The sequence below is a fragment of the Triticum urartu genome, chromosome 7, assembly GCF_003073215.2.
Source record: "Triticum urartu cultivar G1812 chromosome 7, Tu2.1, whole genome shotgun sequence".
NCBI classification, from domain to species: domain Eukaryota; kingdom Viridiplantae; phylum Streptophyta; class Magnoliopsida; order Poales; family Poaceae; genus Triticum; species Triticum urartu.
Genome location: NC_053028.1, coordinates 60,462,756 through 60,534,844, shown reverse-complemented (window position 1 = coordinate 60,534,844; position 72,089 = coordinate 60,462,756). Strand labels below are relative to the sequence as shown.

At 45.7% G+C, this 72,089-nt stretch overlaps 1 non-coding gene and 1 pseudogene across 1 annotated transcript; both read left to right on the top strand.

The window, feature by feature from the left end:
• Window positions 1–42,526: 42,526 nt before the first annotated feature.
• On the top strand, window positions 42,527–42,611 carry LOC125526086 (annotated as a pseudogene).
• Window positions 42,612–42,709: 98 nt separating this feature from the next.
• On the top strand, window positions 42,710–42,793 carry LOC125526083. The gene has a single exon (XR_007291549.1). It is a non-coding gene; the product is annotated as a small nucleolar RNA SNORD36 (small nucleolar RNA).
• The last annotated feature ends 29,296 nt before the right edge of the window (window positions 42,794–72,089 follow it).

Genomic DNA, 72,089 nt, shown 5'->3' with positions numbered 1-72,089 from the left:
CTCGGCATGAAGTTTAACCTGAGTTGCATCTATGAGATATGTGTTAATGAACCCAATATCACCGACTTGTCTTTTCTTCAATTCGGCGATCTTCAATCTGCATAATATAGTGAGGATGATTATAAATACATGCAATGAAAGAGCTAAGCTATATAGAGAAACTTAATGACAGAAGTACTACTACTTACAGACAGTAGCAGGCGACCGTTGTTTTATCGAGGGCCAATTGATTGAAAAACTGATAGAACTCCTCAAATGGAACAGGCAACAGATCAATTCCAACAAGGTCATGCTCCTTTTTAACTTTCACAATCAAAGTACTCCTCCCCCCAGAGTCTCTGCAGATTTTCAAGTACCAATGATGCAATCTTCGCATCATCGTTGATAGAGATCTTTCCTCTTTGACGAGAGGCTTCCCTTACTTGTATCTTTGTATTTGCACCTCCATGGGTTCATAATGTACTTCGTCGGGTAGGTAATCTGCAAGATTGCTATAACCGGGCACCATCCTCGGATCATTATCGACGTTGTGGCTAGGCACCTTGAGCGGGGGGCACGATTGCTTCGCTTGTTCGCCGAGCTGGGCAATTTGTTTCCCAGCTCGTCGTTCTTTCAGCCTTTGATCACTGACAGTACTTCCCGACCGCTCCGCTTCGGCAAATTCCTTTCCAATAATGCGGTCATAGTTTCCTTTCGGCGGATCAGACTTCGGTGGTTTTGTCAGGGCAGCCAGAGTGCGCTTCACTTTCACCCGATCTACCTTCTCCTCCGGAGGTGGATGTTTCTTTGCTTTCACCCCTTCAAAGAAGTTCCTCACTTCATCTCGCGCGATCTCGGCGTTCTCCTCCAGGGTCCTCTCATATGGTAACTTCTCTGGAGTCTTCAGAGAAGGACCGAATCTGTATGTCCTCCCGCCTCTGGTTGTACTGCTAGACGCCGACCGAGCAGATGGAGCGGTTGTCTTCTTTACTTGCTTAAGCGGCGGAGGAGAAGGACTACGATGCGCCGGAGCAGCTGGAGCGGCGGCAGGTCTCTTCCGCCCTTGCTGACGAGGCGGAGAAGGAGGAGGCTGGCTGCTCGGGCGCGTCGGCGCAGGCGGAGAAGGAGGCGGAGTGCCGCCACGCGCCGGAGAAGGAGCCGGCCGAGGGCCCTGATCGTCACTCGCCGGAGGAGGAGGCGGTGGAGGCGGAGTGCCCTGACTCGCCGGAGGAGGAGGAGGAGGCGGTGGCGTCCAGTTCGGAAGGTTGATGAGCTCCTTCCGCCATAGGCATGGAGTCTTCAGAGCAGACCCCAGCCGAGTCTCCCCTTCACCGGTAGGGTGGTCAAGCTGGAGGTCCTCAAATCCCTCCGTTATCTCATCCACCATCACCCTAGCATATCCTTCTAGAATCGGCCGGCAGTGAAAAGTTGCGCCGGGTTCAGTAGGATAAACAGAGCCAATAGCCGCCTTGACCTTCAAATTCATCCATTGCGTCATAAGGTGGAAATTTTGAGACTCCGTGATAGCATCCACGGGATAGCTGGTAGGAGCCATCAAGGCATGCTCCGGCTGAAGCAGCTCGGTGGAAGCCACGCTGCTTCTGCGCTGAGATGGCGGGGTAGCTTCGGGGGAAGCTTCGGCAGTACGTTTGCTGCGATTTGCTTCTCGTTCCTCTATCGCGTCTACCCTTGCTTGCAGCGCCTGCATTTGGGTCTGCTGCACTTTTTTCCTCCTCTCATGGGATTTGTAACCGCCTGCATCCAGAAACCCAACCTTCCACGGAATGGAGCCTGGCGTGACTCTTGTCCGTCCAGGGTGCTCAGGATTCCCGAGGGCCATTGTGAGCTCGTCGTTTTCTCTGTCTGAAAAGAACTTCCCTTGCTGCGCTGCTTCGATATACTTCTTAAGCTTCCTGACTGGTATGTCCATTTGATCGTTCGTCCAAATGCACTTCCCTGTTACAGGGTCCAAGGTTCCGCCAGCCCCGAAGAACCAAGTCCGGCAACGGTCTGGCCAGTTAATTGTCTCTGGTTCGATCCCTTTATGAACCAGATCATTCTCAGTCTTGGACCACTTAGGCCGGGCTACGAGGTAGCCACCTGACCCCGTGCGATGGTGAAGCTTCTTCTTCGCAGCATTTTGCTTGTTTGTCGCCGACATCTTCTTACTCTTTTCTGATGTCTTGTGGGCCACAAATGCGGGCCAGTGATCTCTGATCTTCTCATATCTGCCCTTGAATTCTGGTGTCTCATTATTTTTGACAAACTTATTCAGCTCTTTCTTCCACCTCCTGAATAGTTCTGCCATCCTCTTCAGAGCAAAAGACTTGATTAATTTCTCTTTAACTGGGTTCTCTGGATTATCCTCAGGCGGTAGGGTGAAATTTGACTTTAGCTCAGTCCAAAGATCATTTTTCTGCATATCATTGACATAAGACACCTCAGGGTCTTCTGTAGCCGGCTTAAACCATTTCTGGATGCTTATCGGGATCTTGTCCCTAACCAGAACCCCGCACTGAGCAACAAATGCGCTCTTTGTCCGGAGGGGTTCAATAGGTTGGCCTTCGGGCACGATTGCTATGATCTCAAACTTTTCATCCGAGCTCAACTTTTTCTTCGGGCCTCGTCTCTTTACCGAAGTTGTGCTCGATTTGGAGAGCTAGAAAAAAGAACAAAACTTAATTAATATGTGTACATACCAAAACAATGAATGCATCAATCATCTAGTCAGCATAGGCTTAACTAATATATATACCTGGCCGGACTCGGTTCGGTCACCGGAGCCGTCATCACGGTCTCCTTCTTGCACCGGCATTGGGTCACCGGAGCCGTCCTCATGTTCTTCTTCTTGCACCGGCATTAGGTCACCGTAGCCAGCTTGTTCACCCTCTCCTTCCAGACCATTGGTTTCGTTGAGAAACAACGAGATGGCATCACTTCCTTCTGCGATTATGTCCCTCAACAACGCTTCTTTTGTTGCTTCGTCTAGGGCGGTGTCCATAGTTTCTACAAATATTTACAACATGGCAATTATTATTCAAACATGACAGATGGATATATTAGTGCCAAACGTAGAACTAGCTACCTAATCATAGTAAGCTATCGGGAGGGGGTATATATCGACAACGACGACACTACATCTATGTCCCTCGACGACCCTCGTTCCCGATAAAAAAAAGAGGAAGAAGAAGAAAAATAAGAGGAGAAGAAAGAATAGAGGAGAAGATCTCCTCTATTCTTTCTTCTCCTCTTTTTTTTTCTTCTTCCTCTTCTTTTTTTATCCTCTTCTTCCTCTCATGTTCGATAGGATTGCCGAGGGGTCGGGAGGTTGCCTAGTGTCAAGCGATTCAACAAAACCATGTCTTCATCATTAGGAGAAAGTAACATGTGCATGATGGTATGAAGCTCTTCAAAGTTGTTCTGGAACGGAGTCCCAGATAGGATAATTCGCTTTTTGGTACAAAGTTCAGCAAGAGCCTTCCGAATATCGCTATTTGGAAGGCCTTTATTGAATTCGTACCAAAAGGCGGATTATTCTATCCGGGACTCCATTCTAGAACAAGTTTGCAGAACTTCGTACCAACATGCCCTGGTTACTTCCGTCTAATGATGAAGGCATGGATTTCTTCAATACTTTGACACTAGGAAACCTCTCTCTACTTCCGGCTAATAAGAATAAGAAGAAGAAGAAGAAAAGAAAAAAAAAGAGGAGAAGAAAAAAGGAATAGTGGAGAAAAGAGAAAATAGCTTTTTTCTTCTCCTCTTCTTTTTCTTATTTTTTCTTCTTCTTATTTATTTCTCCTCTTCTTTTCGGTAGAGGAAACCCTAAATAGCTAGCAAGTATCGTGGGTGTGAGATACATGTGGCCTTCGGTGTCGGACACTACATCCACGTCCCACAAGTGACGTGGGCGTCGAAGCCCGCGCCACTTGTGGGATGGGGGTGTAGTGTCCGACACCGACGGTACATGTATCTCACACCGACGATACTTTCTATTTAGGGTTTCTCCTCTACCGCTCCTCGACCTCTCGACGACCCTCGTTCCAGGAAGAAGAAGAAGAAAAAAGAAGAGAAGAAAGAATAGAGGAGAAGACTTCCTCTTCTTCCTCTCCTCTTCTTCTCCCTCTTCTTCCCCTTCTTCCTCGCCTCTCTCATGAATGTCCGGCGTTCTCGACCCCCCCCCACCCTCGACCCCTAGGCGACCGTCGAACCCTCCCGATAAAAAAAAGATGAAGAAGAAGAAAAAAAGAGGAGAAGAAAGAATAGAGGAGAAGCTCCTCTATTCTTTCTGCTCCTCTTTTTTTTTCTTCTTCCTCTTCTTTTTTATCCTCTTCTTCCTCTCATGTTCGACGAACCTCGACCCCGATAACATTTTTTTCCCTGATAACATTTTTTTCTCCGAGATAGTTAGTGTTCCCGAGTGAACCGGAGGGGGACATTTTTTTCTACGAATGTTCTATATACATACATCCATCGATATCATTCCATACATACATATACATCTACATTATATATGAACAAAAAAATATCAAAATTCATCATACATACATGTACAGTATATATGAACAAAAATTATAAACTTTCTCCCCAACTCATACATACAGACAGACATACATCTACATCATATCAATATTTTGCAAATTAAGGAGCAGGGAAGGAAGGAAGGGGGAGGATGAGACGGTAGCTACCTCTCCCGGAGGGATCGGGGAGGAGACGCGGGCGGCCAGCGTCGGGGGCGACGGCGACGAGGACGGGCTGGGGGTCGGCGAGGGCGAGGGCGACGGCGGGGCGCGCTCGGCGGCCGCGGACGGGCTCGGGGGCGCAGGGGGTGCTCGGGGGCGGCGGATGGGCTCGGCGGCGCAGGGGGTGATCGGGGGCGATGGACGGGCGACCGGCGACGACGGCGAGGCAGGGCGCGCTCGGGGGTGGGGCAGGGGCAACGGCGGCGACGGCGAGGCGAGCACAGGGGCAGCCTGGCGGCAACGTCGGGGCAGGATCGAAGAAACTGAACCAAAAGTTTCACAAGTGTGGCTTATATAGACGGAGCATTGGTCCCGGTTGGTGGCACAAACCGGGACTAATGCCCCCTTTAGTCCCGGTTGGTGCCACGAACCGGGACCAAAGGCCAATTTTCAGTAGCCCAAAGGGCGGGAAGCGGCGGCCTTTGGTCCTGGTTGGTGGAACCAACCGGGACTAAAGGGGGGCATTGGTCACGGTTGGTGCCACGAACCGGGACCAATGCCCCCTTTAGTCCCGGTTGGTGCCACCAACCGGGACCAATGGCCTTTGCTGCCCCGAGCCCAAAAGTTTAGTCCCACATCGCTAGCTGAAGGGCGCCGGCACTGGTTTATAAGCGCTGGTGTTCCTACCCATTCGAGCTCCTCTCTAATGCAGGCTTTCGGGCCTAAACTTGCTACTGCCTGTGGGCCTATTGGGCCTTCTGCGGGCCTGAATCCTGGCCCATGTAGGGTTTCTAGTCGTATTCAGGCCGTGGAGGCCCAGTAGGAGGCATTTTTTTTGGTTTTTTCTTTTTTATTTCTATATTTTTTTGGTTTTTTTATTTTTTTATTTCTACTTAAAAATAAATACTTACAGTTTTTCAGTGATTTCTTTTTGCTTTTAGGTCACAAAAATTATAAACTTTCTGTTAGTGCCATTAGTTTTAAATTTTAAATATTTTAAATTTGAATTTTTAAAAATTTATGTGAATCACTAGTTTATGAATAACTTTACTATAAAAATAGAATTTTTTTTCTATTTATTTTTTATTTCTACTTACAACTAAATACTTATAGTTTTTTAGTGATTTCTTTTTGCTTTTAGGTCACAAAAACTATAAACTTTCTGTTAGTCCCATTAGTTTTAAATTTTAAATATTTTAAATTTGAATTTTTAAAAATTTGTGTGAATCACTAGTTTATGAATAATTTTACTATAAAAATAGAATTTTTTTTCTATTTATTTTTTATTTCTACTTACAACTAAATACTTACAGTTTTTTAGTGATTTCTTTTTGCTTTTAGGTCACAAAAATTATAAACTTTCTGTTAGTGCCATTAGTTTTAAATTTTAATAGTTTAAATTTGAATTTTTAAAAATTTGTGTGAATCACTAGTTTATGAATAACTTTACTATAAAATTAGAATTTTTTTTCTTCTTTGCTATTTATTTTTTATTTATACTTACAATTAAATACTTATAGTTTGATTTTAGGTCACAAAAATTATATTCTTTTTGCTATTGAAGAATATTATAGTTTTATTTTAGTTGATCATAACATAATATTTTAATTGATTGTTTTTATTTTCATAAAAGTTTTGTAGTTTATTCTGTTTGCTATTAATTCATTCTTTGAGCTAAATGACTCTGAAATTGGAAAGCATTTCAAAATGAACTCTGAAAAGGTTGAAAGTTGGCATGGTATCATCATTTCACCCATATAGCATGTTCCAAAAAGTAGAGAGGGTTATGACAAAAACTTGATGCACTTCGTGTACAAAATGGACAATCACTTTCGAAGTATCAAAGTTTCAAACCATAAGACATGAAAGCATTTCAATGAACTCTGAAAAAGTTGAAAGTTGGGATGGTATCATAATTTCACCCACATAGCATGTGCATGTACAAAACGGACAATGGTAGCATGTTCGTCTGTTACAAATTTGGCATGGTATCATCATAATAGCTGCGAGAGAAAGTCTTCACTTTTTCTTCGCTTGTGTCATTTGCTTATTGCGCCGTAACCATGGACAATCTTCATTGTTTATCAGGATGCTTGGGTCAGCCTTGACATTGAAGGGAGGAATTTCATGAAACTTTTCATAATCTTCAGACATGTCTGTCTTGCCGTCCACTCCCAGGATGTCCCTTTTTCCTGAAAGAACTATGTGGCGCTTTTGGCTCATCGTATGATGTATTCGCTTCCTTATCTTTTCTTTTTCTCGGTTTGGTAGACATGTCCTTCACATAGATAACCTGTGCCACATCATTGGCTAGGACGAACGGTTCGTCAGTGTACTCAAGATTTTTCAGATCCACTATTGTCATTCTGTACTGTGGGTCTACTTGTACCCCGCCGCCTAACAGATTGACCCATTTGCACTTAAACAAAGGGACCTTAAAATCAGGTCCGTAGTCAAGTTCCCATATGTCCACTATGTAACCATAATTTGTGTCCTTTCCGCTCTCGGTTGCTGCATCAAAGCGGACACCGCTATTTTGGTTGGTGCTCTTTTGATCTTGGGCGATCGTGTAAAATGTATTCCCATTTATCTCGTATCCTTTGTAAGTCAATACAGTCAAAGATGGTCCCCTGGACAACAAGTACAACTCATCACAAACAGTGTTGTCACCTCTGAGACATGTTTCCAACCAACTGCTGAAAGTCCTGATGTGTTCACATGTAATCCAGTCGTCGCACTGCTCCGGGTGTTTGGAGCGCAGACTGTTCTTGTGTTCATTGACATACGGGGTCACCAAGGTAGAGTTCTGTAGAACTGTGTAGTGTGCTTGAGACCAAGAATATCCGTCCCTGCATATTATTGAGTCTCTTCCAAGAGTGCCTTTTCCAGTCAGTCTCCCCTCATACCGCGATTTAGGGAGACCTATCTTGTTAAGGCCAGGAATGAAGTCAACACAAAACCCGATAACATCCTCTGTTTGATGGCCCATGGAGATGCTTCCTTCTGGCCTAGCGCGGTTACGGACATATTTCTTTAGGACTCCCATGAACCTCTCAAAGAGGAACATATTGTGTAGAAATACGGGCCCCAGTATGACAATCTCGTCGACTAGATGAACTAGGACGTGCGTCATGATATTGAAGAAGGATGGTGGGAACACCAGCTCGAAACTGACAAGACATTGCGCCACATCACTCCTTAATCTTGGTACGATTTCTGGATCGATCACCTTCTGAGAGATTGCATTGAGGAATGCACATAGCTTCACAATGGCTAATCAGACATTTTTCGGTAGAAGCCCCCTCAATGCAACCGAAAGCAGTTGCGTCATAATCACGTGGCAGTCATGAGACTTTAGGTTCTGAAACTTTTTCTCTGGCATATTTATTATTCCCTTTATATTCGATGAGAAGCCAGTCGTGACCTTCATACTGAGCATGCATTCAAAGAAGATTTCTTTCTCTTCTTTCGTAAGAGCGTAGCTGGCAGGACCTTTATACTGCTTCGGAGGCATGCCGTCTTTTTCGTGCAAACGTTGCAGGTCCTCTCGTCCCTCAGGTGTATCTTTTGTCTTCCCATACACGCCCAAGAAGCCTAGCAGGTTCACGCAAAGGTTCTTCGTCACGTGCATCACGTCGATTGAGGAGCGGACCTCTAGGTCTTTCCAGTAGGGCAGGTCCCCAAATATAGATTTCTTCTTCCACATGGGTGCGTGTCCCTCAGCATCATTCGGAACAGCTAGTCCACCGAGACCCTTTCCAAAGATTACGTAGTGTAAATCATTGACCATAGCAAGCACGTGATCACCGGTGCGCATGGCGGGCTTCTTCCAGTGATCTGCCTCGCCTTTGAAATGCTTGCCTTTCTTCCGACATTGATGGTTGGTCGGAAGAAAACGACGATGGCCCAGGTACACATTCTTCCTGCATTTGTCCAGGTATATACTTTCAGTGTCATCTAAACAGTGCGTGCATGCGTGGTATCCTTTGTTTGTTTGTCCTGAAAGGTTACTGAGAGCGAGCCAATCATAGATGGTCACGAACAGCAACGCCTTAAGGTTAAATTCCTCATGTCTGTGCTCATCCCACGTACGTACACCGTTTCCATTCCACAGCTGTAAAAGTTCTTCAACTAATGGCCTTAGGTACACATCAATTTCATTGCTGCGTTGCTTAGGGCCTTAGATGAGAACTGGCATCATAATGAACTTCTGCTTCATGCACATCCAAGGAGGAAGGTTATACATACATAGAGTCACGGGCCAGGTGCTGTGATTGCTGCTCTGCTCCCCGAAAGGATTAATACCATCCGCGCTTAAAGCAAACCATACATTCCTTGGGTCCTTTGCAAATTCATCCCAGTACTTTCTCTCGATTTTTCTCCACTGTGACCCATCAGCGGGTGCTCTGAACTTCCCATCTTTCTTTCGGTTCTCACTGTGCCATCGCATCAACTTGGCATGCTCTTCGTTTCTGAACAGACGTTTCAACCGTGGTATTATAGGAGCATACCACATCACCTTCGCAGGAACCCTCGTCCTGAGGGGCTCGCCGTCAACATCACCAGGGTCATCTCGTCTGATCTTATACCGCAACGCACCGCAGACCGGGCATGCATTCAGATCCTTGTATGCACCGTGCTAGAGGATGCAGTCATTAGGGCATGCATGTATCTTCTCCACCTCCAATCCTAGAGGGCATACGACCTTCTTTGCTGCGTATGTACTGTCGGGCAATTCGTTATCCTTTGGAAGCTTCTTCTTCAATATTTTTAGTAGCTTCTCAAATCCTTTGTCAGCCACAGCATTCTCTGCCTTCCACTGCAGCAATTCCAGTACGGTACCGAGCTTTATGTTTCCATCTTCGCAATTGGGGTATAACCCTTTTTTGTGATCCTCTAACATGCGATCGAACTTCAGCTTCTCCTTTTGATTAATGCATTGCGTCCTTGCATCGACAATGACCCGGCGGAGATCATCATCATCGGGCACATCGTCTGGTTCCTCTTGATCTTCAGCAGCTTCACCTGTGGCAGCATCATTGGGGACATCGTCTGGTTCCTCTTGATCTTCACCAGCTCCCCTCGTTGCAGAATCACCGTATTCAGGGGGCACATAGTTGTCATCGTACTCTTCTTCTTCGCCGTCTTCCATCATAACCCCTATTTCTCCGTGCCTCGTCCAAACATTATAGTGTGGCATGAAACCCTTGTAAAGCAGGTGGGAGTGAAGGATTTTCCGGTTAGAGTAAGACCTCGTATTCCCACATTCAGTGCATGGACAGCACATAAAACCATTCTACTTGTTTGCCTCAGCCGCATCGAGAAACACATGCACGCCCTTAATGTACTCGCGGGTGTATCTGTCACCGTACATCCATTGTCGGTTCATCTGCATGCATTAAGTGCATACATAGTTCTCATCTAACAACATATAGCTCTCCAGAGCATCTAATTAATTAAACCATACATTGAAACTATGTAAAACATTTTAATGTGAAAACAAATGCGATCATAATCGCAACCAAGGTAACAATTGATCCAATGGCATAATGATACCAAGCCACGGTATGAATGGCATATTTTCTAATCTTTCTAATCTTCAAGCGCATTGCATCCATCTTGATCTTGTGATCATCGACGACATCCGCAATATGAAACTCCAATATCATCTTCTCCTCCTCAATTTTTTTTATTTTTTCCTTCAACAAATTGTTTTCTTCTTCAACTAAATTTAACCTCTCGACAATAGGGTCGGTTGGCATTTCCGATTCACATACATCCTAGATAAATAAAATCTATGTCACATTGGTCGGCATAATTTTCATAAACAATAAATGAACCAATAGTTATAAAGATAATATACATACCAAATCCGAATCATAGACAGGACGAGGGCCGACGGGGGCGGATACCAAAACCATCGCACTATATAAGATGCAATAATAAATGTAAGAAAATGATAAAAGTATCTATCTAAATATACAAGTAAGAATATTTCCTTTCAGAAAGAAGATAAGAACAAGAGGCTCACCACGGTGGTGTCGGTGATGAGATCGGCGCGGGTGATCGACGGCGGTGAAGACGGGGACGGTGCGTGACGGACCGCTAAATCTAGACAAATCTCGAGGAAAATGGAGCTTGGAGGTCGAGCTTCGAGAGGAGAAAGCTTATGTAGTGTGGCTCGGGCATTCCATCGAACACCTCATGTGCATAGGAGGTGAGCTAGAGCACCACAAAGCCCTCTCCCCCTCGGCCAGAAAAAACAGAGCACTATGCTCTGCTCTTGCGCGAGGGGGTATATATAGGCACCTCATTGGTCCCGGTTGGTGGCATGAACCAGGACTAAAGGGGAGCCTTTGGTCCCGGTTCATGCCACCAACCGTGACCAATGGTGGTGGGCCAGGAGCGAGGCCCGTTGGTCCCGGTTCGTCCCACCAACCGGGACCAAAAAGTCCAGACGAACCGGGACCAATGGCCCACGTGGCCCGGCCGGCCCCCTGGGCTCACGAACCGGGACCAATGCCCACATTGGTCTCGGTTCTACACTGAACCGGGACTAATGGGTTGAGCCGGCCTGGACCATAGCCCTGTTTTCTACTAGTGCCCTCTCCCCCTCGGCCAGAGAAAAACAGAGCACTGGGGTGCTCTGCTCGCGAGCGAGGGGTATATATAGGCACCTCATTGGTCCCGGTTGGTGACATGAGCCGGGACTAAAGGGGAGCCTTTGGTCCGGGTTCAAGCCACGAACCGGGACGAATGGTGGTGGGCCAGGAGCGAGGCCCATTGGTCCCGGTTCATCCCACCAACCGGGACCAAAAGGTCCAGATGAACCAGGACCAATGGCCCACGTGGCCCGGCCGCCCCCCTGGGCTCACGAACCGGGACCAATGCCCACATTGGTCCCGGTTCTGGACTGAACCGGGACTAATGGGCTGACCCGGCCAGGACCAAAGCCCTGTTTTCTACTAGTGCATGATGATAGCATTCTTGTGTGACGAAAATGAAACATGACTAAACTTTATGATTTTGTAGGGACGAACTTTCTTTGGCCATGTTATTTTGAGAAGACATAATTGCTTAGTTAGTATGCTTGAAGTATTATCATTTTTCTGTCAATATGAACTTTTGTCTTGAATCTTTCGGATCTGAATATTCATACCACAATTAAGAAGATTTACATTAAAATTATGCCAAGTAGCACAGCACATCAAAAATTCTGTTTTTATAATTTACCTACTCGAGGACGAGCAGGAATTAAGCTTGGGGATGCTTGATACGTCTCCAACGTATCTATAATTTTTGATTGCTCCATGCTATATTATCTACTGTTTTAGACATTATTGGGCTTTATTTTCCACTTTTGTATTATTTTTGGGACTAACCTATTAACTAGAGGCCCAGCCCAGAATTCTTGTTTTTTGCCTGTTTTAGGGTTTCGAAGAAAAGGAATATCAAACGGATTCCAAATGGAATGAAAGCTTTGGAAACATGATTTTCCATCAGATAAGATCGAGGAGACTTGGACCCTCCGTCAAGAAAGCCACGAGGTGGTCACGAGGGTAGGGGCGCCCCCCTAGGGCGCGCCCCCTGCCTCGTGGGCCCCTCGAAGCTCCACCGACGTACTTCTTCCTCCTATATACATCCACGTACCCCCAAGTGATCGAGGACGGAGCCAAAAACCTAATTCCACCGCCGCAACTTTCTGTATCCACGAGATCCCATCTGGGGGCCTGTTCCAGAGCTCCGCCAGAGGGGGCATTGATCACAGAGGGCTTCTACATTATCATCCAAGCCCCTCCGATGAAGTGTGAGTAGTTTACTTCAGACCTACGGGTCCATAGCTAGTAGCTAGATGGCTTCTTCTCCCTTTTTGGATCTCAATACAATGTTCTCCCCCTCTCTCGTGGAGATCTATTCGATGTAATCTTCTTTTTGCGGTGTGTTTGTTGAGACCGATGAATTGTGGTTTTATGATCAAGTCTATCTATGAATAATATTTGGATCTTCTCTGAATTCTTTTGTGTATGATTGGTTATCTTTGCAAGTCTCTTCGAATTATCAGTTTGCTTTGGCCTACTAGATTGGTTGTTCTTGCCATGGGAGAAGTGCTTAGCTTTGGGTTCAATCTTGCGGTGTCCTTTCCCAGTGACAGAAGGGGCAGCAAGGCACGTATTGTATTGTTGCCATCGAGGATAACAAGATGGGGTTTTTATCATATTGAATGAAATTATCCCTCTACATCATGTCATCTTGCTTGAGGCGTTACTCTGTTTTTAACTTAATACTCTAGATGCATGCTGGATAGTGGTCGATGAGTGGAGTAATAGTAGTAGATGCATGATCGTTTTGGTCGACTTGTCTCGGACGTGATGCCTATATACATGATCATACCTAGATATTCTCATAACTATGCTCAATTCTGTCAATTTCTCAACAGTAATTTGTTCAGCCACCGTAGAATACTTATGCTCTTGAGAGAAGCCACTAGTGAAACCTATGGCCCCTGGGTCTCTTTCTCATCATATCAATCTCCATCACTTTATTATTGTTTTTCTTTTACTTTATTTAGTTTGCATCTTTATACCAAAAATACCAAAAATATTATTTACCATCTCTATCAGATCTCACTTTCGTAAGTGACCGTGAAGGGATTGACAACCCCTAAGCGCGTTGGTTGCGTTGAGCTATTGTTTTTGTGTAGGTACGAGGGACTCGAGCGTAGCCTCCTACTGGATTGATACATTGGTTCTCAAAAACTGAGGGAAATACTTATGCTACTTTGCTGCATCATCCCTTCCTCTTCGGGGAAAACCAACGCAGTGCTCAAGAGGTAGCAGAGGCCGAGCAGCCAGGCGCGCGGCTCACCGGTGAGGGCCAGGGGGAATAAGTTTGCCATGATCTTGTCGTCACCTCTAGCTTCGAGGACGGCCTCCTCGTACGCTAGCAGGAAGAGCGCCGAGTCTGCCGCGCCATCATAACGCAATGACATCTCCGTCCTGAAAATGACCGGCCACTGCACCCGCCGGAGAGCGGGGGCCAGGGCTCGGTACCCAGACTCCCTGCTGCTGGCGCCGGCCGAGGAGGTCGGTGGCGAGGTACCAGTCATGGGAGCGTGGTGCGGCGGTACGGGGCACTGGTTGACGGAGAAAAGCTCCGGCGCACCCCTACCTGGCGTGCCAAATGTCGGGGTATGGGGTCCCGGCAAACCCTTAAGGTTCGAACACTGGGGTGCGCACGAAGTCTTTCCCTCCAACCGATCTATGCTCTAGCTTGCTAGGATCTCGCGGACGAACTCGATGAACTCATAACACAAATGGACACAGGGTTTATACTAGTTCGCGCCACCGTTGTGGTGTAATACCCTACTCTAGTGTGGTGGTGGTGGATTGCCTCTTGGGCTGATGATGAACAATACAAGTGCAGAACGGCCTCCTGAGGTTAAGGCGTTCTTGTGCTCGGTGAGCTTGTGTGTGAGGTTGTCTCTGTCGAGCTAAGATGATATCGTCCTCTCTCTCACTTAGCTCCGACCCCGCTCTCCACTGTGGTGGCTAGTCCTATTTATAGAGGCCCTGGTCCTCTTCCCAAATATCGAGCGGGAAGGGAGCCAACAATGGCGGGCTAATTTGAAGGGGGGACAGCTAGTACAAGCTATCCTGACAAAAGTAGTCTTCGCCTGCACAAAGTTCTGGTGGTGACGTTTTTATGGGCTCCACGGTGACCTCCGTCTTCAGTCCATGGTCTTGGTCTTGTTGCACCGAAATGGCAACCTTTGCCTGAGGCCTCGGTACTCCGCGGCTGCGCTTGCCCCCTTTGCACCAAAGTGGAAGCAAGGACGCTATGCACGCTGGCGCCCGCTTGGCGCCTGCCTGCTGTCCATCATCATGGCTCACGTCACGAGAACCTCATGAGGCTCGACTCGCCTTAATACCTCCGCTCCTCGTGAGCCTGCATAGCGAGGCCACTCCAGAGGAGGTCTTGCGTCGTCCGCCTCATGAGGCTTGGCCCCTCGTGAGGGTCTTGGGTGCTTTGTTGGTGAAGATGGGTTGTACGGCCTGCTGGCTCAGCCACGCCGCGGGCCGCAAGCAGGCAAGTCTGGGGACCCCCGTTCCTAGGACGCCGACAAATGTGGATATTGGGTGCTCCACACTCTAGTGGATATTGGCAGAGTCGGCACCCCAACTCTCCGCTCTTCACCCCACTCCAACAAATTCCTTAGTCCCCTATGCACATTGAAGTTATTACGACCTCGAAAGAACCTCCTGTTCCTGAAGCACCTCCAGCCACTAGCACTGATGAAAATACTACTGAAGCAATTCCAGCCACTAGCGCTGATAACAATACTACTGAAGAAATTCCAGCCACTAGCGCTGATGAAAAAGCTGCTGAAGAAAATAAGAACCAGGCTACAACTGAAAACTGAAACTGAAATTCCTCAGCCTATGGTTCCTGAGAACGTGATTCCAGAGCCTATGATGACTTTGACTCGCACTCCTCAACTCAAGCCGAAGAATCCCTTCTCCCAGAAACAAAAATTCAAGGCTGCTGACTTCTTCCATGAGCATGTATTCTTCACGGATTACAACCCGTATGACTCTGCTGGTCTTAGAAGGAAGCATTTCTGGACTGCCAGCCAAGCAAACTTCTATTCTTCACTACTTTTCGATAAGGACAATGTTTTTGACCATGCAAATATTCCTCATGTGGACATGGAATCACTACCTTGCTTCGCGCCAGTCATCAGTGTTCTTCACGATGCTGGACTGCTCAACTTCTGCACTGATATATGTGATTGGAATGAAGAACTAATTCTTCAGTTCTATGCAATGCTGCACATCACATGAAATGTTGAAGATGTGAACTCTTGGGTATTGGACTAGATGACAGAGAATTCTCACTTCAAAGCACCAGCCTCTGAGTTGCTTCATGCCCTGCCTGTCAGTCCTCCCCTTAAAAGTGCACATTGTATATATCATGAACCTGAACTTACTAACCATTATATGCAAGTGTTGATGAAGCCGTTGAAGCCCGGTCAAGCCTCAAGGACCAAATTCCTCATGAATGAATTGATGTATGTACCACAGACTGTATATCGCATCTTGTCCAAGACTCTGAGTCCTGTCAAGGGCCATGACTCTAATGAAGAAGAGGTCGTTGGTATCATGAAGAATCTGCTATTCAACATCATTCATGGCACCCCTGTCAACTACCATGATTTCTTCATGAGGACTCTGGCCAGCGTTGCACTGTCTCCTTTTGAATTGAAGCCTTATGCTCCTTGGATTATGAGATTCCATAGATCAAGGTTTTCAATCAACTACAAGGCTGATTTGCAGAATCACATCAGTTACTTGCCCCCAATAGAAGTCCTCAAGCAGACATTTTCCTCAACTGATGGAAAGGGCAAGGCTACTACTATTATTGATGAAGGCATTCGTCCATTGGATGGTCAGTTCCGCAGAGATGCATCTTATTCCACCAATGATGACTCTGCCACTCATGACTCTACCGCCAATGCCTCAAAGCAAAATCCTCAAGGCACAACTCCAAGGTTGATGACTCATCGTGATCTTCTCCTCAGTCTTCACCAGAAGGTCGATCGCAACCACAAATGGGTTAAGCGTCAGTTTGGCTCTATTCTTCACAACATGACTGCTACACACAATGGAGTGAAGAAAAACCACTTCTACCTCCATGAAGTATTCAATCGTACCTGGGTTGTTCTGTGTCATCTCTATGGTGAAGAAGATCTGAAGTAAATGGGTTTCAAGCAGGACTTTGAATGGTCTCAAGCACCAGCGAAGAAATTCAAGAAGACCAAAGTTCCTTCCTTGGTAGCCAGCTCATATTCTTCATCACGTGAGACTGATGAGCATGAATATTTGGATGACACTGCGGCAGGCCCTACCTCAACAACCGACCCTATCAATGCTGGCGCTCCTTCATCGACTCAGTGATGATATTCTTCAGGGGCGTTAGTCCTCACTTTTGTCCCTTTTGGTCATTCGATGACAAAGGGGGAGAAATTTGAGTTAGTCTTCAAGCGGGTATCTTTATATTGGCGTTTTTTTTCTAAGTTACACATCTCGTTCTTCTGAGGTTTTATTGGATCGAGTTGTAAATTTAAACCCGATGGTGGTCTGATACTTTTGCTATGATCTCCTGCATGCTATTTCCTCATATATGTTAATGCACGCATGCTGAATCACATCAGACACCATATTTCATCATGCATTTCAAATTCTTCATATCATATGTTAAATGCGTGTATGAATTACAAGATATAGGGGGGGGGATCTCCATGATTCTACTCTTCAAGTATGCATTGCTTCAAAAGCAAATTCCTCACTATGCGCATCTTCACGGGGAGTTCTTCTATATCTTGCAATCAAATTCCTCAATATCAGTATTTACACTTCATATGTTTATCCCCGTTGAAAACTTAACCTATATTGTTATCAATCACCAAAAGGGGGGAGATTGTAAGTGCATCTAGTGCCCCTTTGTGATTTTGGTATATTGAAGACTTATAGGTTAAGGGACTAACGCATACACATGTCTATAAGTCTATGAGGAGTTTCATATTTACAGATAAAGTCGACCCCTAAAAATGAATTTCTTCAACTAAAAACTTTGGATTTCTGAAGACTTTCTGAAGACTTTGGAAGTGAATAAATTGGTGTGACCGTGAAGACTTGTTATTTATGTGAGGAACATGAAGCGTGAAGAATTTTGTATTCGTAGTTTCATTTTCTCTTTCTTGAGTCATAGGAAACATCATACTGTTAAAGGGGGTCGAGGTAAAACTAAGGAAAAGTTTCCAAGGGATGATCATCTCAAAATCCTACACCTACCAATCCATTTGAGTCAAGCCATTGGAAATCTCATACAGTTCAGTCAATTCTTTAGTGACAGAGACGAAGTTCTTTTGGTCTCTGAGGAATTTGTTCTGACTGAGGAGTTAGGAATTCGCCAGTGCCGATTACCTACAAGTGAGGAACATGATAGCCCTGAGGCAAAGAATGGTAAACCTGACAAAGGATTTGAAAAGCTACTGAAAATATTGAAGAAGAAGCTTCCAGAGGATAACGTATTGCCCGACAGTGCATACACAACAAAGAAGGTTGTATGCCCTCTAGGATTGGAGGTGCAGAAGATACATGCATGCCCTAATGACTGCATCCTCTACCGCGGTCCGTACGAGGATTTGAACGCATGCCCGATGTGCGATGCATTGCGGTATAAGATCAGACGAGATGACCCTGGTGATGTTGACGACGAGCACCCCAGGAAGACGTTCCTGCCAAGGTGATGTGGTATGCTCCTATAATACCACGGTTGAAACGTCTGTTCAGATACAAAGAGCATGCCAAGTTGATGCGATGGCACAGAGAGGACCTTAAGAAAGACGGGAAGTTGAGAGCACCCGCTGGCGGGTCGCAGTGGAGAAAATGGAGAGAAAGTACTAGGAGGACTTTGCAGGTGATGCAAGGAACGTATGGTTTGGTTTAAGCGCGGATGGCACTAACCTTTTGGGGAGCAGAGCAGCAATCACAGCACCTGGACCGTGACTCTATGTATCTCTAACCTTCCTCCTTGGTTGTGCATGAAGCGGAAGTTCATTATGATGCCAGTTCTCATCCAAGGCCATAAGCAACTCGACAACGACATTGATGTGTACAGAAGGCCATTAGTTGAAGAACTTTTACAGAAGTGGAAAGGAAACGATGTACGTGTGTGGGATGAGCACAAATAGGAGGAATTTGACCTACATGTATTGATGTTTGTAACCATCAATGATTGACCTACTCTCAATAACGTTTCAGGACAGACAAACAAGGGATACCGCGCATGCACGCATTGTTTAGATAACACCAAAAGTATATACCTGGACAAATGCAGGAATAATGTGTACCTAGGGCATTGTTGATTTCTTCCGACCAACCATCAATGTCGAAAGAAAGGCAAGCATTTCAATGGCGAGGCAGATCACCAGAAGAATCCCGGCATCCGTACCAGTGATCACATACTTGCTATAGTCAATGACTTACAAGTAAACTTTGGAAATGGTCCCAGTGGACTATCTATTCCGAATGACGCTGAGGGACGCACACCCATGTGGAAGAAGAAATCTATATTTTGGGACCTACCCTACTGGAAAGACTTAGAGGTCCGCTATTCAATCGACGTGATGCACGTGACAAAGAATATTTGGGTGAACCTGCTAGGCTTCTTGGCATGTATGGGAAGACAAATGATACACCGGAGGCACGGGAGGACCAGCAATGTGTTCACGAAAAGACAGCATGCCTCCAAAGCAGTATGAAGGTCTTGCCAGCTACGCTCTTACACTACAAAAAAAATACACTTCCGTGATGATACATGTTTGTCATAGTAGGTCGCTTTTTTTTCATGCATCTACATCCATGACAAATTTATGACAGAATCAAGATAGTCATACATGTGCTGTCGTAGAAGTGTTCCATGACATTACCAAAATTATCATCACGGAAGTGTCCACTTCCATGACGATAAATCGCTCATCACAGAAGTGCTTTCGTCAAGGATGACCGACACGTGGCATCCACCGTAACGGAACGCCGTTAAGCTATCAGGTCGGATTTTGGATCCGATAACCCGTTAACAGCCCCGACCAATGGGGATTTTCCACGTGTAAAATCATCACTGGCTAGAGGAAACACGTGTCGGCTCATCGTCGGGACAGATGTCATCCATTCACTGGACAGAAGGCGCCTATGATACGTCGACATGTGGCACGGCCCAACAAGTTTAAATGGGCCGGCACAACTAAAGGCCCACAAGATTTTGCGGACCATAATGGGCCGGCCCAGCTAAAGGCCCACGAGATTTTGCGGACCATAATGGGCTGGCCCAGCTAAAGGCCCACAAGATTTCACGGGCCATAATGGGCTGGCCCAAGTACATGCCCACAAGATTTTTGTGTGCCATAATAGGCCGGCCCAGGTAAAGGCCCACAATATTCTTGCGAATCATAATGGGCCGGCCCAGCTAAAGGCCCATGAGATTTCGCTGACATTAATGGGCCGACCCAGCTGTAGGCCCACTAGATTTTGAGGACCCTAGTAGGCTGGCTCGTTAACTGGCTGCCATGTTTTGGGCCAAATGCCGGCCCATATTTGATACGGTCTATTAATGGCCTGCCACGCTCCGGGCCTAATAGTGGCCCACATGAGATCCGGCCCGTTAAAAGCCTACCATGTTCTGGGCCAAATTACAGCCCAGATCAGGTCCGGCCCTTTAAGAGGTTTTGGGCCTAATTATGGCCCATATCAGATTTGGCCCGTCAACTGGACACTATGCTTGTGGGCCCACTTGCTAAAGGCCCACTTAGTAATTCGACCTGATATTAGTTTTGGCATGTTAAGGGCCCCTTTAACATTTCGGCCCTATATTAATTTCAGCCTGTTAAAAGTCCGTCATATAGTTGGGCCTAACTACGGCCCGGTTTGCATCCGGCCTACTCGCAGCCGATATCTGATTGGGCCAAACAAGGACCGAGACAATTTTTCGGCCTGTTAAAAGCCTGTGATTTGATTGACACAATCATGGGTCGGGCTGCTGCCGGCCCGTGAGCTGATCGGCATGTTTCAGGCCCAACCTACATCGTGATTGCATGACAGCCCGATTATGTACCGTAATTTTATGGTTTGGCCAGTTTACTGCGAAGATAGGATATAATACAGTAAAATAACTTCAGCATCGTGAATAAGAAAAAACCTATACTATACAATAAAGAAATTACGGCATATTACATTCACTGGGCATCAAAGTTCGCCACTATGATAATAAAGCACAAGCAGACAACGGATTACATACACTGGGCATCAAAGATCGCCACCAGTACAAATAAACACGCCAACAAAATAATATGCAAAACCGACAGCACTTCAATAGAGTTCAAGAAAGGTTAGCCCTGCTGGGGAGCTGCAGCGCAAGCAGCTGAGCAAGATGATGAGACTGCGCTTGTTCAACACTTATATCTTCCTCACTTTGAAAGATAAACAAGCAGACAGATGACAGGTTTTGCACATAAAAGTATCAGTGCTGACAATTCATCACATTTCTTACTGACGAATAAAGTGACACAGTTTAAATTTGCATTAACACAATATGGTATTCTTCAGGTCAAGACATGGCAGGAAATAACATTGTGAAGGAGTTGGCAGCTCCACGACACCACTGGATTATAGATCAAGAACTCATAAGTATCAATGGTTAGTGTGCTGTGAATTTATTCCATTTCAGATGGGAAATAAAGATGGTTTAAATAATAGTAGATTGATATGACATTTTTCATAGTTAAGACATTGCAGAATATGACATTATGCTGTAGTGGGTAGGTTCACCACACCACTGGATTACAGATGAAGAACAGAAGCATACATGCAGTGCAAAAGAAGATCATTTGCTTTTTTTAGTTTAATTTACATGGTATGAAGAAGGCACTTGGTTGTACAACTAAAAACTTAAATTGAGAAAGGACGAACTTTTGTTTATGAACTACATATAATAAACATTAAACAAGCAATTTGATGCAAACACCAAAAATAAACAGCTGTTGCAGTCATGCCTAACCAAATATATACAACAATGTTTGAAGGCTTGAGATGGACAAACTTACATTACTGGTGAAGACATGCTCTATAAAGGCCTTGTCCATGCTGATGGGGGGGGCAATTCAAGAAGTTTACCACAGAATCTTCTTCAAAAGCATTGCCTTTATTCTACATTCTGTGAAGAGTAAATATAGATGTGATAATATACGGAAAAATGGAGAATATTTAAGATAAGATGAAGAGTGATGCTACATAACCAAGTAGCTATAAATGTAAGTGTAGCGATACAAGCAAAAGGTACATCCAAGAGCAATGCACAGCTAAACTTCTTTAGTACCAACCTTATGGTAAGAGTAAATATAGATCTAATGTGTAGAAAATGGAGGGCAAAGGAAAATAAGCTGCAGAGTGATGGTACATGAACAACTATATGTCATTATAAGTACACTGATAAAGGACAGCACGTACGTACAAGAACAATGCAGAGCTAAAAAAACATTGGCATTGGATATATTCTACACTAATGTAACCATTCATACATATCAGATAATTTGGAGCGAACAATTGATAAGCAAGCTATCATGCATACTGCTGTCACATAATGAACCAGGTATGTATGCAAGTATAGCGATACAGGACAATAGGTACTAACAAGAGCAAAGCAGCGGGCAAAATATTTGAGATATCCTGTCATTCTTGTCAAACCGGAATTCTTCTTCGAGCAGATTTCCTGCAAAAAAGATCTGCAAGGCACATGCGGAAAAGTAGAAGTTCAAATTGTCATGTGATTTCATAGACAATACCTCATCCTGGGGAACGAGACCAGTGCATAACAAGGTTTTTCTATTCAATGCCTTCTAAATTTAGCACAGGAGACTTCACCAGAAATTCGTTTATAAACTTGCCATCAAAGTGTGATTTCCTCAGGTAACACCGATACTGCTGCAATGCTTCCTTGAAAAGCACAAGCAAGATTTGCTCGTCATGACTATCCAGATTGACCCTCGCCTAGTTACAACAATGTAATGTAAATCATTGATGTGTTCAATCAGCAGAAAACAGAAAAATAATAGCCATGAATAATAGCACTTACACGTAAGTTGGACAGGAAGATGTGAAAATGGTGTTTGTCTTCACAATAATCTTCCGATGATGGGAATATATGCACATAGTCCCTAACAACATTGAAAGCATTGCCTTTTAAACTAGGAATAAATGGAATGGGGTTCCAATCTGCAGGAATTGGCCTTCTCTGCAGTTGGGATAGGTCTTCGGTCGGTGGACTTGCTGTACTTTTTGCTGGAGTCGGATTTTTCTGTGGTACAACTGGTGCTATGGCAAATGAAATCGGTATACCTTTTGCTGGAGTGCAGGTCCTGTGTGGTGGGGCTAGTGGTGTGGCCAGTGAAGTATGGGTACAGTCTGCTGGAGTCGGTCCTACGTTTTGTGTCACTGGTTGTACAACCAATATAAGTGGGGTGTTGTCTGATTTCTCCGGCACCACCATGTTTTTCAAGGACTTTGCTGGTGCTCCTTCAGGTTCGGCAATCACCCTCTTCCTTTTTGATGTCTGATGCACAAGAACAACATTTGAGTGGAAAAACATGGTATGATGACAGATGGAATATGTATTGATATTGGATGGGCATGGCATCTCGACATATATGATGAGTAAACTAAACAGATGGCGGTGCAACAAAGTAGAAGAAATGCAAGACAACATATGCAAGATACCCGCAATCAATAACACATTGCCAAATTAGAACAGGCACCTTGATGGGTGAACAGGACAGGCCATCTGCCCTTGACTCCTCGAGGTTAGAATAGACATTAGGATGATATTTTGAACAAGAATCAATAGGTGGGGAGTGTATGAGTTTCATTGCATCTAGAATGGCAGTCAATGCCTTGGTGCCAATTTTGTAAGTCATTGTAGTGTTTAGCTTCAAGATTGGACTGCTGCTAGTGCGACACAAAGCAGCTACACAGATCATAGTGTAGATATAATGGGAAAACCTTAAACATCAGAGTAAAATCAGCAAAGTGGAACTTGCTGGAATATATGTGCTAGTATTGCCGGTACGGCTAGAAAGGCTTCTGATACCAGCTCTCTTCAAGTGAAGGTGCGGTACTGTTAATATCAATGTAACTCTCAAAGGCGACACAGCTCCTCGCATTTCCTTGCTATTCTTATAGGATTCAAGTGGGCAGGCCACTACAAATCCTATTCCTATGTTTACAAGATCCTACGAATCAAAGAGGCTCAAAGTGTCCATCACAACTGACCGTGTAGACCTCTACACTGCAAATGTCCCTGATCATCTTCAGTACAAGGAACATACTGTACTACTATCATACTCCCACCGGTCCAAAATACAAGTCTTGGTATAGATTTCCACTATGGATCACATACAGATGTATCCATGTACATTTTAGAGTGTAGATTCACTCATTTTGCTCCATATGTAGTCCATGGTGGAATCTATACAAAGACTTCTATTTAGGAACGGAGAGAGTACATATTAAAGAAGAACGGAAGAGGAACATGGTAAAGAAGAGCAAGCAGATTTTGGATAATAAAATGTTGGTTGCGCAGTGCCCACACATGATGAATCATAGCGCATTAAGAATGCTACTCCTAGATGTCTCTCGACCATTTCAGGCGGTTGGATGAAGATCCTACGTCTCCTAACCCTTCTTCTTCCTCGTCTCTGATTCTTCCCATACAGAACACCGCACGGGCCGCCGGCCGGACCACCGGCCCCCACCTCCTGTGTTCCTTCGCCACCCCCACCCCACCCCAACCCAAACCCACAACCGCGTTGAGTTTTCTTCGTTCGGCGTGGCCCCACAACCACCCAAGCCCCTTCGATCGCACCGGCGAACTCCAGCGAGCTCTGAAATATCGACTGACCCAATTTTGAAATTTAGTCTACTGTGATTTAACTAGTGTGGAATATAAAAGGGGAAAACAATAAGCACTGCGAGTATGGTGTTGAGCGTGCCATGGCGGATCTGAAGGTGCAAACCGGACAAAGGCAACTTCGCAACCAAGACAAGAAATCAGAGTAAAAGTAGTGGTGATCTATTTTCTTGTTGTGATAAATAATTTGAGCAGATACGAAACAGTACCGCCTCTGGTGCGGCGCCGTGTAGGCATCTGGTGAGAATTTGACGGTGCTGCGGTACCGATCACTGTCAGCGGCGTGGAAGAAGACCTAGGAGGGTAGACGGTTGCGGCGGGGCGCGGTGGACAAGACGGTCGTAGGAGCGGCGCCGGCAAGGTGGACGACGGCGGGGATGAAGCGAGAGGACGTGATGCAAGGATCCCGGTCCGAAGCCGTGGATGAGTGAGGTCGATCTCTTGTAATGGACGGTGGCGTCGGGGTATCAGCTCCGGCATGGTGGAGGAGGACGGCAGTGGATGGGGTGGCCGACGACGGCGGCGGACGGAGGAGGGTGGGGTGGAGAGGGTGTTTTAGCGCCCATGGAGTACGAATGGGGAAAAGGAAGGTAGAGAGGAAGGGGGAACCATGTATTCAGGGCGCGCTTGTCTCAAATGCGAGGAAATTTAGAAACTTAGCCCCGTTTCAATTTTCTACTACATCACAGCAACACTAGTCGGTCGGGGATAGGACGGTAATCTCGCATACACCGAATATTTGCCGACGAGAGTTTGTTTTTGGCGCCCACCATGTATGAATATGAATCGGGGAGGGAGTTGATTTCGGCCGAGGACACAATGTGTTTTGGCGCCCACCGTGTATGAATCCGGGTGAGAGGCGGTTACGTCACGTTTGGGTGAAATTACAAACCTACCCCTATCGAAGCCTATATATATCTAGCATATAGGCTTTGCGTGGAAGGGATAGGCAGTAGTGATTTCCATCTCGCAGATTTTGGTTTCGGGCGGTTACTGCGACTTTCCCCGCTTCGTTCAAATTTTGCAGAGTGCATGTTTACCGTGCCAACTCAATTCGAATCCCGTTTGTATTCTATTTTTTTCCGGGGGATCCATTTTCAATTGGAATTACATTCTATATACATCATTTTTTATATATATACTTTCAAAAGCAGAACAAAGAATTCTGCTCCTTTATATGTATAATATGGTTTACAAATACAACGATCTCGAAATCTTAAGGTTGAATTCAAAAAAATTTAACCAAATTATGTTCTACTAAAATGTATGGATCAGTAATATCTACATATTAAATAACATACATGTGTGTGAATTCATATGAGTATGCATGTTTGATAGATCAATTTTGGTTTGAGTATGGATTACATGTATGATCATCTCGAATTCAAATATTTGAATCCCTTTTTTGTTCACTCCTTTCACGCCCATCTCTCTCGCATGCATGCTCCTTCAGGTAGCTATCATTCTCTTTTCTCTAGCTCACCTGCAAGCTCACTTCATGTTGCTCCTATCCTCGCAAACATGGTCTCTTGACGTCTCCCTTGAGAAGTGTCACACTCTCCATATCATTATAAATTACACGATTTTCATTATCTCTCAAGTCTCTACTGTTCCCTGGTATCACTCGGTACCTAAGCTTTATTTTTCACCGCCAAACACACAGCCTCCACTCGTCTTTCACTTTGTCTTTCTCTCTATGGGATTCTCTCACACACCCTATATGTCTCTACATATGACTGATACCACTAAAATTACTCTCTCTATATCTCCTGTAGACACAACATTTGTTGCGGTCTCCTTTTCGTCTCCTTCCCAGACTGACATTATTCATTTGTTTACCGATCAGACAACGCCGACTACATGTCCTCTCTCTCTCTCTCACAAACACACACGCACAACTCCTACCACTAAAATGTGAATGGAAAACGAGATTTTGTTATACCCAAACAAAAAAGGACTGGAGGGAGTGATTGCTTTGACACGGACGCCACGTCTCATAGCGCAGGCATTGAACCGGCGTGCCGGCCAAGAGGGCCGCACTCGCTACAGGCCCAGCTGAGCACGCCTCCTCGCCACGTGCAACCACCTTAAGACTGCCCCGCCGGCCTTCATTGAATCCACGCGTGTGCCGGCAACACGTCCTTCCGCGAGCCGGCAGGCATTTTAGAAGACAAAAAATGACTACAATATAATTGATTTACGCATGGTCTGGACTTGTTGTGCTCGCACTGGTAGCAGGAACTAGTAGATGATTTTCTTTATTTATAACTCTCCTCACATTTTTTTTGGCTTTGAAGTGAATCATGGTTGTGGACATTATGTATGAATGTGCAGATATCTGTGAACATGAGTTTGATGTGGAAGTTGAACTTGGAATGTCGGGCTTGCGCGTCAACTATACCATGTCCAATGCTTCGTCTGTTATTGTTTGGAAAGTAATTGCTGTTATTACAGGACCCGAAAAAACATTTTGTGCCACATCAGTAGATGCACAGACATCACAACAGGCATGCTGACTGGATAAACATTTGTACCTAGCTATTATGAAGGAAATTTTGTATTGACAACAGTTTTAGATAGCAGGAGATGCCTAGCCTGCTCTGCCTCTGCTAGCTTATTTCTGGCTTCTTCCATCTCTTCTTTGGCTTGGGTGAAGAGAGCATCTGATTGCTCTTTTCGCTTCTTCAGGAACTCAGCTACATTCTCAAGGGTTGCTGCACACTTTCTTTCAGCCTTTACTAATGCCACGAGGACACGAACAGCTGATGACTCCACCTGGCTTGTGTGTAATCTAGCATCATCTGGGAATTTGCACCTTGTGTCTAATCCAGCATCATTAGGGAACTAGCACCTTGTGTGTAATCCAGCCTCATTTTGGAAACATGATCTCGAGGTTGACCATACTTCCCTCCTCGCAGGAACTGCATCCTGACATGAAGTTACTTCTTTTTTAGATCAATACTTAGAGCAACCTAGATCCATTTAGTAGAAGCCAGATAAACAAAACTCGAAGAAGTGAATTCAAAAGGAATAAATAAATAAAAACAGACTACAAGGTGAGAACACCCACTTCCTACATCAAGCTAAAAACGAAAGCATTAGGACGATTAAGACTCTTCTTATTACACATCGAAGAACACCACGCTTAACAGAAACAGAAACTACAACATATACACATCTAAGAACATGAGGCTACACGAACGTAATTGAAAGGCTGTTACTTACCAAAGCTCGTTTTGCAGGTTCGGTGCAGCTCCTCTTTAACTTGCCATGCTCCTTGAAGATGTCCCGAATATCCCCTGTTTGATCTTCATTGCTCCTATGCATGTTCGCACTTGTGGTTTTAAAATCTCAACATGGCAAGCAAAATATACTACTGGTAATACTCGCGCATCTTGTGGGCAACATTAAAGCACTCGTCTGCCATGTTAGAGCATCTCCAGCAAGATAAACTACTCATACAAATGCATCTTGATGCGTGCAACACATGGGCATTTTGCTAGTTCTAAAAACCTTTCCATCATTTGCCACACTATTGGTTGCAGATGAAAAACCTACCCAAGCACAGCGCGATACAGGAGCGACGCACAATTACAAGCTGATATTCTGTTGGACAATGGAGGCTATAACCAATTACTTTTATGGGAACAATAGCACCCAGGAAATTTGAAGGATAGGTATGAACAAAATTGGAACTGCACATGTACTTCTAAGTGATTCAATACACACATTACCAATTGAGGATGAGAACGATGGTCGCGGCGGCCTCTGTGAGTCATGGTCGGCAACGGGAGTCAGTTCATTGTCCACGACGGTGGTACTTCTGCGCTTGGCATCGGCTTCCGGGAAGCAGATACAAGACCATGGAAGACGATGCCGGGGAAGAGGCTCTGTGTATGACGACGAACGTGGACCGGCTCTAGTGCGGCGTACGAGGTCGTCGATTAGGCAGATGCGCTGTGGTGGACGAGTGCGCCGATGTAAAGGGGAGGAGTACGAAGGCTGCGGTGCCGTAGAGAAGTCTATTTTGCGGTGGGGATAGAAATTGGGGAGTATTCAGGTGTACTACTCTGGGTGCCGGGGTGGGGTTGGCTGGGTAGGGTGAACCTGAAGTTACGAAAACAGCCCCCTACCAAGCGTCATCCGTAGTCCTGTTCCAAAGGCTATGATGGTAACTTCCCACTGCTCGAATCAGGGTCGCAGGAGATTTTCCTGTCGACCTCAAATTTTTGTGACACTGGACTCCCCGTGTGGCGTGTTGAGTGATTCGACTAAGCAACTAGCGAGTAGTAGTAGTAAACTCTGCATATTATGTTTGACCGAAGTAAAACTTCCTAAAGTTTGACCAAGTTTATAGAAAAATATAAACATTTACCATAACAAATATGTATGATGTGAAAGTACATTCAATAATGAATCTAATGGTATTTATTTGTTATTGTATATGTTAATATTTTTTGTTATAAGCTTTCTGAGAGTTTACAAAACTTGACTTTGACCAATGCTAATATGCGGTCTTAAATAAAAACGGAGGGAGTACACATTTGTTTTCTTAGTTTGTAGTGAACTAATCATTTGTTGAAATTGTGAAATAAATATATTAGGCTATCGACTTCGAATGTAATGGTCTATACAATTTAATCGTTACAATCATTGTCGAATCCCAAGATGTATACAAGGTCTATAGTACTTCACAACATGCTCAAACTCACATAATCCTAGTCAAATGAGAATCTAAATGCGTTTCGTAGTTATTACTTTGTAGGATGCAACAAGAACAACCATAACTCTACATCAGCCATTATAGAAGCAACATTTTGACATATCCCAATGTGTGAATGAAACATGCAGAGAGAGCTTTTGAAGATGGAGCAGATAGGGCGGGAAAGATTGTATGTATGTGGAGGAGAGAGTAGGAGACAAACATAATGAGACAAAGAGAGAGAGATAGAGAGAGAAAGAGAGAGGAAGAAGTTAGGTCCGTGAGAAAGATGCATACATGTAATATACATGAGATGCATGTGCATCTGGATTCTGTATACGTGGAACCACTAGTAGAAAAAGGGTTAAACGTGAAGCACATTAGTGCCGGTTTGATTTTGGCCCGGTACTAATGGTACCATTAGTGCCGATTCGAATGGATTTGCATTAATGCCGGTTCGTGTTGAACCTTTAGTACAGGTTCGTGGCACGAACCGGTACTAAAGGGGTGGTGGCAGGCTGGTGTCAGGCCGGGGCCCCACGATCACCTTTAGTACCGGTTCGTGCCATGAGCCGGTACTAAAGGGGTCTGACCTATAGTACCGGTTTGTGACACAAACAGGCACTATAGGGCAATTTTCAAACTCTCCCCCCCCCCCCGTGTGTCGCCATTTCAGTTCTGAAAAAATCAAAAGAAAATGTTAAAAACTTCAAAAAATAAAATCCTTCGAGAGGTAGTTTATATTACTACATCTACTAGTTAGGAAAATTTAAAAACTACAATTTGGACATGTTTTGCAAAAAGTGTAGGGAAAATGTAAAACGGCTATAACTTTTGCATACGATGTCAGAAAAAACATATAATATATCAAAAAATTCAGCACGAAAGTCCGCATCCGATGGAGACCGCCTATGGCCTTTTTGGAATTTTTTAGAATCCTCAAATTCCAAAAGGGAAAAAAGATATGGTCAAATTTCAGTTTGTTTAAATTTTTTTGGTTAAATCTGGTCAAACTACTTATTCAAGAAGTATTAATGTTACTACATAATTATTCAAGAATATTAGTGTTACTAAATAATTATTTCAATTTTTTGAATTTTGGTCAAATCTGGTCAAACTATGGTCAAACCGTGGTCAAACTATGGTCAAACTTATTCAAGAAATATTAGCGTTACTAAATAATTACTTTTTTTTAGAATAATAGTTTCAAACTCAAACGGTGAAATGTGTGACTTCATGCTCAAGCTAAACTCCAGAGGGTTAATAGGATTGACATCTTACTATTGTCAGGAAAACAACAAGTGTAGACTCGAAAACGAAGGAGAATAGAACCCGAAAGTTAAGCGTGCTCGGGCTGGAGTAGTGAGAGGGATGGGTGACCGGTGGGGAAGTTAGATGATTTGGAATGAGTGATCCACACTTGAGCAGTTAAGAGAGGTGATTAGAGACTAAATCATCAAATAATTCAAAAAAAATAAAAATTAAAAAAAAACAAAAAAAAATTTCCAAAATTTTCAAAAAAAAACCTTTAGTACCGGTTGGTAACACCAACCGGTACTAAAGGTCCCCCATACCAGGGCACGAGCTCACGCCACGTGGTGGCACTTTAGCGCCGGTTCGTGCCGAACCGGTCCTAAAGGGGGGGCCTTTAGTGCCTACCCTTTAGTGCCGGTTATGGAACCAGCACTAAAGGCCCTTACGAACCGGCGCTAAAGCTCCGTTTTCTACTAGTGAAGGAGAAGAGACAACATGTTTGATGAGAGAGCAAGAAAAACATGGACGAGAGGGGATGGATCTCGTGGGTTGAGGGATTGACAATTTTGTGCGGGGGAGAGAGGCATTGGTAATTTTGTGCAGGAGAGAGAGAGAGGGTGGGGGGAGGAGTTAGTCAGCCGTCGTCACATCACCCTGCTTCCAAATGACCCCGCATTCTCTAGCGCGGTCTGGTCGCCGTCTTCAATCTGCTTGTTGCCCTCTTTGAAGATTGAGGTGTTGTGCATGTTGGGGTGCAAAGAAGCACAAGCGAGAGTGGTCGCCGTATAAACTTGGATGGGGATGAATTGTGTGCTCGGGGGAGTGTGTGTGTGTGCTGTGCTGCGTGTGTCTCTCTGTTTGTGTGTGTGTCTGTGGGCGTGTGTGTGCGTGTGTCTGTGTGTGTGTCAGGTATTGAGAGAAAACAAACCTAAGGAGAGAAATGGGTATTCACGAAGAGATTGTGCGGGCCTTGAGGTGGGCACGGGCCGGGTGAGGGTGTCAAAATGTGCGCGTTGATGCATGTGTGGCATGCGACCGTGCGAGGGACGGACGAATCGAGAGAGATGGTTGTTGTGTTACGGATGCTCCTCTCTCTGTCTCTCCCTCTCTCTCTCTCTCTCTCTCACACACACACACACACGTAAACTAGAAGACCGTTCTCTCATGTATACACAACATATCGGCATCTGTCTATGTCTCACTCATGCACGATCATTTGCACATTCACACCTCTCTATGTCTGTATCACACGCACACCGTCTCCACATTGCCCTTCTGCCACAACACACATATGGACACATACACACATTCTCTCTCAGTCAGACACACAAAATTAGTATAAAAATAACTAGGGCGCACCTAAAACGTCCAAATCCAAATAAACACGAACTGGATCTAAATTCAAATATATGGAAATATTGCAGCGTCAAGAACTTTCACAGGAAAAAAAGTTGAGTAATATTCGAGGATTGTTTTCACACATATAAAAAGGTTCGGTGGATGCCCTTCGAGCGTGACACGGTGATGCACCGTTCGATCGACCGCGCGGCCGCGGTTCACGCGCTTGCATAGGATTCTGTATCATGGCCGTGGTAAGGCTGGTCACAATGGGCAAGAACATCAGATAGTAACTAATAAAAGCGTTGCCTAAGTCTAATGTTTACGTTTACTAGTACGGTTTTCTTTTAAGTTTGACCAACCTTATATATAAAACTAAAGTAAGCTCCCACACGCGCACTCATCAATATGCCGCCGCCGTTGCGCATGCCGGCGCCCGCCTACTCCGGCCAACAATTTCTCGCCCATCACCGCCGTGTCACCACCATCCCTGTGCCATGAAGCCAAAGGCTCGCCTGCTCACGTCGTCTGCAGTCCCTCCTCGCGATGCCGCCGCGCTGCCAAGCACGCGAGCAGCTGGTGGAGCCGCGTGTATGCACGCAGTGTACGAAGAGGAGGACGAGCGCGTGCTCCAGCACGCCTTCGAGGAGGAACTAGCGTGTCATTGTCATCTCCGCCCGCGTGGAGGAGGCGCGCATGGTGGCTATCGCGGCGGAAGCCGGTCGCGCGCGCGTCGAGCCCGCAAACCGGGTGCGGATGCGGAATCTACCTTTGAAACCTTGAATGCCACGTGGATCCCGCAATCTGAAGGAGCAATTTGGGTCAATCGACTCATGTGAGCCATTTGATGCAACATGGATGTCTAGAAGGGCTTCTTCCACCTCTTGTGCCGTCTTCTTCCTTCGCTCCGTCGAAGCTCTTTCACAAATCGACTGACCCAAATTATACTACTAGTACGAACGTATTAAGTACAGTAGGAACACGAAGATACGAGCAGTAGTACCAACTACAAGAAGAACAGTAGTAAGACATAGTACTAGTACTACTGTACGTACTAAAGAGTTCAAATAACGAGAAAGAACATAAACATAGGGGTTGTTTGGTTCCTAGCCACACATTGCCACACTTTGCCACACCTAACCTTAGGCAAGTTTGACCAAGTTAGGTAGGTGTTCGGTTCTAGCCACATTTGAGACAAGGAATTTTTTATGAGCAGTGAACCCCACATGTCATAGACACAAAAAGTGTGGCAAGATTCCCTTAGGCAAGCCAAAGTATGGCTAACAATTTGAGCAACTCAAGTAAGGCAAGTGTGACAAATGTGGCAAAAATCATGTGGCAACATATGGAAAAGGTAGGCACAATCCAAACAGCCCCATAGTTCTGCTGGGGCCTCAGCACAACACACCCTTGAAAATAAACTAATAAGCAACTAGTCCGCTTGACACTGCAGTAGAACCAGCATGAGTGACGGCACTGCCACCTACTTGGAGTCCGAGTCCATGTCCTCGACTTCGTCCTCGTCCCTCTTCCTCTTCCTCTTCGCCGACGCTTCTTTGCTTGAACCGGACACTGGGCTCTTCTTCTTCATCCAACCCTTGTAGATACTTAAACAAAGGTAGGCATCCATTGCTGCGTATAGGATGAGATCTTCACTAATGTCTTCGACTCCCATGCATGATGAAACCCGTGATGAGGTTTCTTTAGTTTAGCGTACGAAGGATCAATCATGGCTGCTGCCAGGGTCAGCATTGAAGGTTGAGAGGAGGACACCAGGCTTGACTTCTGGAGATCGAAGGGCTGGCCTACAACGAGACCTATCCGACGCAGGACGTCATTGTCGTTCTTAAAGCCTACAGTAACGAATTTCACTCTTTTGTCCTTAAGGAAGTTCTTAAAATCCTGGCACTCAACGTCGGCAAGGCATATGTGGTAGACCAAGCAAACGATATGTACGCAAACCTGTATCACGGCGGGCTTCTTCCTCTCTTCATCCTTTAGATCCATCTCTCGTCCCAGGACTGTGGTGTACTCAACATCTAGCCCAGCGACCCACTCATCCGTTGAACTGTTGAACATGCGTAGGAAGCGAGCAAGCCGTGCTTTCACCGTCTCGGATCCACATGTGTAGATTACGATGAACTGATCGCTGGTGATGGCTCTAACCTGGTACTCAGCGGCGACCATGGAGATTTGGGAGGCCATGGATTTTGGAGGAGGGTTAGGAGAAGTTGAATTGCTGTACCCCACAAAAAAAAGAACTGGGAGCGAACTAATTTGAAAGGACGGGACGACTGGGAGCGAACTGTTGTAAGGTAGAAGACGGGGACGAGTAGGGCGTGCGAATGCTGTGGGGTGCTGGCTTGCCCGGTGGATAAACGGCAGCAAGCCCCCAAATAGTTCTCGAGAACTATGCGGGACCCACTAGATGTCATGTCTACTAGACCCATATCGTAGGCCTGACGGTATAGCTTCTGCCTGTTCGCACGCCATGCCGGCGCGTGGATGTAACTTCACTTAATTCCATCAAACGTCGCGCCTCCCACGACATTCGCCTCCCTCGCGCGGTCGCGCTCTTTAAGACTTCGACCGGCTATAAATGAGCAATTTTTTTGCTTTTGTTTTAGACAAGCAATTTTTTTGCCTACTCCGCATGCATGATACTCCCTCTGGTCCTTTTTACTCCCGTCAACCGTTTGCAAAGTGTTTGACCAAATTTATACTTTTTTTGAACACCACCTTATATTAATTAACCAGCCACACCAGTACACTCATTCAATACAATATTCACCACACAGGGCGGTACGTTATTTACAAGAATACCATCTAATCTATTGTCAAAGCTATACTTAGCGATTAAGTGTGCCACCTTATTGGCCGAACGGCTAATCTTTGACAATTGAAGATTGTTGATCAACTTCGAGATGCTCAACGCTTTCATCTTCAGGTCACGCATAGCAGACCTATCAATGCTTTGACATGCATCAATGAAATCCCACGACCAAATTTATACTAGAAATATCAATATATAAAATACTCCCAAAACACTTAGGTGCGGTGCATTAACTTCTACCTCGTTTCTTGTTTCTTGACATATCAACCAATAGGAGATGTGGGTGCGCATGCTTTTAATGACTTGAGACTACCAAACACGACATGAAGTGGTTAGTTCATTGCATGCAATGCTATTAATTAGCAAATAAACATTAAGATCTCTCGTTTTCCCCTCCTCCTTGGTCACAGTGCACAATCTAAGATGACTTGCTGACCTAAACGGAGGGAGTACTGATTATAATGAGTACTCCCTCCTTCTATCTATATAGGGCCTAATGCGTTTTTCAAGACCGCCTTTGACTATTGATAAAGTTAATACTACATGACATGCATAATGTGAAAATTATATCATTGAAAGCTCCTTTCACATACGAATTTGATGATGTGCTTTGTGTAAGTTGCATGTCATATATTATTGCTCTAACATTTGGTCAAAGTTAGCCTCGAAAAACGCATTAGGCCCTATATAGATGGAAGGAGGGAGTATAAGAACTACGTTTTATAATGAGTGTAAAAATATTGATTTGACATTGTGAATGTTGACACATTGTGGAATAGTTTTTGAAGTCTGCAAAAGTACTCAACTAATGCTGTCGTTCTCCACAAAAAATGTGTTTACCAATGCATGCATGAACTCTAGTTAATCTAACCCCCCTCTCTTCTTTAATTCTTTGCCACATCAGCATGTTTGCTATTCCCGTGTGCATGATACCAGCTAAGGTACCACCATTATGGCCAGCCTTAATCATCACATGCAATAATTTAGTGCACCTTGAAATATGAACATGTGTGGGGTGTGTTTGTTTTTAATGACTTGAGACTATACCTAGCCCGGCATGAAAGATGACTTATTATGCACCGTTCCCCATACCTGCAGGAAGCCCGTTCGTGTCCAATTTTTTTCCTCTCCATGTGTGGAAACAATATGCCTGCCAAACTCTCCTTCTCCCTCCGGCGGTCCCACCACTCCACCCCGTGTGAAAAAATCTACATGCATGACTCTCCTCCCCCACGCTCATCCAATCCGTTGTGACCGGCAATATTTCCACCCCTTCGCTACCCCGTAATTTACTCCAACAAATATGCCCACGTAGCTGTTACTTAACAGCAGGTGCATTCGGTCACTGACATATGGGCCCAACAGGGGTCTGGCCCTCATGTTAGTGACGCAACTGGACCGGCAGTTAAGTCAGTGCAGCTCAGTCCATATCTTACATAGGTGTGCCATTGCTCGCTATAAATACTGCGCCTCCCACGACATCGCTATCTCCTCCCCCTCACGTTCACGTTCATCGCTATCTCCTCCCCCTCCTCTCATGACGACCACCATGGCATCGCCCCTCCCAATCCCTAGGAGCCCCTCGCTGAACCGCGCGGACGGTCACGCGTTGCCGTTCCGTTCCTCGCCGCCACTAGTCGAGGAGGACGCTTCGGTGTTCTGCTCCTTGCCGCTATGCGATGGGTCGCCGTTCCGTTCCTCGCCACCACTAGTCAAGGAGGACACGTCGGGGTTCCGCTCCTCGTCGCGACGCGTCGAGGTGGACGTGTCGGCGTTCCCAATCTTGCCAGCATGCGCGCTGGAGGACGCGTCGGCTCACCGCTACGAGGAGAACGCCACGCCGCCCACCGAGCCCCCCAGCCTTGAGGAGCTTTGGAAAGAAATGGATGTCGCCTTGTGGGAGGCTTTGCCTCCAGCAGAGCGCGCCAAAATAGAGGCAGAGAAGAAGGCTGAGGAAGAGAAGTGCACCGTAGAACAAGCTGCCTAGGAGGCCTATGTCGCATCCGAGAGAGTCAGGCAATTGGCCCTTTTGCAGAAGGCTCGTGTGAGGGCCGTGAGGGTGGCGGAGGACGCCCGTGTCGACGCCCTGAGTGTAGTCGGGCCCAAGCGCCTCATCTACGCTTGGCGGTACGTGGACCGGGTGCACGCTTCCAGCGAGGAGGAGTTCCTGTTTGCGCCGGATCACCACACCGGTGAGATCACGCTCGCCCGCCGGCAAGCCGCCAATCAGCACCTCGCGAGTTGTGAGGCTGAGGAAGAGGCATTGTGTCGGCGCGCTGGGAAACGGCCGCGCACCAGGGCACTCGTGGCACGCTGCAAGCGCTCCTGCGAGCGCCGTGGCTTTTACACTACAAGAAATATGTCAACTTATGACCTTCTGTCAGTGACCCTCGAAGAATTGGTCATAAATTTATGACCATTTTAGACCAATTGGTCAAAAGCTGTTCAGGGGGCTCCAAACCCTAAACCATTGCGTCCATTTTGGTCAGAAAGGTCGTAATTTCCTTACACGAAATGGTCACAAAGCAAACAGTGCTAGTCCGCTGCCTTATTTCTAGTTGTTAATGACCAATATAGATGGTCATAGCCTTGTAGATTGTGGTGGGTTGTGATGACTAGGTGCCATCTCATCAGTTTTGCCTATGTGTCATGTCCATGTGGCAGTTTTTGCCCTAGGTTGTGAAGCAACCTATATTTCTATCATTCCCAAAATTCCCAAAAAAATCTCATAAATTCTTTGGGGCATATCTTCATCAAATATGTAAAAATACTTCCTTGCCTAGTTCAAAACTAATTCAACAATATTCATTTTCCTATTCTGTTGACAACAACACTTTATGAAGGAAGTGCTATTTATATATTCTTGATTGCCCTCAGAATTTTTGGGCACTCTTTCCTATCCAAATCATTATCGCATGACAAAATTCAGCTCCATTTTCCTAGCAAATCTTCTTCGGCAAATTTCCAAAGTTTTTATCCACCTAGAAGCATTGTGAAGAAAGTACCTTTTTTATATCTCTAAATGACATGAAATTTATACAGTTCCTTCATATGCCCAAATTATCACCCTCCTCCAAATTGCAGCTCAGTCAAATCATCTATGTGAGCCCAGGTTCAATTTATATTTTATGGCCAAATTGGCACGTTGCAAAGCAAGTGTTATATAAACCCCTCCTATTACCCTCAAACTTTTCGGGCACTCTTCCATACCCAAACCCAGCTTCAACATTCATATTTTTGTCCAGTGTGGTACTTTGCAAAGCAAGTACCACCTAGGATCCTCCTTTTGATCTCAAAATTTGTGAAGACATTCTCCTTAGTAGATGATCATCCTCAGCCTAAACTCACACCCATTGGCCATGTGCATTTTCCGTACCGCTAATCAAACACTTGGCTGCTAATTCATGTTTGAGCATCGATCGGTCTCCTCGTGAGAATCTTATGTTGTAATTTTCTTCCTAACACCAACCTGGGGAGTGCCCAACCCACTAGACATGCCTAGGCCGTCCAGAACACATGGCAACATTACGGTTACGCGATGACCACACGACGGGCATGCGAGTTTACGTGCTCTAGTGTTGGGGCCCTCGGCCACCGCCCAAAACTCGACGTATCGCCACCAAACCATGTATTTATGATTAAATAGGTCCTTATGTAACTAGAAATGATTTTTGGGAAAAATAAATAGCAAACTATGAGGCAGCTGCAGTTCAAATTTGAGGCCTCAGTCGGTTTGGAGGATTTTCGTAGGAAAAACATAGGAATAAGGATTCTAGAGGAAAATTTCCTATGTATGCATTCGGTTTGTAAGAAATGCGTGCAGGAATTTCGTAGGAATACTACTCATTTCCCATGTTTTTGGAGGAAACTACACATCCACTCAAAGCTCATTTTACGCGTAGGAACGAGGAAACTCAATTCCTTAGGATGGCAAGTGCCATCCTATCATATTCCTATACTACTCCTAATTCCTACGTTTTGATTTCCTCCAAACCAAATGAGCCCTGACCCGCTTCGAGCTGAATCGGCGGAAATTTGTCTTTTTCTGAGAGGTGGATCAAAAACTTTTACACCCAACCATTTTGTCAATTGTGCATTAAATATGGCCTAGTATTTTGTAAAAATGATTTGGTCCAATTTTGCAACAATTATTTGGTAGTTCCTTCACAAAAAAACCTCCTTTCGGGCACTCGAAAAATGGAAAATGGTTTTTTCATCCAATGAAAATGAAAACTTCCTTAGGAAACATTGTTTGCCATTCCAATATGCACCCTTGTGCACAATATGAGATCATTTGAACAAACTATGCCATGAATGTGGCCATAAGATTGATCATTTGGCTTGAAAGCCATTGATCTCCACACATGATAGCTCGTTTCTGAGAACACTTTTTTAAAATAATTGCCGTATTCTATGTTTGTTATTTTTCCTAGGAACTTGGCCACATATGATGACACAATGCGAAGGTTTCCCAATTTTTTGATTTTTTTGAATTTTTTATGCCCGTTTCAAAATGCAGTCAAAACGACGGGAATGACCGTTCCTAGCTAGTGGTTGAATCTTGGAATTTTTTTGGCGTTTCTCTGATTAAATAGATACTTATGTACCTAGTAATGATTCTTTGAAAAAATAAATAGCAAACTATGAGGCAGTTGTAGTTCAAATTTGACCCGCTTCCAGCTGAATCGGCGGGAATTTGCCTTTTTCACGAGAGGTGGAACAAACATTTTTACAACCAACCATTTTGTCAATTGTGCATTAAATATGTCCTAGTATTTTATAAAATTGAGTTGGTCCAATTTTGCAACAATTATTTGGGAGGTCCTTCACAAAAAAAACCTCCTTTCAGGCAGTCGAAAAATGGAAAATGGTTTTTTCGTCCAAAGAAAATGAAAAATTTCTTAGGCAACATTGTTTGCCATTGCAATATGCACCCTTGTGCACAATATGAGATCATTTGAACAAACTATGCCATGAATGTGGCCATAAGATTGATCATTTGGCTTGAAAGCCATGAATCTTCAGAGATGATAGCTCATTTCTGAGAACACTTTTTTTGAAAGAATTGCCGTATTACAAGTTTATTATTTTTCCTGCTAACTTGGTCACATATAATGACACAACGGGAAGGTTCTCCAATTATTTGATTTTTTTTGAATTTTCTATGCCCATTTGAAAACGCGGTCAAAATGGTGGGCATGGTTGTTCCTAGTTGAATCCCTGAAAACTTTTGTTGTTTCTCTGATTAAATAGATACTTTTGTACCTAAAAATGATTTTTGGGAAAAATAAATAGCAAACTATGAGGCAGTCACGGTTCAAATTTGGCCCGCTTCCAGCTGAATCGGCAGAAATTAGTCTTTTCACGAGAGGTGGATCAAAACTTTTGACACCCAACCATTTGGTCAATTATGCATTAAATATGGCCTAGTATTTTGAAAAATTGAATTTGTTCAATTTTTCAACAAATATGTGGTAGGTCCTTCAAAAAAACTCAAAACTTCCTTGGCGATAAGTTTAATCATTTGGGTTCAAACCGGCCTCATTCTCCCCCCTCATCCTCTGCCGCCCGCGCACACTCAAGCCGCTCGCCGCCCACATGTGCTATGATTGTGAGTAATAAAATTGATGTGCTCCAAATTTGCAACAAATATTTGCTAGGTTCTTTATAAAAATATCATTTTGGACACTCGAAAAATGATTCTCTTACAAAAAACTCATATCTTAGAACACTTTTTTTAATGATATTTACATTATTCAAAGTTTTTTATTTTTGCTGAAAAGTAGGTTACACTTGGTGACAGAATGCGAAGGTTTTTTATTTCTATTTATTTTTAAAAATTTCTTAGGTCGTCAAATAGCAGAGATGATTCAAAATCTTATTTTTAATCAATTATGACCAATTTAAATGGTCTTAACATCATCAAAGGAGATACTACGTTCTGATTGGTCTAAAATCATCTCACGCGGATCATGGATTAAGCACCGTCCGATGCGCCTGGATCCAACGGCAGCCCACACCCCCCTTGTCGCTGTCACCCCCTCCCGAATCCCTCTGATCCTCGTCCACACACGAAACCCTAGCCTCCTTCTCCCAATCGCCGCTGCCGCTCCCTTATCCCCATCGCCGCCGCCATCGTCCTTCCCCTCGCGCTGCCCAGATCTACGCACACTCTCGCCGCCACCGTCCTTCCCTCTCCGCCTCACCTCTGTCTCCCACCACGCCGCTGCCACCGCCCCCGCCCGCGCACCATGGCCGGCCTCCACCCCTGCACGGACGACGAGGAGCCTGAGTACCCATGCCTCCCCGCCCTCAAGTGGCTCCTATTCCCCGCTACCTAGATCCGCGTCGCCCCATCCACTCTCTCGCCCGGACCACACACCGGACCGATCCCGCACCCGTACAGCCCATCGGTGACCTCGCCGGAGAAGAGAGAAGAAGGTGAGAGATGGAAGCGGCGGAGGCCGCGGCCGGCGTGCAGATGGGCTCCTCGAAGCCGCAGATCGCGACCCAGCTGGACTCCTCCGCCGACCCGCACCAAGTTCCTCGAGGAGTTCGCGTGGCGGTTCGACCTCCTCGAGCTGGTCTGATTCGGGATGGAGGCAGTGAGCATCCGCCGTAGCAGGGCCGACGACACGGGCTGGAGCGTGAGGCTCGCCTGCGCTGGCAGTGAGCTGGAGGAGGAGGTTTGACGCCGTGAGATCAACCGCCGGATGCCATGGGCGCCAGTTGGAAGCTGCAGGGCGAGATCGACCGCGTCCTCAAGAAGGTCCAGGAGGGCGTCGTCGTCTTCGACAACATTTGGAACAAGGCACGCACGCAAGCGCCTCCTTCTTTCCTCTCCCCAACCCCCACGCTAGATTCTCATGATTTTGCATGATTTTGGGGCAGGTCTACGACACCGAGAATGCGAACCAGAAGGAGAAGTTCGAGGCGGACCTCAAGAAGGAGATCAAGAAGTTGCAGCACTACTGGGACCAGATCAAGACCTGGATCCAGTCCAGCGAGATCAGGGACAAGAAGGTGACCCCTCTGTAAACAGATCAAGGACCATGATCTGTTTGGTGCTGTTTTCGGTGATGATTTGGTCCTTGTAAATGCCCTCCTTGTAGATTTAGCTTAGTACACTAGATCATGTAATCTGTGTAGGCTTATTACTCTGTGTGGTTTTATCTTGCCACTGCAGTGAAGATCAGGGATTCACCGGCAACGGAGTTAGTTCTAAAATTTCTGTTGTAATAGTTGTTACATTTCTCATGTTTGATTCCTGTTGTGGAAGTCCAAGTAACTTACAAAGTACGTCATATCATGATACATATTGCATGCATATTTGGTTTCTGGTTGATGCATGGTTGGTGTGCTAGCTGTTCGTTAGTACCTCCTGGTTGTTACTATTGCTCTTTTTTATTAAGGCAGTTAGTGTTTAACATCTATCGCTTTAGCGCCTAGCGACTAAATAATGTTTTGTTTCTGGTTAGTTAGGATGATTCGTCCGCTTGTATCCATTTTCCTGAACCAATTCTGTGTATTAGTTCATTTTAGGTTAATTTTATACTATCTAGGACCATGTGTTTTTTGGTTAACTTTACTGTGTTGGATTTGGAAGCGCAGGCGACCTCCATGGACGACATCGACGATGAAGAGGAGGACAAGGAGGACGGCATCGACGATGAAGAGGAGGACAAGGAGGACGACCAGGACATGCGCGACCCCACCCCCGAGCCCAACGAGCTCGACGAGGACATAGTCGAGTCCGACCTCGAGCTCGACGAGGAGGGCATCGTCCAGTCTGACCATGATGGCGTGCCACAGAAGGTCCTGTGCTCTGCTCTGCCTGCCTCATTTACTGCCTCGCCACCGCAATAGATGGTCTTTTTTCTTTTGTAATTTGGCTGGACTTGTGCGTCTTCGTTCTGATGCGTTTGTGCGTGCGTATGTTGAACAATGACCTCGGATCTGGTGAAGGGCGCCAAGGAGAAGCAGCTCAAGGTCAATGGCCCCGTCAGAATGCTGCTCAACATCACCACCAGGAAGTTCCCCTATGGAGTAGGTAGCCACCTCCCTCTCTTTGCCCTTCCTTACCAATCCCATTTGCTTAGTAGCTCTGCATAGTATATGGTCCTTGCATGCTCACAGTAGCTCGTTGGTGATGTGGGTCACTATGTTTTTGTGGATAGCTGACTGTTTAGGGAATTTCTGTGACGATGATGATGTTGTGCTGGGCAGAGGATGTGAAACATTTAGACCACTGAGGCCTTTCCGGTCTTTGATGATCTAAAATTGATCTTTTTAAAACTGATGCCTAGCATGCCATCAACGTTTTTTTGTTCCTCATCTAGAATGCAGCTCTGTGTGTTGGTGTGATATAATGTAGAGGAGTTGCATGTGACTCGTTTGTCAGCTGAGCATATGATGTTACAAGGAGATGCTACTGAGATTTTACGCCGTTGAAGTATCTTAAACCGAGCTTTTTAAAACTGATGCTTGGTTGATCTAGTTCTAGTATATTAGTTGGGTGAGAGTCTACTGTTGTTGGTGCTGTGTTGTCATTTCTTTTTATGTCGTTGAAGAATAAAAAAGATAAGCATTTCTCCAGCCAATGTCTGAAGTAGTTGCTGCTGTGTAGTCATCGGCTGAATCTAGTTTGGCAGCGCTGTATTTAAAATACCATAGTATCTCAAAGCTTCGGTATTGCAATGCGTGGGCAATGAATACTACGGTTTTAAAGAAAATACATTTTTCTCAGTTTTAGAAAAACTACCGATGCGTTTGGCTCATGTTGTTTTACTGTAGTTTTGATCGATAGTCACACAACTTAATCTAACTTATACTAAACCTACGGAGCTACACGAATCAGTGTGTGCCGGCCGGCTGCATGCAACGCTGTATGGTCTTCTGACAGCTGAGCTACGAAGTTGCAGACGTGATCGGCAGTAGCTAATTACAAAGAATAGGAATCAGTATCTTATTTTAATTAGTGTGGTGCATGCCATTGAAAGCATACTGACATGTGGTTAGTTATGCTTGTGAACCAAGATGCACGGTAGTCAACCAGCAATGACACGAGCGACTTTTCCTCAGTTTGAGAAAAAGAGGTCTAGACCACTTTTTTTAATACTCCAAGAGAACCACAGTAACAACAATACCACTGTTTATGAAACCGTAGTTTTTGGTATAGCCAAGTGCTTCAAAGTATTCAAAACTACAGTTTTTCAAAATCTATGGTATTCTAGTAATGCTTTGAAAATACTTAGCATCCAAACGGGGCCTGCAATTAGCACATAGCTGCGTTGTACAGTTGCTTATATAATCAGATGTGGTATGTAGTCACGTACGCTTTCTAATTTTGATCCAATGCTTGCTTCCTAGCTCACGTGTGTCAGTTTTTCAGATACTTGTGACTCCTTGTGCATCACCCCTCAACTAACAAGTAAAAGTAAATAAAATTGTTGTTTATGCTCACTCCTTGTCTTCATATACTTTTTTCGTTGGCTATTACTTCTCTTCTTTTATATTGAGTTTGGGAATTTGGTATTGATGATAGTACGATGACTCTGTCATCTGATGCGCAAGTCCATGCACGTCGGCTCTCTGGGTAAGAGAACTTGTCTCGCTGCAGTTGCAGTTATTGAATGACAGTAGAGCAAATTGAATTTTAACAATTCTATCTTCCGCGATTAAAACAAATCTACGACAGAGTTGCGGCAAACTAATGTTATCAGTTCTATCTTCTGTGATCAAAACAAACCCGCAGCAGTTTTCCAATGCTAGTAGCAGCAAGCTGAATTTTATAATTATATCTTCAGTGAAGTTTAGGTGCAATGTGTGGCAGTGAAGTATTTTGCATGGCCTGCACTTGTGCAATGATTTTTCATATTGTGTCTCTATTTTCTTGTATGAATGAGTATCTCATTTTAACTAGCTGGAGAATAAAAAGCATGGTACTAGCTGAATTTGTGTTGGCATTCTTAATAACTGCCCTTTTTTGAAAGGTCTGCTCATAATATATTGGCTTCAGTTTTTTTGATTCTTTTTTGTTGATTCATGTAACAGGTCGTCCAGTAAAGCTGTCGAAGGAGCTCCATGCTGAAGAACATAACACTTGTAGAGCTTGTAAAATACTGTATCTCATTATTGAACTTGTGGAGCTTGTAGCTGTGACTGGCATACTGTTATTACACTTGCAGAGCTTGCAAAGTGTATGTTAGAGCTTATTTTGTACAGCAGGAGCTTTGTATTGAATCTGGCTGATAATATTTGAAGTGTTACTTGTAGAATTGTTTTGTCCGATGACTCAGACATACTGGGTATTTATTTATGTTAAATTGAAAAAAATGAAGAATATGACCCTGACAGCTAGGACCCAGTTACCAGAACCTCAAAACGGGGACCCATTTTATAAAAAACAAAAAATGGGACTCCTAAGACAAAAAGGCCATGGCCCAAAAATAAAAAGGCTGCAATGTTGGGCTCGGCCCATGAAGTCAACGAAAAATTAACAGGAAAAAAATATAGAAAGGCCGAATTGTTGGGCTAGGCCCATGTAGAAAATCGAATTGGACCGGGCTGAATCTTGTGCCACATCAGCTTGCCACGCTGGATGCCTACGTGGCCTGGGGAGGTTGCTAGTGACCAAAACGCCACAGTGGACTTATTTTGGTCATAAACGTTTGCGACCATTCTAGAAGAAAGGTCGCTATAGTCAGTTTACGACGCCCAGCTTTTGACCTTATGTTTTTGGTCACAAAAAGGTCATAAATGGAAATTTGTGACCTTTCAGTGACCAATAGTGGTGGTCATAAGTTGACATATTTCTTGTAGTGTTAGGAGGAGTATAATTTTTGTTTCGTAAGGCGATCCCATTAGTTTTGGGGCGCAAATGATAAATCATGAACGTTCAGGGATTTTTAGAGTCCTTAATTAAGTATCTAAAATGGAAAGTTTGGAAACCTTGTGTATTCGTACGCATTTTGCAAGTATGTGAATATAGCACAAACTTTACTATATACTATCGCAGGAAAAGAATTCTATGACACCAGGTCTCACGCGAGACCCATCCTGATGGATGACACGTGGCATTCACAAATCACAAAGCATCCCCCACCCCCACTTAAAAGCCTCGTGTCATCCATCAGGACGGGTCTCACCTGCTAACCGTGAGACCTGGTCTCATATACGAGTAAATTTTTTCCACTATCGCACTACACGTCTCTCTCGATATATGCTTGCAGACTTTTCTACTCCCTCTGTCCAGGTCAATAAGTCATCTTCGGTTGTGCACCGTGACCAAGAAGGAGGGAAGACTTATACACCTAGACAGAGGGAGTACTAACATTACGATGCGGTTTTTGTAAAAGTAGAAAAACAGCACTAGTCAAGCTTGTGAAACGATTCAACGCTAAACAAATGCAAAAATGCTCATTTGATTGTTTACTTTTAGCTTCCTTCTCTGTGGTTATTTCTCTGTCGTACTGTGTACGGAGTATCTTACTGGTTGGAAAGGCATGCAAATTCCCAAACCGCTTCCTACACCCTGTATCTCACTGGTTGCCGGCATTGACGTTGTCGCCCATGTCGTCGAGGATGAGGTTGCCGAGGTCGGGGAAGAAGTCGTCGTTCGCAACTAATCATGTGGACTAGCATAGTAGTAGGATACAGAGTAGAAACATGAATTTTACCATGATTTCGAACAGGAAGGACAGAAACACATACGGTCCAACGGGAGCTGCACCGTTGGCGTTGAGGCTGTCGCCCATGACCAAACACCACGTAGACACGGTCTTTGAGCACGATTCGTAGTCGTTCCACACTCGGGCATTGATGTTTGTAACTATTTTAGATTAGAATATACTACTCCTCCGGTGCTAGTAGTAGAGCAGAGTCCTACTCTACTACTCTACTCAAGCAAGTTAGGGCATAGCATTGTAGGGAGTACCAGTACTGTGATCAGTCAAGCAAGTTGTCTGGCATCGACATGACCCTACGCTGCTGGTATGTGTCTCGTAAGTCAAGCGGCGTGCTGTAGTCATCATCACCTGTCCACTTCCCGTAGCACATATTCGCTTCTCCATCTTTGTCCGCACATAATCTCGTCCAATCTTCCATCCCCGCTAAGGCGCCTCCCCCCCTCGTCCGAAACCCAATTACTAACAATGGCAGAACCAAGCAGTGTCGGCCGAAAGAGTGGCTGGAATTCACTCCCCACAGAGGTAATCAAGCTCATTGTTTCGCGTGTGGACAATCTCAGTACCATGCCGCTCGCCGTGTGCTCGTCGGGGCTGTACCATTTGCTCAAAGCCCTCAGGCCGGAGCTTTTTAAGCCAGCTCCTTGCTTGCTGATGCCGCCTGATCTTCAGAAACGGCGTGTCATGCAGCATAATGATCGTAGGGTGGCGAGCATCAACCCCCTTGACTGTGATCCGATCCCCGTCAGCCTCAACTACATTAACAGTATGTACTGGGTCGGCATGAACACGTCTTGGATGGTGCTCATTGACGGTCGTGGTAGCTGGATGCTCGTGGAGGTCTACACCCGGCGATTGCTCCCCTTCCTTCGATTAACACTGCACTGCTTTGGCACCGCGGCCCAGAATACTCAAAATCTTACAGTAGCCAACATGATACCAAGTTTGATTTGCTCAAGGTTGTAATCTGCCAAGTGCCCACAAGATCTGCGAATTATAAAGACTTCAGGCTAATTGCGTTCTTCAACCGCGGTCTCGCCTATCTGACAGGTCACTGCGGTAAGTGGATAAATCTGCACATCCATCGCAGTATCATACGTCCTCCATGGTTCTCTGATGCCATTGAACACAAGGGCTTCATTTATGTTGTCGACTCCTTCTATGGCTGGACGTATTGCTGGCCTACTCCAGTCATCGCTACAAACGGCTGTTACAGCAGTATGTTACTTTCCTATGATATCATGATGGCTTTCTTATATTACTATGAACATTTGCTGAAAAAATATTCATGCTCATAACATGTTGTTCTTAAGATTGACTAAACCAAGAGCCCTTTTTTATTTGACTCCAACTTGATATGATGTTGTAGGCCGCCTGGTGTCCCTACCCTTCCTAATCCCAGAACCTTTCAAAGAAAAGCGGCATGGCAGCTGCAGGTGGTTCCTGGCTCGATCATATGACTGTGAAAGATTGATGATCCTTCGCACGTACCGGACGTGTTGTTTCGCGGAATACAATCACAGTCACTACAAGGTCTTTGAGCAGGATCCCAGCTTCTCTGGGCCTCTAGGAATTTTTGACTGGAGGCTGGTAAGTAGCCTTGGTACACGCTCTATGTTTGTTGGACTGAATTATCCGATTAACCAGGAGATAACCGACGGCAAGGATCATGATGGCAGCGCGGTTTCGTTCATCAGGCAAAACTGTGTGTACACAACGTACCATGCGTCTCTGCATGCACCATACCCTGATATGTGCCGCCACGCTCTACAGCCCAAAGTAGGAGAGAGGGTTGCAAGTATGAGACTTCGACCTACTGGCTAGAGTTTCCCCCGTCAGGCACCCATCTGGTTCAAGCCATTAGCCAATCTCCACAGCTTAATAAATAGTAACGTCTAACTGAGCCAGTTAATTAGATGCGTACACTTGGTGTAGTAGGATCTTTATTTAGTTTGATGCATACACTTGTTCTTTTTTGGTAGCCCTTTTGTAATGATGGCTGATGTTTGGTTTGGAAGAGAGAGCTGCGTCTTCACTCCTCTGGCCTGCTTACTGTTTCTGTTGCACCCCTAGCCCTGGTTGCTGTTGTTGCTGTTTTGAATGTACAGTCAGTAGTATATTTCGTCTATTGGTTGAATAAATGTGTTGTTAGAACGACAAACACAATTTTTTGGAAATCGTTGCACGGTTTGATCCTTTAGTGCCCCGTACCGTATGTAGCGCATACTATTTATTGTATGGAACACATTTTTTTTAAACTCGGAACACATTTTCCACTTGTTGATAACATGCAGCCCACTGATGAAGGCCCAATAGGGAAGCCCATAATTAACTCGAAGGGAGGATCTCACATGAATCCGGCCCAGGTACATGCTCATGGTCCCCTAAACATAAATAAATAAATAAATAAATGCTCATGCACCGGTTCTTTGGGAAAATAGGTAACCCAGTATTTCTTTTTGAAGAATACCCAAGCTAGGCCTATTTGTTTTCTCCGAATTACTGGGCTGCAAATCTTTCAAGACGAGGAGGGATGCATTCTGGCCTGGCTTAAGAGTATGGTCAATGTCTGTTAAAAGTCATATCAAAAGGGGTTGAAAATTCCAAAAAAATTATAGCAAATGGGATATAAGTTTCTTTTTTTGTTTTTGTTCTTCACTGATATCTTATTCGTATTTCATTGGATTTGACATGACATAGTACTAATTTAACTAACTCATTAGTACGATGGCTCCCACCTCTCCACCGCCTCCCTAACCCTAGCCACACACCACCGCCGACGATCTCCACACCTCTCCGTGGGTTTCGCCATCTGATCGGCTCATCATCCCTGGCGTCTCCTCCTCTCTCTTCTGGTTCTCATCTTCATGGCGGTCCATGTAGCAATCTCCCTGGGATTGGATTTCTCCCCGGGGATGAAGTTCGCGTCTGAGATCCAACGTAGCTTCAACAGATCGGCGCATCCCACGTCGGACACGGGCCATTTCATCATGGTGGTCTCTTTTGCACGGCACACATTCTAGCTGGATGAGGAGAATGTGGGATTCGCTCTTGAGGCAGCCATCGGAGGATATTGTTCACATCTCAAGGTATCTTTCCTCCATCATGGAGTTTTTTCATTCAAAGTCTCTTGCAAGGAAGTGGGTTTTATCATTCTGCACTAGAGGAGTTTTATTTGTGATCAGTTCAAGTGTTTCTTCCATCTTTGGGGTCATGGCGGCCTAGATTGGAAGAAAGAATTCAGCCTTTGGCAATCTGAATGCCAAGAGGAATGGGTTTTAGTTAGTCCTTCTAAGAGAAGAGCTCGGCTTGGTTTAGAGGCCATGAAACATGCTCCGGCCAAATCCTCCCTTCGTGCTCGCGCGACCAAATCTATTCCTAAAAAGCATGCTACATTCGCCACGTTCATGCAATACCCGGCATGTAAGGGATATAGCTATGGCCCGTCCGCCGATGAGGTGACCACAGTCCGAGCAGTTGGTTATCATGTTTCGTCCCATGAGGATGCAGATGTGTCTTCTCCGGTGATGAGCTCGCCGCCGGCAAGGGTGGCCATACAGTTTGGAACAGTCCCGCCTTCCCCGGAGGGTTTATCTGCTGCTGTTTAAACCCTGGATCTTCGGGTGGTCGATTAGTTTTTGCCTTGGAAGGTTTGGACTCGCCACCTCTGCTGGGCTCGAGGGTCCAGCCCATCTGCCTGTCTGATGACGAAAGTAGCAGCCCATCGCCGATGGCCTCAAGAGCTTCTTCCCCTCAGGATATTATCATGGATTTGCAAAGCTTTGATGATATGATTGAAGATATGGCTGCGAGTTACTGGGATTGTCAGAACTATTTGGGTATGCGCCACACGTCAGAGACATGCACAAATCAGGTCCGCTGCCGCAATTGTTTTTTTCGGGACACGTTAAAAAAACTGCACTGGCCAGCCGCCTGACTTGTCCATCTGGGTGCCCAAAGTCCCATCGCCGGGTTTTGGGAAGCGAGACAGAAAAGATGACTTCCTTTCCTCCCCTATCTCTCCAGTTTACCGAGGCCAAATGACTCCGGAGAAAACCCCATCCTCTGCTTCTCCGCCGCCACCATCGCCGCCTATCCACCCTGCCTCGCATACCCAAGCTTCCACCAGCTCGGGTCCAGCTCCTACTCCGCAACCTCCAATGGTGGTGTACGCGATTGACCCGCATCGCTTCATCCCTGCGGGCTTTGATATTAAATATGGCGGTGCGGATCGTTTGCCCCGCACCTTCTACAAACCGGCCGTTCCTCCGCCCCGGGCGCATGAGCAGTTCATGGTGGCCATTGTGGAGCCGATCCCACCTCCTGAGTTGGTTGGTGTCCGTCGTCAGCAAGTTCTTGACTTCCTAATTCAGGTGATGCATGTTCCGGTTATTTCTGCTCAAACTTGGTTTCAAGGGGTCGGTCTATTCGAGATGGAAGATCCAGTTGTCAGGGGTTCTTTTACTCTGCACCCACCGTTTCCTTTAGGAGTTGATGAAGAAGGCAATGAGCTCTTTATCCGTTTTATCCCACATAATCAGGGTGAGGGTTTCCGTTCTATTCATGACCAACGGACGGGGTGGCTGATGTTCATCGGCATCCCACTAGATTATAGAAACACTCAATGCATTGCTGATATGGTTGGCACCTTCGGGCAGTTTCATTACTGGAACAACACTGACAGACGTAAGGTTAGATCTTTGGTTCGTGCCTCATTCCCTGATAATGCCCTCGTCCCTCGCTCGGTGACCTTTAGGGAATTTGCCAATTGGGGCGATGTTATGGTATCATGGTCTGCTGGCTGTTATATTTTATTTGGAGAATTTCTGGTGCCATGATCCCAGCAGATGAAGATCCTATGCCTCTGAATGGGAACCCCCACCCGATGCCCGGAACCGAGGTGCCACAACCGTTTTGGGCAATGCCTCCATACCCAGCTCTCGGCTGGAATGCAGTTCCTCCGGGCCCTGATTAAGGTCAGAATGATGTGCCTGGGTGGGCTGATAATGTGCAGCACAATGAGGGATGGTGCCCATGGGAAGAACAGGTTCAGCCTATTCAGTAGCAGCAGGAAGAGATTCAGCCAGCCCAGGACCAGAATTCCATGATTTTGAACCCATCTGTGGATTCTTCTGACGATGAGGACATGCTTGTAGTTCAGCAGCCTCTGCAAGCTCCACCTGTAGTGCATTTGGACCCCATTCATCTTGGCATGGTTCGGGTCTTTTATGGGCCAGTTCTACCACCGGCAATGATCTGGGAGAGGTCGTTCAAGTCTTTACTGCCTGAGTTTGTCATCAGAGATATACCAACTCCTCTATCTGGGTTTTCTGCGATGATGCTGGAAGTTAAATTTGGCTCTGTTGATCTGCATCAGAAGTATCTGCTATGGTCTGACGAGCAATGTGTCCACGGTTGTGGAATCAACTCTTTGGTGGTCATTGAAGAGTTGCCATCTGATCATCTGTCTTGCTCCAGTTCCCAGGTTCCACCCACTCCTTCACAGGTTTCTCAAGAGGAATTTCAATTTACTTCGGCCACTCCAACTACGTTGGGCAAACGACCCTGCACCAAGCGTTCTGTCACACTTGTGGAGCCAGTTCTAGACTTCTCCACCAGAAGCATGACGTGCCGTTCTGCCAAAAGGACGGTGAAAGTGCGTTATATCGACTAGAGGGGGGGGGGGGGAATAGGCGATTTTTATGGAAGTCTTCAAAACGTAGAAGTTTCGAAGACAAACGATAGAAATAAACCTATTACCATGCAGCAGAAGGTAGACTACACTAGGCAAACCATAGTCAAGTATTTAATGCAGTGAAAGCACAATGACCTATAGCAGCTAGGTAGTATGGATCAGGTAGGAAGATATTATGAAGCCAATCAGAACAAGCAGTCACTCAGTGAAGACAAAAGATAATGCAATCATACAATGACTTCACAAGGACCATCAGTAAGTAAAGGGAAGGGAAGGATGAAACCAGTGACTCGTTGAAGACAATGATTTGTTAGACCAGTTCCAGTTGCTGTGACAACTATACGTCTGGTTAGGGCGGCTAGGTATTTAAACCTGAGGACACACAGTCCCGGACACCCAATCCTGAACACGCAGCTCAGGACACCCAGTCCTCACCGTATTCCCCTTGAGCTAAGGTCACACAGACCTTGCCCAATCACTCTGGTAAATCTTCAAGCTAGACTCCCAAACCTTCACAGACTTCGTTCACCGGCGATCCACAATGACTCTTGGATGCTCAGAACGCGACGCCTAACCGGCTGGAGGATTCACAGTCCTCAAGTGTAATAAGTGTTCAGATCACACAGACAGGAAGACTTAAGTGATGCCTAACACTCTTTGGCTCTGGGTGGTTAGGGCTTTATCCTCGCAAGGAATTCTCTCTCAAAGGCTTCGAGGTGGGTTGCTCTCAAACGACAAAAGCCGTACTCTAACTCTAAGCAGCCAACCGTTTATGGTTGTAGGGGGTGGGCTATTTATAGCCACTAGGCAACCCGACCTGATTTGTCCGAAATGACCCTGGGTCACTAAGGGACTGACACGTGTTCCAACGGTCAGATTTCAAACGCACACGAGAACTTTACTTGGGCTACAAGCAAAGCTGACTTGTCCGACTCTGGACAAGATTCGCTCTCATAGTCTTCACTCGAAGACATAGGTTTTGGTTAAGCATCTCTTCAGTCATTCTGACTGGTTCTCTTGGACCCACTTAACAGTATGGTGGTTCCTATGAATCAACAAAGAAGAAAAAGAACTACAGAAGATCTAAGTCTTCGAGCTCCATAGGCTTCATGCAATGTCTTCTCTTGTCATAGTCTTAATTGTGAATATCTTCACATACAACCTTTGACTTCAATGTCTTCATATATTTTTAGGGGTCATCTCTGGTAGGAAAACCGAATCAATGAGGGACTTCTACTTGTGTAATCCTGCAATTCTCACAAACACATTAGTCCCTCAACTAGGTTTGTCGTCAATACTCCAAAATCAACTAGGGGTGGCACTAGATGCACTTACAATCTCCCCCTTTTCGGTGATTGATGACAAACTAGTTGAAGTTTTCAACGGGGAATATAATATGTGAAATTGTAAAGGATAAGGAATTGTCTTCATAAGTTGCAAGGGCTCCCCCTGAAGATGTGCATATGAATAATTTGCTTTTGGAATGCAAATGCACATGGCAGGTTGTACTTGTGGAGATCCTCTTCAACTTATGATGACAATTCATTATGCATGTGAAGGCATGTGAAGATAATGACATGCATAGCTTCGAAGCTGAGGTTGGGTGTGTCAAACCACTCATCAATGAAGTTGTGGATGATTGCCATGTCAAAGAGAGGCAGATCATTGAAGATTTCTGCTTCTTCTTTGCTCTTGATCAGTTGCTCAAGAGCGTCATCTGTAAGATCTTCATCACTGGACAGATCGATGGCATCGTTGCGCAGAATAGCAGCAGCTATCAGTTCTTGGCCGGTGTGTGGCAGAGGCATCTTGACTTTCTGGGGCTTGGAGATGCGTGACAAATCTTCAGACTGCACACGGTCTTCAGGAGGGGCAGTAGCCAGTGGCTTCGCCCGTGAGATTTTTGGTGCAGAGGCAGGCTTTGAAGCTTTAGGCTGCTTCAACTTCTCTGGCTTCGGCGCTGCAGGCGCTTCATCTGATTCAGCGTCATCTGCAGGCTGATTCACGGTTGTCCCTTGAACCACGATATGAGTGATGAGACCTTCCAAGTTGTAGAAGGTCCCAAGAAGATTGGGTTCAGCTTTGTGAGTTCCATCGGCACGGGGAGCCAAGGGACCAGGGTTGAAGTCTAATCCCAAAGACTTCTTGTTCTGCTTCGCTGAGTTCTTGGCAAACTGGAAGTTGCGCTTGAACAGATTTTCATCACGACACCATAGTAGTGACGATGGGTGTGCATCTGCAGGCTGTGGCCCACGGACCATGCAGGGATAGAAGCCTTGTTCAATGGCTTCTTCTCTGGACCTGGGTTGAAGATTCTTGTATAGGATGTCTCCCCACGGTCGCTTGATGGCATTTTTCTCAGCATATTCCTGGGTCACAACCGGTATTTGAACCATTGTTCTGCCCAATATCTTCGAATCCATTGGATTCGGGTCTTGCGCTAATTGTAATCCTCTTCAGGTTCTGTCTTGTAAAGCTCTGAGAGGTCATCAGGCAAATCTCTTGATGTTCCCCCACGACGCTGTCTGCCACCCTTCCTTACTAATTTCTCTGCAGCCATGAACTTCAAACTGAATGGCTTCAACACGTTCAAAGGCTTCAAAGGCTTTCACTTGCTGGACAAACAGGAACTGGCATCGGGAGAATTTATGTGATGCTGTAAGAATTCTGCAAATGAATGCAGACTATGAGAACCAAGGGATTCTCCCACGGATATGTACCTGTGACAGCATTAAGGATCCAACTACTTTGTGAAGCATAAGTGAATATACTAGGCATATTATGAGATGCAGTATGAACTAGATCCAACTTGTGTGAACAGAAACTGCTTGTGGTAGAAAGTGACGAATCTATAGGATCAAAGGGGCCGTAAAAAGGAAGTTTTATTTACCACACGTAGAACTGCTAGACGGAGTGGAAGAGGAGGCCCAGCAGTTCGATCGTCCGTGCCCTAACTTGGCGACGGAGGACACCTACGGCGACGGCGAAGAAGACGATGTTCGCGGTCGGCGTGAAGACGGTGTCGGAGAGGTTGCGGCAGCTAAGCGCTTCGTCGCCAGCGTCGTCGAGGGCTAGCGGTGGCGCTAGGGTTCGTGCGAGAGTGAAAGAAGAGATAATGACTGTGGTGAGGCGTGTATTTATAGGGACAGGGGCGGCTCAGTGTTATTACACAGGTGCCCCTAGCGATTCACATCTGAGGAACATGTGGCTATCATGCAGCATTTCGGAGGTTGTTCCACGTCCCACGCACGCCTGGATTGTCGGGTGGTCGTTCCCACTTCTCCGGGTATCAGGTGAAGGAATTAGCATTAAAAGCGGACTTAATGTTTGTCTCTGTATCTTCTGCTGACAAGGACGCAGAGAAGACATTTGACAGTTTCAAGAGAATGCATATGATTTGGAGAGATAGAGTTTGAGATAGAAAGCATAGAGAGGTTAGGGTCCGATCACATTCACTTAGTTCAAAAGATTCAATAAGAAGACATAGCTATAAGTGAATGTTGTAGAGGACAGAACACTAGTATATATAATGAACATAGTGAAGATAATCATGAAGACATGTTGAGATTGAAGCCAAACCAAATGTGAAGACATAGCAAATGTAACGCCATGACTGAAACACTTCAAGAAGAACATTTGGTGGTGGTGTTACCCACCATATAGGAAGTATTAGACCCAGACACGGCGCACAATTATCGTGGCGCTCCGAAGTCAAATTCCTCATTGATGTATTCACACTTAGAATGCATGTCTTCATTGATTGAAGATATACTTTACTTCGTGTGTTGCACATCTAAGTCATCAATACGCATAAGTGTTAGGATGTGTGCCTGATCACAGCACATTTGAGGATTCCAAGATATTTAGCTCACACCGTAACATGCAAAATCTCTTCCCATCCAAGGGCTTGGTGAAGATATCTGCCAATTGCTCTTCAGTGTTGATGTGTATGATATCAATATCTTCCTTCACAACATGATCTCTGAGAAAGTGATGACGAATCTCAATGTGCTTTGTCTTCGAGTGTTGAACTAGGTTGCTGGCAATCTTGATGGCGGTTTCGTTGTCACAGTAGAGTGGCACTTGCTTCAGATGAATGCCATAGTCTTTGAATGTTTGTTTCATCCACAAAAGCTGAGCGCAGTAAGATCCAGCATCAATGTATTCATATTCAGCAGTGAAGAGAGATACATAGTTCTGCTTCTTTGAAGACCAACATACAAGTGATCGTCCCAAAAAATGACATGTGCCTGATGTAGACTTGCGATCCACCTTGTCACCAGCATAATCAGCATCCGTGAATCCAACCAGATCAAACTCTGAGCCCTTAGGATACCATAATCCTAGATTTGGGGTGTAAGACAAATATCGAAGAATTCGCTTCACAGCTAAGTGATGCGATTCCTTTTGATCGAACACTTTACCATTGTCGTCGGGACCCAGATGATGTTTGGCTGGCATTGGCGTCGCGAAGCCTTTGTAGTCTTGCATACCGAACTTCTTCAGGCAATCTTTGAGATACTTCTCTTGAGATATAAAGATGCCGTTGCGTTGCTGTCGTATTTGAAGACCAAGGAAGAACTTAAGCTCTCCCATCATGGACATCTGATATTGCTCTTGCATCATATATCCAAACTCTTCACTTTATTTCTGATTGGTACAGCCGAAGATAATGTCATCCACATATATTTGGCACACAAACAGTTCACTATCATATGTCTTTGTGAAGAGAGTGGGGTCGAGGGAACCAGGTGTGAAGCCTTTGCTCTTTAGGAAGTATTTGAGTGTGTCATACCAAGCCCAAGGGGCTTGTTTGAGGCCATACAGTGCCTTGTTGAGCTTGTATACCATGTCAGGATGTTTTGGATCTTCAAAGCCAGGCGGTTGTGCAACATACACTTCTTCAATCTTGCCATTGAGAAAAGCTCTCTTCACATCCATTTGATATAGAAGTATGTTATGATGATTTGCATAGGCCAGCAGTATGCGTATGGCTTCAAGTCGAGCCATAGGAGAAAATGTTTCATCGAAGTCAATCCCTTCAACTTGAGTATATCCTTGAGCAACGAGACGAGCTTTGTTTCTGACAACTTGACCATGCTCATCTTGCTTGTTGCGATATATCCATTTGGTGCCTATTATATTGTGCTTCCGAGGATCAAGACGCTTAACCAGTTCCCATACATTATTCAGCTCAAACTGTTGAAGCTCTTCTTGCATAGCTTGAATCCATTCAGATTCCATGAAGGCTTCTTCAACTTTCTTGGGTTCTGTTATTGAGATGAATGCGAAGTGCCCACAGAAATTTGCTAGCTGTGTTGCCCTTAAACGAGTGAGCGGACCGGGTGCATTGATGCTATCAATTATTCTCTCAATCTTCACTTCATTGGCAACACGAGGATGTACAGGGCGAAGATTTTGCTCTTGCTAATCATTGTCATTGTTAGAGGGATTGTCTTTCAGGGATGTTTGTCCCTCGTCATCTTTCCTGCTTCATAGGCACCGCATAAGTGATCTTTCTTAAACTTGACGCCCTCGATGCCTATGACATTCTTCTTCTTTGCAAGGGTGTGGAGGTTCCTCATGCCAGCATGCCCTAGCCTCCGATGCCAGAGCCAGCATTCTAAAGCTTTAGCTAGAAGACATACGGCAAGCTATGGTCTTGCTGAGAAATCTACCACGTACAAATCATCTTTCCGATACCCTTCAAACACTAGAGACTTGTTAGATTCCATTAGAACAAGGCAAAGATATTTTCCAAACATCACGATCATGTTTAAATCACAAAGCATTGAGACAGACATTAAGTTGAAACCAAGGGATTCAAAAAGCATGACTCTATCCATGTGTTGATCCTTTGAGATTGCAACTTTACCTAGACCCAATGCCTTACTTTTACCAGTGTCAGCAAATGTGATGTGTCTCTTGTCGGATGAACGTAAGGTTGAGTCCATAAGAAGGCTTCTCTTGCCAGTCATGTGATTGGTACACCCACTATCAATAATCCATTCTGAAGCTGCTGGTGTCGTACCCTACAGTGCAGTTAGGGGGATAGGCTTCACGAAGAGAATTGTGAAGCAAAAACATTTGACGAACCAGTGGGTTATGAAAGCTTAGATCGAGATTTGGACTGATAGGGCGAGTAGCAAGTGATTCAGGAACAAAGTACATAATAAGACCATTTGGGCATTTGATCTTGCGCCCTACAAGATGTTTAAGGTCCCCAGCAATAGCGTCAGACGATTTTGGTTTTCTGCTGGAGACCGTTCCCTGCAAAAGAGAGTTAAGCTTTCTTAGCCACCCACATCTTCAAGGGTGGCTTAGAAGCAATAAGTCTAAGTCCAGCATCTGAGAACTTTGGCTTTGGAGCCCTAGCAAAAAGTCTTGCAGGAGGACAATAGTACTCATAAGAATAAGCAGAATAGTTCTTGGTCTTATGAAGATGGCGGTTTGATGAACCACGCTCATATTCATAGGCATGAGTATGGCTTCCCTGCAAAACATTTGCGTTAGTGCGACTCAGGTGAGTCCTCTGTCTGTATGAAGCCTTTGGACCGTATGAAGACTGTGGTCTGGGGTTTGTCTTCTTCACCTGTGGTGTCATGATGACATTCACAGGAAGATTCTCCAAACACCTTTTCAGCACCCAGATCTTCTTCATAGGCGGTCCATTCCTGCAGTTTGTACCAATATACCTGGCAAACACTTCACCATTCTGATTCTTAAACAGTTTATAGTTTGCATCAAAGGATTCATCAATAACAATGGGTTTAGCACAAGTGAAGCCAGATAGAGTGGATGGATCCGCTGAAGGATCCTTTGCAACAACCCATGTGGTTTTGGGGTACTGCTCAGGTTTCCAGTAAGAGCCATCAGCATTCATTTTCCTTTCGAACCCAACACCCTCTTTCCTAGGGTTTCGGTTTAGGATCTGCCTTTTGAGGACATCACATAGTGTCTGATGCCCTTTGAGACTTTTGTACATCTCTGTTTCAAGCAATGTCTTCAACCTAGCATTCTCATCAGCAATAGAAGTGGTATCCTCAGCAGAGGGGTTAGTTCCCACATCAACAGTTGAAGATATTGCAACAGTAGCAGCAGTAGAACATTCAGCAACAGAAGTAGCATTAGCACGCTCAATGCATTTAAGACATGGTGGTTCAAATCCTTGTTGAGCTGAACTGATCTGTTCGGCGTGAAGCGACTCGTTTTCTTTTCGAAGATCTTCATGAGCCGCTCTCAATTTCTCAAGATCTTGCGTGCTTTGAAGATAATCATAGGAAAGCCTTTCATGAGCTGTTGAGAGCGTTTCATGATGACTTTCAAGTTCCTCATACTTAACATGAAGATTTTTTATGTCTTCAATTAAGGACTGAGATCGAGTCATTTCAGCGTCTAACAGATCATCGCTTTTGTCTAACAGTTTTTGAATGTGTTCCATGGTTTTCTGTTGTTCAGTTGCAATTTTAGCGAGTGTTTTGTAGCTGGGTTTGGAACCACAGTCAGAGTCATCGTCACTAGATGTTTGATAGTGAGTAGTGTGTGTGTTTACCTTGGCACCGCGTGCCATGAAGCAGTAGGTAGGAGCGGAGTAGTCCTTGTCATTTGCATCGGTGTCAGTGATGGAGTCATTGTCTTCAGTGTTGAAGATGGACTTGGCAACGTATGTTGTAGCCAGACTCGCAACGCCAGAATCGGACTCCTCCTCAGACTCCACCTCCGCCTCCTCAGAAGCGGACTCCTCCTCTGAATCCATTTCCTTGCCAACAAACGCACGTGCCTTGCTAGATGAGCTCTTCTTGTGTGATGAAGACTTTGAGGAGGACTTGGAAGAAGACTGAGTATTTCTTCTTCTTCTTGTCATCAGAATCATACTCCTTGCTCTTCTTTTTCTTCTTGTTCTCAATGTCCCACTGCGGACACTCAGAGATGTAGTGGCTAGGTTTCTTGCACTTGTGACATGTTTTCTTCTTGTAGTCATGAGCAGAAGCTTCATCATTCCTTGAGCTTGATCATGAAGACTTTCTGAAGCCTTTCTTCTTGGTGAATTTTTGGAACTTCTTCACAAGCATAGCAAGCTCCTTTCCAATGTCTTCAGGATCATCAGAACAGCTGTCAGATTCTTCTTCAGATGAGGAGACAGCTTTTGCCTTCAAGGCACGAGTTCGCCCATAGTTGGGACCGTAGATATGTCTTTTCTCAGAAAGCTGAAACTCATGTGTGTTGAGCCTCTCAAGTATGTCAGATGGATCGAGTGACTTGAAATCAGGACGTTCTTGAATCATCAGGGCTAGGGTGTCAAACGAACTATCAAGTGATCTCAGGAGTGTCTTGACGACTTCATGCTTGGTGATCTCAGTAGCGCCGAGGGCTTGAAGCTCATTTGTGATGTCAGTGAGTCGATCAAACGTGAGATGGACATTCTCATTGTCATTCTTCTTGAAGCGGTTCAAGAGGTTGCGAAGGACACTGATTCTCTGATCTCTCTGGGTTGGGATGCCTTCGTTGACCTTGGAGAGCCAGTCCCAGACTAGCTTAGATGTTTCCAAAGCACTCACGCGGCCATACCGTCCTTTGGTCAGATGACCACAGATGATATTCTTGGCAGTAGAGTCTAGTTGAACGAACTTCTTGACGTCAGCAGCAGTGACACCTTCTCCAGCCTTGGGAACGCCGTTCTTGACGACATACCATAGGTCGACGTCAATGGCTTCAAGATGCATGCGCATCTTATTCTTCCAGTAGGGATATTCAGTTCCATCGAAGACGGGGCATGCAGCGGAGACTTTAACTATCCCTGCAGTCGACATAGCTAAAACTCCAGGTGGTTAAACCGAATCACACAGAACAAGGGAGTGCCTTGCTCTAATACCAATTGAAAGTGCGTTATATCGACTAGAGGGGGGGTGAATAGGCGATTTTTATGAAAGTCTTCAAAACGTAGAAGTTTCGAAGACAAACGATAGAAATAAACCTATTACCATGCAGCGGAAGGTAGACTACACTAGGCAAACCATAGTCAAGTATTTAATGCAGTGAAAGCACAATGACCTATAGCAGCTAGGTAGTATGGATCAGGTAGGAAGATATTATGAAGCCAATCAGAACAAGCAGTCACTCAGTGAAGACAAAAGATAATGCAATCATACAATGACTTCACAAGGACCATCAGTAAGTAAAGGGAAGGGAAGGATGAAACCAGTGACTCGCTGAAGACAATGATTTGTTAGACCAGTTCCAGTTGCTGTGACAACTGTACGTCTGGTTAGGGCGGCTAGGTATTTAAACCTGAGGACACACAGTCCCGGACACCCAGTCCTGAACATGCAGCTCAGGACACCCAGTCCTCACCGTATTCCCTTTGAGCTAAGGTCACACAGACCTCGCCCAATCACTCTGGTAAGTCTTCAAGGTAGACTCCCAAACCTTCACAGACTTCGTTCACCGGCGATCCACAATGACTCTTGGATGCTCAGAACGCGACGCCTAACCGGCTGGAGGATTCACAGTCCTCAAGTGTAATAAGTCTTCAGATCACACAGACAGGAAGACTTAAGTGATGCCTAACACTCTTTGGCCCTGGGTGGTTAGGGCTTTATCCTCGCAAGGAATTCTCTCTCAAAGGCTTCGAGGTGGGTTGCTCTCAAACGACAAAAGCCGTACTCTAACTCTAAGCAGCCAACCGTTTATGGTTGTAGGGGGTGGGCTATTTATAGCCACTAGGCAACCCGACCTGATTTGTCCGAAATGACCCTGGGTCACTAAGGGACTGACACGTGTTCCAACGGTCAGATTTCAAACGCACACGAGAACTTTACTTGGGCTACAAGCAAAGCTGACTTGTCCGACTCTGGACAAGATTCGCTCTCATAGTCTTCACTCGAAGACATAGGTTTTGGTTAAGCATCACTTCAGTCATTCTGACTGGTTCTCTTGGACCCCACTTAACAGTACGGTGGTTCCTATGACTCAACAAAGAAGAAAAAGAACTACGGAAGATCTAAGTCTTCGAGCTCCATAGGCTTCATGCGATGTCTTCTCTTGTCATAGTCTTCAATGTGAATATCTTCACATACCACCTTTGACTTCAATGTCTTCATATATTTTTAGGGGTCATCTCTGGTAGGAAAACCAAATCAACGATGGACTTCTACCTGTGTTATCCTGCAATTCTCACAAACACATTAGTCCCTCAACTAGGTTTATCGTCAATACTCCAAAACCAACTAGGGGTGGCACTAGATGCACTTACAGACGGGCATGAAACCAGTTTCTGTAATCCCTCCAAGGTCTGCCCCCCTGCGTTGCCCGAAGGCAAAGAAGCTTCGTCTCGATGGTGATCAGCGTCAGCTTCCTCTCCCACCCCCGACGCCTATACCTACAATGCAGGCAATTGGAGTGGCCCTGGGTATCGACCCATCTGAGCTATCGGTCGAGAAGCTTATGGCTTCTCCTCGCCCTGCTGAAGAAGACGATGGTCCACATGATGATTGACATCCCAACAAGCTTCATGGACAGTTGGGCACTTTTGTTTTTGTGCCCGTTTTACATTAGTACTTACTGCTTCTGTGTCTGTCTGAACTACTTGGTCATTTCTGTTGGCACTTTTGTTATGATCTTGTCCATGCTGTTAAGCAGCTGGATCTTCTACTATTCCTCAGCGCTCTTTTTTATGGATAATTGCTATTATCGAAATTGGAATGTTCTCTGCTGGAACGTGCGTGGGCTGAATTCAGAGGCTAGGCAGCGTGACTTACGTGCTATGATTGAGGAGATCAGATGTTCTGTACTTTGTCTACAGGAAACTAAATGCGAGAACTTTGATATTCGAATGATTAGATCCTTTTGCCCTAGGAGGTTTGATCAATTCGCGTTCTCGCCTTCTGTTGGAGCGTCTGGTGGGATTTTAGTCATTTGGAACTCCTCGATCTTTCATGGCCAGCTTATTGACATCCAGCGATTTGGTGTTGTGGTTTCCTTCCAATCGTTGCAGAACTCTGAAAAATGGACCTTAGCCTCTGTATATGGGCCTTGTGAGGGTCAGCCTAGGGACGATTTTGTTAGCTGGCTTTATCGTCTAGACATCCCTCCCGATGAAAATTGGCTGTTGTTGGGGGACTTTAATTTTATCAGGTCTTTGGATTACAGAAACCTCCCGGGTGGTGACGTTAATGATATTTTTCTCTTCAATGAAATAATTGGTCACCTGGGTCTCTTGGAACTGCCATTGAAAGGTCGTAGCTTCACCTGGTCTAATATGCAACAAAACCCCCTCCTTGAACAGCTTCATTGGTTCTTCACTGCTGCTGATTGGATTTCACATTATCCGAACATGGTGGTTAACCGACTGGCCAGAACTGCATCGGATCATGTGCCTTGTGTGGTGTCCATTGACACCACCATTCTTGTGGCCAGGACTTTTTGGTTTGAAAACTTATGGTTTGATATGCCTGGATTCATGGATTGCGTCACCAAGTCCTGGAATGCACCAGTATTCTCTGATCTATCTGCTTCTGCGGTTATCACAAAGAAATTTAAGAGGCTGCGGTATGATTTGAAAATTTGGAGCAAAAAGTTATCATACATCAAAAAGCTTACTGTTGATTGCTCGAAAGTGATTCTGCACTTTGATCAGCTAGAGGAAGTGAGACCTTTAACTAGGCCGGAATTCAATTTCAGGAAAATAGTGAAGATTCACTATGAGTATCTGTTAAAAATACACTATATTTATTGGAAGTAGAGGTGCACCATTCGGTACATAAATGTTGGCGTGGAGAATTCAAAATTCTTTCATGCAATGGCATCGGAGCGAATGAGAAGGAATTCAATTTCCAGCCTGAAGACAAATTCCATGAGTGATCCTGTGACTGACAATGCACAGATGGCGGGAATTATTTGGGCTTCATTTAAATCTAGGATGGTCCAGGACCAAGGGATCAATATGGGCTTTGATTTAGTTAATTCAGCCCATCCCGGGGCTGGAGGAGCTCTCTTTGCCGTTTTCTGACGAAGAAATCAACAAAGTTTTGAAGGAATTACTGGTGGATCGGGCACTTGGTCTGGATGGCTTTAATGGGATGTTTGTCAAGCGCTGTTGGCCTATAATTGAGAAGGACTTCTTGCGGATGATTTGGGATTTTTTTGAAGGGAAGCTTTCGTTGGAAAACATCAATGGTTCCCTCATTATGCTCATCCCCAAGATCATTTCACCTCAAGGGCCTCATGACTTCCGGCCAATATCTCTCACCAACACTTGTCTTAAATTTCTTACAAAGTTGTTGGCCAACCGGTTGCAGAAGGTGATCCTTCGGTGTATCCACAAAAATCAGTATGGGTTCCTTAAGGGTAGGTCAATTCAAGATTGCCTGGCCTGGAGTTTTGAATATATTCCTCAATGTAAGCAGCCTAAGCGTCCAATCATAATCCTCAAACTGGATTTTGCCAAGGCATTTGACACAGTTGAGCATAAAGTTATTCTCCAGATGTTGCAACATAAAGGGTTTGATGCCAAATGGATTTCTTGGGTAAAGCAGTTGTTGTCCACAGGTTCTTCGTCTGTGTTGTTAAATGGCAATCCTGGAAAACAATTTAAGTGCAAGTGTGGTGTCAGGCAGGGTGATCCTCTGTCACCTCTGTTGTTTGTCATTGCAGCGGATTTGTTGCAGTCAGTGTCAACCAAATGCTTGAGCATGGCACGCTCTCTTTGCCTATTCAAACCCAGCACAGAGAGTTTCCCATCATCCAATACGCGGATGACACAATTCTGTTTCTTGCAGCTAAGGATGAGGAGCTTGTTGCATTAAAGAACATGCTGCTGACCTTCCAACAGTCCACAGGTTTAAAGGTCAACTTTGCTAAATCCTCAATGTTCCCTTTGGATATGAGTGATGAGGAGGCTTTAGACTTGCTGCAATTCTTGGTTGTAAAATTGGACAGCTCCCATTTACTTTTCTGGGATTGCCTTTGGAAACTACAAGGCCAAGGATCATTGACCTAATGCCCCTGGTTGACAGCCTTGAGAGGAGGCTAACTGCAAGCTCTTCCAAGCTGAATCAAGGCTCTCGCTTGCAACTTCTTACCTCTGTCCTGACATCTCTGCCAATATACTTTCTCTGCAGCCTACAGATTCCACCAGGGATCATTAAACAGCTTGACAGAATCTTTAGGCAGTGTCTTTGGAGGGGCAATAGTGATGCTCCCAAACAGTCTCTGGCTGCATGGGATCTAGTTTGCAGGCCAAAAGATAAAGGGGGTTTAGGAGTAATTAACCTGAACATCCAGAACAAAGGACTCCTTATCAAGCATCTCCACAAGTTCTACAACAAGGTTGATATTCCTTGGGTGACCCTCATATGGAACAGTTACTATGATCATCGTGTTCCACAGGCAACAGCTGAAGCTGGATCTTTCTGGTGGAGGGATGTTTTGAAGCTGCATGAGGCTTACACTGCTATTGCGTCGGTTAGCATCAACATGGGAGATTATGCTTTGTTCTGGACAGATTCTTGGCACATTGGGGGTTCTGCTAGACCAATATGTTGGAGATTGCCTAGGTTGTTTTCATTTGCCAATAATGATAAGATCTCTGTGCAGGAATTCCTTCAATCCCAGGATCTCTTCTCCATGTTTTATCTACCTATTTCTCATGAGGCTGCTGCTGAGTTACATATACTGGAAGGTTGGATTATGCAGTTAGAAAGAGACCCAACTATACCTGATATTTGGATATGGCCTGGCAAATCAGGGGATTACACCGCCAAGAGCTTCTACATGATCATGCACTCTCATCTACCTACAATACAACCTTGCAAATGGTTGTGGCAGAGTAGGTGTACCATGAAGATCAAGGTGTTTGGGTGGCTCCTTTTCTTTGACAGACTAAGCACCAAGGACATGCTGGTTAGAAGACACTGGCCCTCTAGCTAAGATGACAATTTCTGTCTCATTTGCAGTGAGCTGGTGTATGAGGATAGAATCCATCTGTTCTTTAACTGCACCTTCAGCTCTAGAGTCTGGAATTACCTCGGCATTTATTAGACTAAGGGCTCAGATATCTTGCAATATATCATGTATGCTAGGTCCAGCTTCAGGCATCCTTTCTTCTTTGAAGTCACGCTAACAGTAGCTTGGAACATTTGGATTTTAAGAAATGGTAGAACCTTCAGAGCTGCGAGAGCTACCTTCAGTGCTTGGAAGTGTAAATTCATCCATGACATCTCTCTGCTTGCTCATAGGGTGAAGGATTGTATTAAACCAAAACTATTGGCTTGGGTTAATTCTCTGTTGTAAAATAGATAGGGATGTTTAGCCTTAGGTAAATTTTACCTTTCTTTGTTTGTATAGCCTGTATTTTGTTTGTACAGTTTCACTTGCATTAATAAAGGGCTGTGGGGCTTTGCCTCATAGTAAATATTCAAGAAAAACATAGTACTAATTTATTTTTAAATTTGTTTTAGTATGGCTATTAATTTTTGGATTAAGAATATTTCGTTCCCCAGCAAAAAATTGCGAATTTTCAAAATTTCCCACATATTTAGTTAATTTTTTGACCCTGGTACTGACCAGAAAATGGCAAGCAATTCTAAAAATGGAAAACGGGCTGCAATAAATTCCATATGAATTAGAAAATGAGTAAAAATTATAAAAATATTAGCAAATGGGATGTACACGCCACAGATTTGGAGGCTGGCTTGTTTACGCAAGGCTTTGTCAGTGAACACACGATTCTAGCAGCAGTTACTGTTGGATGTCCATCCAACGGCCGACGTGCTTCTTCAATCTCTGATCTTCCTGCTCCAGCCGCCTAAACTGGCGCCGGTAGGACTGCCTGCTCCCTCCTCTTGTGGCCCGCTGTGATGCCGCACAGGCTTCCCCGGCCCACCCTACTCCCTCCGCTGGCCTGGCCGCACGCAATCAACTACCTCCTTATTACCCGAAAAAAAATGATTCCTCCCACTGACATCTGGGGGGCACCGGTTGGGAGGCTGACCTGTGGGCCTACTAAGTTGACGCGTACGCAGGGCTTGTAAAACTTAGTCAACAAACGATTCTAGCAGCAGTAACCATTGGATTTGAATCAAACGGTCCTGCTGCTTCTTCAATCGCTGCTCTTCTTGCACCAGCCGCCCAAACCAGCGCTGGGGAGACCGCCTGCTCCTGCCTCCAGTGGCCGGCTGTGCTGCCGATGAGGCCTCATCGCCCCCTACTACTCCAACCGTTAGCCAGGCCCTGCGGCGACGGCAGCCTCACATCGCAGCCGAACCAGTGAACTCTCATACTCCTCTCCGCGTGGACATCCACTGCCGCGCCTTCCCCGGCTCCACGTCGTCCCCTTCCTAGGCCTTGCCGTCGTCCACCGCCTTGGTGCTCTCGGCGCGGCGTGGTCAACGTGGTCAACGACATTCCATCGAAAGAGTACCGTACGTGGAGAGGCTGACAGCTGGGTCCATGGCCACAGCCAAGTTTTTTTGTGATTTGCCAAGTAAGTCGCTTTGTCAGGCCTGTTGGGCTGCAAATCTTTCAAGACGAGGAGAGCTTTCATTCGGCTGGCGGAGAAAATGGCCCATCAGTAATGAGAAATGGGTTGTACATTTTTAAAACACATCAAACCGGAAATTAGTTTCAAATATCTTTTCTTCATTTTGAGATTTGAAATTACATTAATTTTTATGCATGGAGAATTTGTTGGATTTTATATTGATATACATTTATTTTTAAAATCAGTTTGAATGTGGGTCGAAATTTCGGGATTAAAAACAGTTTGGACCGCACCAAAATATGCAAAATTTCGTATAATTTTTTAACCGTGGCCACAATATGGTCTGTAATGCTAACAAAAAGAATAGGGGCTCCAAAAAAACCTTAATAATTAACAAATGGGTTTTAAATTATTAGAAATAATGGCAAATGGGCTGTATGCTGTTTTCCACAGATTTGAGGCTTTCCTAAAAAAAGGTTGACGCACAAGCAGTGACTGTTGGATGGCCATCCAACGACCGTCGTGCTTCTTCAATCTCTACTCTTCCTGCTCCAGCCGCTCAAACAGGCGCCGGCGGGACTGCCTGCTCCCTCCTCCCCGTGGCCGGCACTGCTGCCGCACAGGCCTCACCGCCCCATCGTACTCCCATCGCTGGCCTAGCCATCCGTCTACTCACCCACACCTGCTGTTATTCTCCGGCGACTGCAGACGAACCAGTAAACCCTCGTATAGTCGTACTCCCCTCCGCGTGGGAAACAACTGCCGAGTCTTCCCTGCCTTCGTGTCGTTCCCTTCCTAGGCCTTGCCGTCGTCCATCGCCCTGGTGCTCTCGGCGTGGCCTGGTCAACGTGGTCAACGACCGACATGCATCTGAAGTGGACTATATGTGGAGAGGCCGACAGTGGGGTCCACGGCCGCACGCAAGGAAATGCCTCCTTATTACGCGCAAAATAATGATTCCTCCCCTGACATTAGGGACCCACCGAAAGGTCCTCTGTATTTCGCGAAAAAAAATGTTATTGCCGCTGACAGCTCAGACCCACCAGCTATATCTTCGCATGCAAGGAAGTGCCTCCTTATTACACTCAAAAAAATGAATACCCCCTGCTAGCTGGGACCCACCTTGGTGGGAGGCTGACTTGTGGGCCTACTAAGTTGACAGGGACGGAGGGCTTTGTCAACTTAGGTAATATGCACGATTCTAGGTCCAGTGACCGTATGATGTCCATCCAACGGCCGTAGTGCTTCTTGAACCTCTGGTCTTCTTGCTCCAGCCGCCCAAACCAGCACCGGTCGTGCCTCGTGCTCCTGCCTCCCGTGGCCGGCTGCGATGCGGCGGAGGCCTCACCGCCCCTACTACTCCCACCGCTGGCCAGGCCATCCCTCTACTCACCCACACCCCTTGTTATTCTGCGGCGACGGCAGCCTCACACCACAGCGAACTAGTGAACCCGCGTACTCCTCTATGCGTGGGCAACCACTGCCGCGTCTCCTCGGCTCCACATCGTCCCCTTCCTAGGCCTCGCCGTCGTCCACTGCCCGGGTGCTCTCGGCGCGGTGTGGTCAACGTGGTCAAGGAACGGCTTCCATCGAACGTGGACTGTACGTGGAGAGGTTGACAGCTGGGTCCACGGCCGCAGCAAGGAAGTGCCTCCTTATTACGTGCAAAATAATTATTCCTCCACATGACAGCGGGACCCACCGGACGGGCCATCGTATTTCGTGAAAAAACGTTTCCCCCTGACTGCTGGGACCCACCAGCTACATCTTAGCATGCAAGGAAGTGCGTCTGGGCAAAAAAAAACAATTCGCCCCCTGACTGCTAGGATCGACCAGCTACATCTTCGCAGTAAAGGAAGTGCCTGACAGTCAGGACCCACCTGGTCGAAGCGTACGTAGCGTTGTCATTCTGGTCGCGAACGTGTACGTATATACTAGTCGATGTAGAGGCACGCACGTGTCGTAGAAGAGGCGCGCACGTAGCATTTACCCGTACGTACAGTGGCCAGGGTGCAAGAAAGAAAATACGGCCACGATGTGTACATACAGGCGGGGTCTTGAACACCAACTCGTGCATACGTACGGCGAGGGCTCGTGTACATGGCTGGGTCGAAACGGAGAAACAATGTCATCGTCGTGTTCATGGGGAGGCAACGAAATGTGTCGTGTTAATGGGGAGGCATTGGAATGCGTCGTGTTAATCGGGAGGGCTTGGACGGAACAGGCGATGGAAACGAGGCCTGGCATACCACAGAACGGAGGAAACGGCCTTGTGTTCGACCGGCCACGTTCGAAACGGGATCATGTTCATCGGGAGTGGTCTGGCGTACCGCAAAACGAAGGAAACGGACCTCCTATGGTCGAAACGGGGGTCCTGTTTATCGGGAGGGTTGTGGCGTACCGCGAAACGGAGGAAACGGACTTGTGTTGGAGCTCTACGGTCGAAATGGGGGTCCTGTTCATCGGGAGGGGTGTGGCGTACCGCAAAACGGGACTCCACGGGATACTGTTCATCTCCATCGTCGACCTCCTCCAGCCTCCACGGGCTACTGTTCATCCAGCCTCCACTGCGCGCTACTCCACTGGCTACTGTTCAACCACCCCTCCACCATCTATTGTTCATCCAGCCCTCCACACCACGGGGTCCTGTTCAACCACCCCTCCACGGGCACCCTCCACCGTCTACTGTACATCCAGCCCTCCACACCACGGGGTCCTGTTCAACCACCCCTCCACCGTCTACTGTTCATCCTGCCCTCCACACCACGGGGTCCTGTTCATCCACCCCTCCACGGGCACCCCTCCACTTTCTACTGTTCATCCAGCCCTCCACCACACCACGGGGTCCTGTTCATCCCGAGGCAACGCCACCGCTCACTGTTCATCCAAACCCCCCCGCAACGCTCACTGTTCATCCCATCGATCAGCTTCAGTTAGTAGCAGTAGCGAAGGAATCGCTCGATCGGGTTCAGTTAACAACCATCGATCAATCTCTCGGGTTCAGTAATGCGTAGCCTGCAGTGCAATCGCTCGGGTTCAGTTAGAGCCCAACGCCTCGCTCGGTTCTGTTAGAGCCAACGCCTCGCACACACGCGCGTACGTGTATGAGAGAAACGCGCATCGCTCGACCCCCGACCTCCCACCGTAACCGGGAACTCCCCGAAATTTTCCTCCCCTCGCTTCTACCATGGTTTTTTTCGTCATGGACGGCCCAAAGAATGTCATGCAACTGTGTCGCCGGCCCGCCCAGGACAAAAAGCCCATTTTCTGTCATGATTTTTTGTCATAGGCGTAGGAGCCCACCACATCTATGATGATACCGGGTTTTGTCACAATTATCGTCATAGAAGTGTCATATGTATGACAGAAAAAATTCGTTCGGCCCAAAATGTCACGGATGTGTCTTTTTTTGTAGTGTTACCAAAGAAGAGAAGGAAAACTTCTTTGAATGCCTGCTCAATATGAAGGTCCCGTCTGGCTTATCGAATATAAAGGGAATAATAAATATGCCAGAGAAAAAGTTACATAACCTAAAGTCTCATGACTACCACGTGATTATGACGAAACTGCATCCGATTGCATTGAGGGGGCTTCTACTGGAAAACGTTCGATTAGCCATTGTGGAGCTATGTTCATTCCTCATTGCAATCTCTCAGAAGGTGGTCGATCTAGAAATCCTACCAAGGTTAAGGATTGATGTGGCGCAATGTCTTGTCAGTTTCGAGCTGGTGTTCCCACCATCCTTCTTCAATATTATGACGCACGTCCTAGTTCATCTAGTCTATGAGATTGTCGTTTTGGGCCCTGTATTTCTACACAATATGTTCCCCTTTGAGAGGTTCATGGGATTCCTAAAAAATATGTCTGTGACCATGCTAGGCCAGAAGGAAGCATCATGGGCCATCAAACAGAGGATGCCATTGGGTTTTGTGTTGACTTCATTCCTGACCTTAAGAAGATTGGTCTCCCTCAATCACGGTATGAGGGGAGACTGACTGGAAAAAGAACGCTAGGAGGGGACTCAATAATATGTAGGGACGGGCATTCTTGGTCTCAATCACACTACATAGTTCTACAAAACTCTACCTTTGTGACCGTGTATGTCGATGAACACAAGAACATTCTGCGCTCCAAACACCCGGAGCAGTGTGACGACTAGATTACATGAGAAAACATCAGGACTTTCGGCAGTTGGTTGCAAACATGTCTTAGGGGTGACAACACTGTTTCTGATGAGCTGTACTCGTTGGCCAGGGGACCATCTTGGACTGTTTTGACTTACAAATGGTACGAGATAAATGGGAATTGTCGGTGGGAACGAGACCTATGGGATCACTGGGATCCCTTCTACGGTCGGCGGGCGCGGGGTCGTGAGAAAAGCAGGTTTAGGAGCTAGCACACGGATCGTTTACATAGGTTTGGGCCGCGAGGATGCGTAAAACACTAGTCCTGCTTTGGTGGATGTATTGATCGTTCTTGAGCTTCTTGAACTGGCTACGGTGGCTATGCCGTTCCAAAAAGCCGAATCCCCCTCCCGGTCACCTCGGGCCTCCTTTTATAGGAAAAAAGGGTTGCCACAGTGGCACACAGGAGGCGGAAGGGCCTACGGTGTGCGAGCTTATTACACGACATTATGGGACAAAGTGCATTAAATGCACTACGTAGGTGTCCATTAGCTTTATCGGGGACGGGAACGAGGCTCGTCCCGTCTGTTGCCGCTTCGCCTCGCTTCGACACGCGCCCAGACCAGGGATGCATGCAGCGCCATGTAGGTAGGCAGGCAGGCAGCTGAGGTGGCGCGGTGGTAGGGCCTTCATGGAGATCTGCATGCCTCCACTCAGGTGCTTGCTGATTCGGCCTGGAAGTTGCATGTTGCCACGCAGGTGCCTGCCCAGCTGGTTGGGCTGGCAGCTGCATGCGAACAGC